This window comes from Schistocerca serialis, chromosome 9 (genome assembly GCF_023864345.2).
Source record: "Schistocerca serialis cubense isolate TAMUIC-IGC-003099 chromosome 9, iqSchSeri2.2, whole genome shotgun sequence".
Taxonomy (NCBI): domain Eukaryota; kingdom Metazoa; phylum Arthropoda; class Insecta; order Orthoptera; family Acrididae; genus Schistocerca; species Schistocerca serialis.
Window position 1 is genome coordinate 507,653,971 of NC_064646.1, and position 72,089 is coordinate 507,726,059.

Sequence of the window (72,089 nt, forward strand, 5' to 3'; positions counted from 1 at the left end):
CAATGGTCGCCTCACGCCGCCCGTGGTCATTGGACGATCTGTCTGGCAAAGCTGCCCCCTATCCACTTTTTTATATACTTTCGCTTTGGAACCCCTGCTCCAGGGAGTGCGTCACCATTTGGAGTGTATGACATACCGTGGACACCATTTCTATTGCATGGCCTATGCAGGCGACCTCGTTCTCTATCTGTGCAGTGAGGATGAAGTTAGAGTAGCCCTGGTGGGTGGCGACTTTCAGAGGAGCATCGGGCAGCTCCCTCAACATGTCCAAATCTGAGGTCTTGCTCGTTAGCGAGGGCATATTGGAGAGGAGCATAGCATCCCATATCTTCGCCACCATCGTACGATACCTTGGCATTGATTTCTCAGCCGATCTCCTTCGCTCAGCGGCTACTAACGGTAGGCGTTTGTTACAGACCATAAGATCAAGCCTTTCAGATCACCAGCTACGACTACTCGACATTATCCAATGTGTGCAATACTTGAACATCTATCAGGCATCCTGTAAAGCACACTTGGCTCAGGTACCACCAATCCCAACTCTCCTGTCCCGATGTGTGTTGATGGCACTGATCGTTTTCGTCAGCTCGAGGATGCTATTCACTGTCACGGGACCGTGGTGGAGTGCTAATCAGAGTCACTGCATTGTTCGTCAGCTTTCCTGGCGTCGTTGCCCTCAGACCCTAAGTGGTCTCCTATTCCAGGACTTTGCGCCGGTCTCTTCGTCCGCTCTAGTTTTGGTATCGACCATTCCACCCACCTTTTATATATCCGGCGATTTTTTCTGGACTTCCATTATATCTATCGGTCTTTACCACTTACACGTTTGTATCAGACGAAAACAGTTTACCAAGTGTTACAACAGTGCCGCCCTCCCATCTCCAACGAACTTAAGTGTCCCCACTATGGCAAATAAGTTAACCGTCTTTGTCTGCATCGCGTCCATTGTGCCGATTCCCCCGTTCTGCACCCACTGTGGAGTTGACGACACAGACGACCACCGGTTCCACTGCGGTCCAGCGTCCAATGTATGGCGTATTTTGGCGTTTCTTATTCGCCAAACACTCTCTCAGGTCGACATCCACACACTCTTATTCCTGGAAAGGATCTTTGACCATACCAACAAAACTAACTCTCTGAACTGGATCCGTTAACTTTTTAATTCTGGCAATAAATCAGCGCTAGAATGCTGGAATTATCTCATCGAACGACACTGCGTCCTGACACCCAGCCAATGCTATCAGCAGTACTTCTCAGATTTCTTAGCGAGCATCTTTAATGATCCACCTCGCAGCTGGACTTCCAAGCCATGAGAGGCCGATAACTCATCCGAACCTACCCGTATCGAACAGAACTGTTAATAGAAACTACGCCGACACACATCTAGACGTGCTGGCCGACGCAGGACCTATTACTTAACGCGCTCACAAAATAAATAAATAACAAAATTTAAAAACACTCATTAAGTTTAACTTTCATGGCTTCCCTGCTGTTTCCTTCCCTTTATCCTTCTTGCCTCATCACGGCTCTAGGTTATTCTTACCGTCGTACTGGGTGTAGGATTAGACAGAGGCCAACGTCTGAAGTCGTGTCCTTCTTACTTAGGACAAAAATGGTGGTTGCACTTTTCTTTCCCTTCTTTTCTTGAGTTCCTTTCTACTCCCCAGGGGAAAATAAAAGAAATTGGTTAGCGTTCAAGACGGCCGTAGACGTGGCTACCGTTCGAACCCCTTAACACTTTTTTTAAAAAAGAAAAAAAGGAAGGAAATATCTCACTCCTGCCCCATATTTTTTTTCACAAAATTATGAACTTTCCTTCTGGTCATTGATGTATCTGTTCTCCTTCTGTAGTATTGGCAACTGACACTCTATACATTAGTTATAGACTGAGTTATATCGTAAGAATATATTACCGTCGCAAGTAAATGTGATGAATAGTGAGAGCAAGCGAGATGCAACATAGACCTCTCACAGAAATGGAAACAACAAATAAAAAGGTGTGGAGTATATTACAACAAGGAATTTGAAGAGCCAAAACTTCTATAACAGAACAGAAAAGTCATAACATGTACGAGTAATACCTGCGTAGCGTAAATAGGAGGTATGTACGTCTGGAGTTCCCTTCGTTACACCTCGCTGTTGCAAACGGACGTTACTTCACGACACAGACACAGTTTTCAATATAGCGAACAGCACGTCTTGCGTACCAGACGCCTGGAGCCAGGTACTGTCCAGATCCTGTGTAGCCTGGCCCACTGAAGACGCGCAGCCCTTGGGCGGCCTGAACGAGGCATGTCATCGACAGCTCCTGTCTCTCTGTATCTCCTCCATGTCCGAAAAACATCGCTTTGGTTCACTCCAAGATGCCTGGACACTTCCCCTGTTGAGAGCTCTTCCTGGCACAAAGTAACAAATGCGAACACGATCGAACCTCGGTATTGACCGTCTAGGCATGGTTGAACTACAGACAACACGAGCCGTGTACCTCCTTCCTGGTGAAATGACTGGAACTGATCGGCTGTCGGACCCCTCCGTCTAATAGGCGCTGCTCATGCATGGTTGTTTACATCTTTGGGCGGCATTAATGACATCTCTGAACAGTCAAAGGGACTGTGTCTGCAATACAATATCCACAGTCAACATCTATCTTCAGGAGTTCCGGGAAACGGGATAACGCAAAACATTTTTTGATGTGTGTAGTTGCTGAAAATGATGCAAAAAAATCTAAACAAGACTGGTCTTTGCGCTGGGTGGAATAGTGTGCTGACGGTAATCGGCGCTCGGCGCTACCAACACTAAAATTGCAACGTTTAGCTTCACCACGTAATTGTAACACTACAGCTGCTAGGTCGCTGGCGTTGGCAGAAATGAAAAAAACAGCGAAGTCAACATGAAGTGTTCCTGAGAAATCCTATATACGACGAAACCGAACGACGGACCCATCGGAAACCTTTTATTGCGCCACTTGTCTTCATCATCATAATTCATCTCCATTACGGTCGGAGGAAGACAATGGCAAACCATCTAAGCTAGGACCTAGCCTAGTACGGCGGTGCAGGTCTCCCGCATCGTCCCCTAGGCTTCTCGGAGTATGCGACATCATCATCATCATCATCATCATCATCATCATCATCATCATCATCATCATCACCACCACCACATACAGTTACCATTGTCAGCAAAGTGGTTATCGCCAAACGTGAACGTGCATCGTTTTCCTTTCAATGCTTGTTTTAAGGGGGATAGGCAGGCTGCTACCTTGTTGATGTACCCGAATATCTAATAATAAATCATTACTCAAAGACACAGCTCTAAACCGGCAGTATATTTATCATGTGCAACCGATATTTGTATAGGCAGGTGCGATGATATTTTTTCCGTTTATTTTTCGATAGTTTTTCTTTTATATATCGAGAACCAATAACTATACTTTTTTAAATATCGTCATATCGGATTCCCGATATTTTTAGAAATATCGACAGTCATATCCTCCAATCGCTGCGCGAAGTGCTGTTCTTCGTAACATTTTCTTTTCGCCCGTCTTCCCACGTACGCAAAAGTATTCAGAAGTCAGCGAGTCGTTTACCACGTTAGAGAGAGGAAATTGCATAGGTCACCGTACTACCAGTCGCTGCGGTCCACGATCTTTAGTAAATATTTTCTTATTGCATTCCTCACCGTTCTCATTTTCTAAATTACTGAATTCAAGAAAAAAGGCATGCTAATTTGTCCGCCACGTTTCAAACTGGCCTCACCCACTTGCGTCCTTCCACCAAGGGAAAATCCGTGGCAGTACGGGGAGTCGAGTCTGGGCTGCAGTGATGGTAGTGTCACGTTCCATGAATCCCACTAACAACACTCCTTTTCGATCCCAGAACACAGCAACCGAACACTTTCTGATAAGGATGGTTTGCTTACATTTCTTTGGTTTATTTAGTTAATAAGAATGCATCTACTGGTTGGACTGCTCTTTCGTTTCTTCATTTCCGAAATCGTCCAATGCCTCGTACCCTGTGACAGATTTGTTCAAGGTATTTTCTCCTTCATCATGGTAGTACTGGAGAAACGTTGAGGTGGTGCCCATTGGCTGTGTTTTGTGATAGTCTCTCACCAACTTGGGAACCCCAGCATGAAATTTTCACTCTGAAGCCGAGTGTACGCTGACATGAAATTTCCTGGCAGATTAAAACTGTGTGCCGGACCGAGACTTGAACTCGAGACTCGAGACCTTTACCTTCCGGGGGACAACTTTCTTTTTTTTTTTTTTTTTTTTTTGGCCGTAGTGGACTTCAGACTTTACATGACAGCTGTTGAAGTTCGTTGTTGATCCCTTCACTCAGTTTTTTATTACAGAGACCAGCTACGTCTCTGACCAAACACGCTGAGCTGGCTTCGAAATGAGCTACCCAAGCAAAAATCACGACCCGTCCTCACAGCCTTACTTCCGCGAGTACCTCGTCTCCTACCTTTCAATCTTCACAGAAGCTCTCCTGCGAAACTTGCAAATCTAACACTCCTGGAAGAAAGGATAATTGGGAGACATGGCTTAGCTTTCGTCAGCTACGGTCGTACCCGCATTACGTGTACGTTAGGTTGTGTTGCATACGTATCAGGCGTTATAACGATCTCATTCTTAATGTATGCGATGAGTGTCTTACTAAATTCACCTAAAAATCAGGAGCTCTGAACTGGCTAGAAACAGAATGGAGACATATGAAGGGGCGGTAACCTACCAAACATTTGTGTACTAAATAATTGTCCTTGTGTCTGTCATCCAAAAATAAAGAGTATGCGTAGCAAAGTTGAAATTGTCAATCTTTAATTCAGGTTTTATTCGAAAATTGTTGATTTTTAGCGTGTAATGGGGGGATCTTGCAGTGAAAATAAAGGAAACAATACAGATTTTTCAGTGCTAGGAAACATAATTTTTGATACTTCACCCAACTTGCTTATATAAAACATGTTTTGGTTACTCAAATCAGCTTTCGCATTTATCAATAATAACAGAAAACCCTTGCCTCACGATGAAGAACGTTCCAACGTGTATAAAATAACAATACACATATTAATTTTTTGTGTTTGTGCATGTAAACTTTGATTGCATGAAAATCATGAGCTGTGCACGGCTCGTGCTCATGCCATTTATTGTTTGTCATCTTCTTTACCGTACTGCCGCCTCATTTTCTTATCCCATTTACTGACTTCACTAACTTCCTGCCTCACTTGCCCGTGAGCGGCGGCAGCAACACGTATCGATAAGTGCACTGTTGTACCATCTCTGGAGCGACCGATAGTATTTCCGAGTCGTCGTGTGTCTGGCAGTTAATTGGAGACGGACCAGCAGTGCAGTCGGGACGCAGCAGCAGTGAAGTCCGGACGGTGCGCCGGTGAGGCGCTCGCCGACTCGCTAGAGACACACATGAACTGTCCGACCGAGGGAGATTGGAGCGCGACGACCGTTGGTTGGTCGTTCGGTTGGTCGTCTCATCGGCAGGCGTATACTTGGTCGTTTCACCGTTTCTGGGCCTGGGAGTTGGTCGGTTGGCTTGGAGCAGCGAGGAAATGTCCGCGACACGTGGTTTGTCCGAGACTGCTCGCGGCGTCCACGCTCGGTCGGAGTGTGTGGTGCTGTTCCCATTGCTACGAGGACCGTGGCTCACCGACCCTAGACACGTGAGTTTTGACTTAATGTACCATCAAGTCACGACTGTTCACATTGTGTCGTTTGGATTTCGTTGTCGGCTGTTGGGACATTCGCATGAGCAGCAACGTGTGTTTCCAAGTCGTCAAATTTTAGTCACCCTTTGGTGGGGTTTAACTGGACTTGGCTATTTTGAACTGAGGTGCACTAGCCGTTAACATACCTGTTACTTGCCCTGGCAGTTGACGTAAATTCAGGCAGTGTATTTTCCTCATCGTGTTGTCGCTGTCCAGCATGATGTATAGTTTGACAGCTCAATGTCTAATTGGTTGTGAGTGCCAATACCTTCAACGTTGTTCCATTGTACTCCCTGTTGTGTACTGGTTGGGTGGAGCGAAAGTTATCTTGTCAGTGGGTCCGCTAACTGTCTCTCGGTTGGGTTGCCGTCGGATCGAGAATGGTTGGGCCGACTGCCTGTCTTGCCTAAGCGAGCGTTAGTGTTTGAATTCCAGGCTGACCCTCGGAAACTTCTGAGCGCCGTTGGGTGTACTGCCTTTTCTGATTTGTTCTTGTTGTTTGTATATTTAAATTAAGGTTGTTTTGTTCTTAAGGCGAAAGATTATTTGGGCCTTTAGCCTAATTTAAAGAACTGTTTTAAGGTAAATCCTTGGCCATATAAAAATTTAATTTTGGTTTGAGTCTTAAGAGATGGGCCTTCAGCTCTCTTTTCTTAATTAAAGTTGTTTTGCTCTTAAGGTATGAGAATGTTTGGGACTTCAGCCTAATTGAAAGAACTGATTTAAGATAAGGCCTTCTGCCTTTCTCATTTTGGTTTGAGTCTTAAGTTATTGGCCTTCAGCCCATTTTAAATGAAAGTGGACTTGCCGTTAAGGCATGAGATTTTATGGCACCTTCAGCCGGTAATGAAGTTCCAAAATTTAATGCCTTTTTTTAAATTTTTTGGCTCTTGTAATGTTTGGTCAAATAATAAAGTTGTATGTTCGAGTGTAACTGACAGCCGCTTATTTTGAACCCTTTCCTCAATTTAAACTACCTGTCCTGTCCTGCGGGTTTAGCAGGGCGCACCAAAGCACTTGCTTTGGTTACGAAAAAGCGCAGAAGTTAAGCGATCAAGTAGTTCTCATTGCGTATATGTTTATTCTGCGAGGATGTAAAATACACAGTGGACTAACACTGAACGACGTGCGCTTCTAACAGAAACCTAAGAGAAGTAGTCGGCTAGCAATTTCTCTCTTACGCATTCATTTTCGTTTCTTTCCTTACCAATGCAGGTAAGCATACCATTTACTGCGTCATTTACGTACAGTATCACAAGCGCTACTCAAGTGGTCACATAGCGTACGTGATCGCGCACGAGACTGCTCAGCCTTTGGCTCGGTTACGATCCTTACTACAAGCCGACGTGCAATTTTTGTATCGTTCTCTTGTTCGGTGTAAGGAAACGGAACGAGAAACACGTTTGGCGACACCTCTTTGACGGGCTGCTTCAACTTGTGCGCGCAGCGTCGTGATTGGCTAACTTCAGTGCTAATTAACTCACAAACGGAGCAGCGTACCGAATTTTTTTCTTAAAATTAATTGTCAGCACAGCCTAACCCGCATTCTCACAAGCTTTTCAGACTACGCTGTATAACTTATTAGCGGTATGCCAGATACGTCGCCCCGCCATACACTGAGGCGACAAAAGTCGTGTCCGACATCATTTTGGCCGGCATATTGCAGCAGCTCGCGTGGCTCAGACTCAGCAAGACACTGGAAGTCTGGTGCAGAAATACTGAGCCAGCTGCCTCCATAGCCGTCCATAATTGCGAGAGTGTTGCCGGTGCAGGATTTTGTGCACGAACTGATCTCTTCATTAAGTCCGATAAATGTTCGATGGGATTCATGTCGGGCGATCTGGAAGGATAAATCCTCAGTTTGAGAAATTCCCCTCTGATGTTTTTTCTCCCCAACGCAGAAAACTAATTGTGGGCAGGCCATTTGTCTAAGATCTAGTCTGTGAATTTACATTTGTACAATATTAGAAGCACACCGCGATGTTACGCCCGAAGTATATATCCCAAAATGGGAGATTTGCATAATATTTAATGTGATAGGAGGGTATCTGACAAAAACATTCGTTTAAACATCATTCGTTTAACACAACACTGGTTATCATAAACATGCGAAACGGACAGTGAAACGTTTGATAAATTGTATCTGTAAGATCTTTCTGAAAGGATAGCAGTGCTACTCTACTAGCTGACAAACTGCACCTAATTGACTCAGCTCCCGAGCTGAGACTCAGACATAAGCATACAAATTCCAGCCTAAAAAAAGAAAAAAAAATACATTGACTCGAAGCTTGTTGACTGGTTCCACTGAAGGCATGTTCAACACATGAACGTCGAATCTGAGACAGGCAATCTACGACATTCCGCAAGCGCTAGACTTGTCTAGGACGTTCTGACATGCCGCATTGCCATCCACAAAAATTTCATCGTTTTTTGTGAACATGAAGTCCACAAATGGTCTCCAAGTAGCCGAGCATAAACATTTCTAGTCAATGTTCGGTTAACTTGGGCTGAACGACCCAATACATTCCATGTCAACACAGCCGACACCATTATGGAGGCACTACCAGCTCGCACAGTGACTTGTTGACAACTTGGGTCCACGGCTTCACGATGGTTGCGCCGCACTCGAAACCTACCATCAGTTCTGAAATTGGGCCTCATCTGACCAGGCTACGGTTCTCCAGTCGCCAAGAGGCGCTACAGGCGACATCGTGCTGTTAACAAATTCACTCGCGTCGCTCGTCTGCTGGCAAAGCCCAATAACGCCAAATTTCGCAGCACTATCCTAGCAGATGCGTTCGTCATACATCCCACATTGATTTCTGCAGTTATTTCACGCAGTGTTGCATGTCTGTTAGCACTGACAACTCTACGCAAACGCCTCTGCTGTCGGTCGTTCGTTAAGGCTGTTGCCAGGGGCAGTGCTTGAAATCTGGTATTCTCTGCACACTCTTGACACTGTGGATCTCGGAATACTGGATTCTCTGACGATTTCCAAAATACGATGTCCCTTGCGTCTAGCTCCAGCTACCATTCCGCGTTCGAAGTCGGTTAATTTCCGCCGAGCGGCCAGGGATCGCCTGACTACAAATGACACCTCCGCCAGCGCACTGCCTTTTATTCCTCGTGTACGCCATACTACCGTCAACTGTATATGTGCGTATCGCCGTCCCACGACTTTGCCATCTCAGTGTAGGTGCCTAGTGGTAGCAGAGCGAAGCCGATTCGGGTCACTAACTTTTATACAATCTGAAAGCGGCGCGGCGTGAGCGTGGCCGGGTGGTGGGCCGCCCGCAGCCAATGCGGCCCGGCCACCCGCGCTCGCAGCCCGGCTTTCGTCGGCCCGCCGGCCGCCGTCCCGGTGGGAGGCGACTTACGGCCACCTAAATCGTCGCCGCTTTTCGCTTCACAGAGCCGGAGCCGGGGCGCAGAAATAGCAGCGGGCGACGCAAAGTGCCGTCTAATTGGCCGCCGGCTGTCGTCGCGGCGCTGAGTGCTGGCTGCCGGCCCGGGCCGCAGGCCGCGGCTGCGAGAGCGCGGCCGGCCCGCGTCTGCACAGTAGGCGGGCCGTGACGTCAGCTGACGCGGCGTGACGTGTGCGAGCGCTCCGCAGACACACGAGCTTCAGGCCATCGGCACCGGGGACGAGGCATCTGTAAGCACGCATTACACGACGCGCCTAAACCGTTCACCTATGCACCAGCACCCTGTAACTGCAGGCTGGTTCACGTCTATCTGGAGCACATGCGCAGAAGACAATGATAACGAGCGAAACGCAATCAGAACTGTCCGATCTCTTGTAAAGTCATTACTTCTACCTCACGAAACGAAAGCGGGACCATGTGACATATTGGAACGTCATTCGTTCGAATTATTTATGTGACTCAAGGTTCCTATTTCATAAGAAACTGTTTTTATCATTATTTATTCAGTAATTGTTATTCTCTTATGTAGGTTACTACTGTTCTGAAGTACAGTTATATGTATTTCTAAAGCATTTTGCACATAGAAGACCCACTTGTTTTTCTTATCCTTTTTGAGGTATTGCCCTCTCGCAGTGTCAGTAAATCTTCGGACTAGGGCAGAAAGACGACGAAAACGAAACGCCAGACGATGTTGAGTTCGACCCAGGCTGAAAAGAAGGGACGAAGGCAATATTCACTGCTTATGAAGGAACTGAGGCTCGAACATCCGCATGAATTTCGGAGCTTCGTGAGGATGGACATGGCTTATTTCGAGATGCTGCTGTCTATGATAGAAGATGAAATTAGCAAGTGTGACATAGTCGTGAGAGAGGCTGTCCCACATTCTCGAAAGTAAGAACTAAATCATATGTTTATACGTTTTGTGATCATACCAGTCTAGATCACGAATAAAATACCGGTAAATGCCCTGTTACGTCGCAGGCTGGTTGTAACATTACGTTTACTGGCTACTGGGGTACCTTTCAAGAGTCTGGCTTTTAGCCTTAGAATAGCACAGCCCACCATTTCAAAAGTCGTTGTAGATACATGCACTGCAATTTCCAACACTTTAAAGGACCCATACTAAAAACGTGCACTTGGTTACTTTTCCTATGCCCGAACAGACGGCAGTTTAGAACTGGTCTCTATTCGCGCGTGCAGATAATGTGTCCACTAATTTTTCACCCGTTCTACCCCTAGATGGCTGTCGTGCTAGACCAGTACCATTCAGGGCAGATAGTCGTGTAATGCCCGCTTAATCTTGACGTGGCGGTCTACTAGTGTTGTGACGTCACTTTCTGCTATTTCACGTTAAAAAACCATTTCAAAAATGGCTCTAAGCACTATGGCACTTAACATCTGAGGTCATCAGTCACCTAGACTTAGAACTACTTAAACCTAATTAACCTAAGGACATCACACACATCCACGCCCGACGCAGGATTCGAACCTGCGACCGTAGCAGCAGCGGGGTTCCGGACTGAAGCGACCGGTGAAGAGCCATTTCGTCACGTCAAACACAATAAGTTCTGCTGTATTTCGGGAACGTGCCACATAAAGTAGAACCAATGGTTCAAATGGCTCTGAGCACTATGGGATTCAACTGCTGAGGTCATAGGTCCCCTAGAACTTAGAACTACTTAAACCTAACTACCCTAAGGACATCACACACATCCATGCCCGAGGCAGGATTCGAACCTGCGACCGTAGCGGTTGCGCGGTTCTAGACTGTAGCGCCTAGAACCACTCGGCCACTATGGCTGGTTAAAGTAGAACCAACACCAAACAAAATCGCTCCCTATGTCACAAGCACAAAGCAAGACTCCTTGAGTACTTCTTTTGCCGTGCTGAGCAGAAGCCCATATTCGATGAGTTTTATGTTATACGTTACACCAAATGAATATATGCTGTTTCTAAGCACCAGCATGTTGAATGTCTCGCGGACGACTCGTTATTGGTACGATTTGTGGTAAGAAAGTAACTGGAAACGTCATATTGGTGGCTAAGGAATTTTCGTATTTAGTTTTTTGGCGTTATAGCTCGCGTGCAACGAAAATAACCCGTTTTAAGGCAACATTCCATGTAAGATTCACGTAAACGTGTCGTCCTTATTAGGACTTGTGGTTTAATTAAATGTGATTAACATTTTGGCGATTAAGGTATAGAAAACGAGGCTGTTATCTTTCGAGTTGCAGCATGGTGTAGTTAGCTGAGGCAGCGTGATGGTTCGTGTCTTACTAGACATAAACTTTTTTCATCTTCACGTTTCGTAACAGGTTGAGCCGTGCGTGGCTCGTGTTCCCGCCACCATGTATTTAACGTACTTCCACCCCACTACGTTAGTTTAAATCACTGCTGCCACTGAGTTGCTGCTTTGCCTGGCCGTGACTGGCGCTAGCAGCGCGTGTCGATATATCCCCTCTCGTAGTGTCTTTGCTCCACTTCTATTACTTCCCGGTTGTTGCCTGTCGTAAGCCAGTTCGGGTCGGGAGTTCGGGTCGCGAGTCAGTTGGAACGTGTCTGGAACGCAGTCGGGACCTGCCAGTCGGAGAGTTGCAATGCGGCACTCGTGCAGTCGGTTGGTAAAGCAGTGAGGTCTGCGTCGACATGGCTCGCCCGACCATTGCCTCCACGCATCGCTTGAGCCGGGCCGCGGTCCTGGTGGATCGTCGGTCGGTCGTCGTATCGGACGACGCGTTTTGGCTCGCCGATCGTTCATGAGTCTGCTGTGTGTGTGTGTGTGTGTGTGTGTGTGTGTGTGTGTGTGTGTGTGTGTCCATCGACCCCCGATTTGTCTTCGTGCGTGCGTAGTTACTGTTGGGTATTGTTCGGGTCTTCGTGCTAGTGTTTGTAAGGTTGTGTGTGTAGTTGGGTCTTCGTGCAAGTGTTTGTCAGGTTGTGTGTGTAGATGGCGTTATTTCCACTGACGACTATTTTAGATGTCAGCATTCTGAGGCAGTTGCTCAGTTGCTGCGGTCCAGGGAGGATATTACGGTGCAGTCGGCTGGGTCCGCTGCCGGTCCCTGCGCAGTGTCGGAGCGTGTGTGGAGCTGTCCCATCACTACGAGCTTCGTGGTTCACCGACGCAGGACATCAAAGTTGACTGGTGTTTTAAGTACCCAAGCCACGTCCATTCATGTTGTGTGGTTCGTTTCGGTGGTTCGCTGTTGGGGAGGATTTCCCGTGAGCAACGCCAAGTGTTTGTACTGCTGAAATTTAGCCGCCATGCGGTGGAATTAACTATATTAGTTGACTACAATTCAAGCGCACCAGCGGGACTTTCTGCCTTGTGGCCGTTCCGGTTACGTGCCCTGGCCACTAACGTAATTTCAGGTAGTGTCCTTTCCTCATCTGTTGTCGCTGTCCAACACGGTGTGTAGTTTTGACAGCTTAATTCGTATACATATTTTATTGTGGATAATTACGCCCGTAACATTTTGTGTTTGAGTTCTCGTGTACCGATTGGTGGCAAGCAAGTCGTTTTGTCGGTCGGTTCGTGACTGTCCCTTGGTTGGGTTCCGACGGATCAAGTGTAGTTGGGCTCACCACCTGTCTCACCTAAGCGAAGGAGGGCAGACCGACGCCCTGGAGGCTTCTGAGTGCCGTTGTTTTTACTGTCTTTCTCACCGGTGTTTAATTGTCTTTTTTTTTTTTTTTTGTGGTTTTAGGGCGCAAAACTTCTATGGTCATTAGCGCCCAGCCCGTGACATAGAAAACAGGAAAAAAACGAAATTTAAAATCAGCAGCAATGGAAACAAAGTCAGAAAATTTGAGAAACTAAAGGCAGAAGGAATGCTTTAAAAGTCCACTATAGAAAGGGGTCGGTTGTCCCCCAAAAAAAGGCTTCAAATGACTGACGTCATTTCACTGTCACTAATAAACTGTAGAACGCGGTCAGCTGAGCGCGTGTCATCTGCTAAAATCGACGATAGATCAGGCGATAGCTGTAGACGGGAGCGTAACGGATTAAAATAGGGGCATTCAATTAAAAGGTGTCTGACCGTCCACAGCTGAGAGCAGTGGGGACAGAGTGGGGGAGGATCACCGCTTAAAAGATGTCGATGACTAAAAAGACAGTGCCCTATCCGGAGTCGAGCTAAAATTACCTCCTCCCGACGACGCTTTCGGGAGGAAGAGGTCCAAGCGCAAGGAAGGGCTTTCACTTCCCGCAATTTATTGTGGGGAAGTGTTGACCAATGCGCATGCCATAAATGAGTGACTTGGCGACATAAACCGCTCCGTAGATCGGTAAACGGAAGAGACTGAATAGCTGGCCGAGGAAGAGAGACTGCAGCCTTGGCCGCTATATCGGCCGCCTCATTTCCACAGATACCAGCGTGTCCCGGGAGCCAGAGGAACGCCACTGAGACGCCCCCCAGGTGGAGCAAGCGCAGACAGTCCTGAATCCGGTGGACCAGAGGGTGCACAGGGTAAAGAGCTTGGAGACTTAGGAGAGAGCTGAGAGAATCTGAGCAGATTACGTACTGTATCCGCTGATGGCGGCGGATGTAGTGGACAGCCTGGAGAACAGCGTAAAGCTCCGCAGTATAAACCGAACACTGGTCGGGAAGCCGAAAGTGATTTGGGGTGTCGCCAACAATATAGGCACTCCCTACACCTAACGATGTTTTCGAGCCATCGGTGTAAATAAATGTGGCTTCCGTCATTTGTGCACATAGAGCAGCAAATGCCCGACGGTAAACAAGTGTAGGGGTACCATCCTTGGGAAATTGACATAGGTCTCTGAGCAAGTCGATCCGGGGACGGTGCCAAGGCGGTGCTGTACCCCAAGTTGTCAAGAAGGTTTTAGGAAAGCGGAAGGAAAGAGAATGGAGCAGTTGACGGAAGCGGACTCCCGGGGGTAGTAGGGAGGAGGAGCGGCCTGAATACCCGACATCAAAGGAGGCGTCGAAAAAAAGGTTATGGGCTGGATTAGCAGGCATGGAAGACAGATGGCTAGCATAACGACTCAGAAGGACTGCCCGCCGATTGGACAGCGGAGGTTCAGCAGTCTCAGCATAAAGGCTTTCCACAGGGCTGGTGTAAAAAGCTCCAGACACTAAACGTAATCCACGGTGGTGGATAGAGTCGAGTCGCCGAAGAATAGACGTCCGAGCAGAGGAGTAGACTATGCTTCCATAATGCAATTTCGAGCGCACTAAGGCGCGATAGAGGCGGAGAAGGACCACTCGGTCCGCTCCCCAAGAGGTACCATTCAGGACACGGAGGGTGTTAAGGGAACGCAGACAGCGAGCCGAAAGATAGGAAACGTGGGAGGACCAGCACAGTTTTCTGTCAAACATAAGACCCAAGAATTTTGCGACGTCGGAAAACGGAAGGTTGACAGGGCCGAGATGTAAGGAGGGCGGAAGAAACTCCTTACGTCGCCAAAAATTAACACAAACGGTCTTACTGGGTGAGAAACGGAAGCCGGTTTCGATGCTCCACGAGTGGAGGCGATCGAGACATCCTTGAAGACGTCGTTCAAGAAGGCTGGTCCGTTGAGAGCTGTAGTAGATCGCAAAATCGTCCACAAAGAGGGAGCCCGAGACATCAGGAAGGAGACAATCCATAATTGGATTAATGGCGATGGCAAACAGTACAACACTCAGCACGGAGCCCTGGGGTACCCCGTTTTCTTGGGAGAAAGTACGGGAGAGAGAGTAGTGTTCACCCGCACCCTAAATGTGCGCTCTGCCATAAATTCGCGAAGAAAAAGGGGCAGCCGGCCTCTAAAGCCCCAAGAGAACAGTGTACGGAGGATGCCTGTCCTCCAACAGGTATCGTACGCTCTCTCCAGATCAAAAAATATTGCTACCGTTTGACGTTTCCGGAGAAAATTGTTCATGATATAAGTGGAGAGAGCAACAAGATGGTCAACAGCAGAACGATGCTTTCGGAATCCGCATTGGGCAGGTGTTAAAAGACTGCGGGACTCCAGCCACCAAGCTAAACGGTAATTCACCATACGCTCCAAAACCTTACAGACACTACTCGTGAGAGAAATGGGGCGATAGCTAGAGTGGAGATGTTTGTCCTTTCCAGGTTTCGGAACGGGAACGACAATAGCTTCCCGCCATCGCCTGGGAAAGGTACTGTCGGTCCAAATTCGATTATAAAGGCGAAGGAGGTAACGCAGGCTATGGGTTGATAAATGCAGCAACATTTGGACATGGATACCATCCGGTCCTGGGGCGGAGGAGCGAGAAGAAGAGAGTGCATGTTGGAGTTCGCGCATGGAGAAAACAGTATTGTAGCTTTCGCGATTTTGAGAGGAGAAAGCAAGATGTCGCACTTCCGCTGCACGTTTCTTCGGGAGAAACGCTGGCGGGTAATTTGAAGAGCTCGAAATCTCAGCAAAGTGCTGACCCAATGAGTTAGAAATTGCGACGGGGTCCACTAAGGTATCATGCGCGACAGTGAGCCCAGAGACTGGGGAGAAATTAGGCGCGCCTGAGAACCGTCGAAGCCGACTCCAAACTTCCGAGGAGGGAGTGAAGTTGTTAAATGAGCTAGTAAAGAATTTCCAGCTTGCCTTCTTGCTATCGCGGATGACGCGACGGCATCGCGCACGGAGCTGCTTATATCGGATACAATTGGACAAAGTTGGATGGTGACGTCGCCGCTCACGTATTGCGTCACGGCATGCCTCGTTCCACCAAGGAACTGGAGGGCGCCGGGGCAATTCGGAGGTGCGTGGTATTGAACGTTCCGCAGCTGTGAGAATAACGTCGGTAAAATGTGTTACCTCATCGTCGACGCTGGGAAAGCGACGGTCATCGAATGTCGCTAGAGACGAAAAAAGTGTCCAATCGGCTTGGGCAAACTTCCAGCGTCGCGAGCGCATATATGGCAGTTGAGGCTGCAGTCGAAGAACACATGGAAAGTGGTCACTCGAGTGTGTATCATCAAGGGCGAACCATTCGAAGCGCCGAGCTAGCGGAACAGTACCGACCGCAAGGTCCAAATGGGATAAATTTGCCGTGGAGGCAGACAAAAATGTGGGGACCCCAGTGTTGAGGCAGACTAGATCCGCTTGGTGGAAGACGTTTAGCAATAGTGAGCCACGTGGACACGGATGTGGAGATCCCCAAAGCGGGTGGTGGGCATTGAAGTCCCCAACCAGCAAATAGGGGGGTGGAAGCTGATCAAGAAGATGAAGGAGATCAGCTCGTGCCATTGGTGTAGACGATGGAATGTATACCGTACAAAGAGAGAACGTGTATCCAGAAAGGGAAAGACGGACGGCGACAGCTTGGAAGGAAGTGTTTAAGGGGATTGGGTGATAATGGAGAGTATCATGGAGCAGAATCATGAGTCCTCCATGGGCGGGAGTGCCTTCAACAGAGGGGAGGTCATATCGGACGGACTGAAAATGAGGGAGAACAAAGCGGTCATGGGGACGCAGCTTTGTTTCCTGAAGACAGAAGATGACCGGCGAGTAGGATCGTAAGAGGATCGACAATTCCTCCCGATTGGCGCGAATGCCGCGGATATTCCAGTGGATAATGGACATAGGGTGAACAGAAAATGGAGGAACGTGACCAAGGGTGCTGTCAACTCAACGACTGCTCAGAGCTTGCGACCGACAGCATGGAATGGCATTCAGTCGAAGGCAGAAGATCCTGGTCCATAGGTTGGTCAGGAGCAGCTCCTGCCACCAACGATCGGCCAGTTGACCGGCCACCAACAGTGCGCCTCGGCGACACAGAAGATGGCCGAGGGCGATTGCCGCCAGGTGGTGCTGTAGATGGGACACGTCGTGGCGGAGAAGGAGAGGAACTGTGTTTCTTCGTAGCCTTCTTGGAGGTATGTTTAGATGAAGGAGGAACCGATGGTTGTGAAGTAGCTGTACGTAAAAACTCTTCACGAGAATGCTCTTTTTTGGAAGACTTGGCGTCTGACTTTTGGGCTCGAGATTTAGCAGAACCCGACGAAGGGTGAGCCATAGAGTGGGCAGGCGAAAGAGGTGAGGTTGAACGGGCGATCTTTGCGCTGGCCGATCTGACGACCGTGGTACTAAATGTGAGGTCGCAAGTCTGCGTGGCCGCCTCCTTTGTTGGCCGAGGAGAAGCAAGGACAGCGCTGTATTTTCCTTTCTGAGGCACGGTGGGCTGTCGACTGGCGAGTAACTTTCGAGCAGCAAAGGTCGACACCTTTTCCTTCACTCTTATTTCCTGGATCAGCTTTTCGTCCTTAAAAACAGGGCAATCTCGAGAGGAAGCAGCGTGGTCACCCATACAGTTGATGCAGCGAGGGGATGGAGGTGGACAAGCACCCTCATGGGCATCCCTGCCACACGTAACACATTTGGCCGGATTGGAACAGGACTGGCTGGTGTGGTTGAACCGCTGACATCGATAGCAACGCGTAGGGTTTGGGACATAAGGGCGAACGGAAATTATCTCATAGCCTGCTTTGATTTTCGATGGGAGTTGAACTTTGTCAAAAGTCAAGAAGACAGTGCGGGTTGGAATGATGTTCGAGTCAACCCTTTTCATAACCCGATGAACAGCCGTGACGCCTTGGTCAGACAGATAGTGCTGAATTTCTTCGTCAGACAATTCATCGAGGGAGCGCGTATAAACGACTCCACGCGAGGAATTTAAGGTACGGTGCGGTTCCACCCGGACGGGGAAGGTGTGGAGCAGAGAAGTACGCAGCAATTTTTGAGCCTGGAGGGCACTGTGTGTTTCTAACAACAGGGTGCCATTCCGTAATCTGGAACAAGACTTTACAGGACCCGCAATTGCGTCGACACCTTTCTGAATAATGAAAGGGTTGACCGTGGAAAAATCGTGACCTTCGTCAGACCGAGAAACAACAAGGAACTGTGGCAACGATGGAAGAACCGTCTGGGGCTGAGACTCAGTGAACTTACGTTTGTGAGCAGACATAGTGGAAGGTGAGGAAACCATTGCGGAAGAATCCCCCATGATTACCGGCGTCTCCGATGGCGCGCTCCTCCCTTGTGGGGGCCCTCACCGAGGGCACACCCGCCTTAGGTGATTGTTCACACCTCAGGTCACACCTCCCGACAAACGGACGGAGGGACCAATCGGCACTTTCGGAAGGTATCAGCTCGGGTAATCACCCCTCCCTGGGCCTGGCCTTTACCAGGGGGTACGTACGTGTCCTACCTGTCTACCCGGGGCGGGGAATTACGCGTTACCCCGTCACCGGCTACGCATGGAAGTGCGTGGGTCGGCCTTCAGACACGCACAGGGAGGAAGAAAGAGACAGGGAAAGGAAAGAAGAGAGGTCTCAAACGCCGCAGCGGAGAAAAGGGTAAAGAGAAGAGGTAAAGAGAAGAGGTAAGGAATAGAGAAGGACGAAGAAAGATGAAGACATACAAGCAAGGAAGGCGAAGAGTGCGGTACATTTACAAGCGTCCGTCTCCGGACGTAGGCACAAACCATACTCCCCAGAGGGGGAGAAAGGGAAGGAAAGAGCCAGAGGTGAGGGGGGGGGCGAAGATGGGGGATGGGGAAGGATACGGAAAGGGAAGGTATGCAGCCCGGAAAGGAAGGAAGGCCACATTAGCTCGGGGTCCCGTGCTCGCTACGCACGTGTCCACAAAAGAGTTGTGGACCCCCTGGGGGGGTTTAATTGTCTGTTTATCATAGCCATTGATTAAAAACAATTCTTTGTTTTACTGTGTTTTATGTAAATTGAAGGTCTTCACCGGCGTAGAAGTAAGTTTGAATTGCGACAAGTGGATATTTGCTGAAAGGTTATTACCGTTGTGTTGCCTTTTCTTTTAGTGCGGTTTCAGCTACTTAAAACTTAAGGTTATATATTTTTTTTAAATTTTGGAAAATTAATTGGGGACCTTCAGCCGCTTGGGACCTTATTCTTAAAATTACCTTTCAAGCTTAAACATTGCGGCCTTCTGCCCTTCTCTCTTATTCACAACCATCCTTAGGTGATCTCCGGCAGATACAACGTGCCACCATAACTTTCACAAATCTTCACAGGCTAACAGCAGAACATGAATCATGAGTAACTTCATGCTTCCAGTTACGCAATGAGAAGATGTCCAGCCTGAGATGACGGAGCGTCGACTAATTAGCACCGTACACCCAGAGCGCGGCAAAACGGCGAGGGGGAGGCATAGCGGATCGACACGAGAGCCTGATTTGAAAACATGTTGTCTCGGTGAGTGCCGACCGGAGAAAGACCCCGGCCACACGCCAAGCCGGAAAACCAAAGGCAGAACAGTCAGAGATACAAGACCAGACGAGTGTCGATATCAGCGACGCAAGTGGAGCATAACTAGCGCCAGTCGGCACGGCTCACTATTTGCTTTAGAGGAGCTTGAAGTCATATCTTGAGCACATCCCTTTTGAACTGGAAACTGACAATAAGGCCCTTTGCTGGACTGTGGGTGTTCCCAGGAGAACTGGTAGGATAGCTAGATGGGCTGCCCATATTTTGCCGTTTAAATTCTACGTTTGGCAAGGGAATGGCTAATCCTGTGGCAGACGCTCTTAGTCGCGTGTTTTAGGTTCAGCCGCAACACGGAGGAAGTGCTGAGTAGCTAGCAGAAAGGTCCAGGGGGATAAACGCTGTGCTATCGGAGTTCCCGGTACTTTTTCAGGGAGTAGAAAGTTCTCAGATTCAAGACCGGGATCAGAGGACACAGTCACTCAGCGTTTCTTTACACCAGTTACAGTACAGCTGCAGGGTAGCCAGAGTGGAAAGAGTCTGCAACTGCATATCTCCCAGATTTAGTTCTTTGGCTGATAATCTGCCGTAGTAAAACTTCACTACCGTCCATTCCGGGATGGTTTGAAGATTGCTGGGGTATATCGTGCCAGATTTTCATCTTTCCAACTATTTAAATTCACGCGTCTGCTTTCTGGTGCCGGACTTGGGGGTGGGGGGCTGTAATTTGAGTGCCCGCTCTGTTGGACGTGCAATGGATGCTGGAGGCATGGAACAGTGAGCCAGCTCTGTCACTTAGACCCTCTGGTCTGATCACATAAATAGCGTTTTGTGGCTCGGCACAACAGGGCAAAAACTTAATGTTTGATGTCTGTGGTTACACCACTGACCTGCAGCTGTTGCAACTGTGATTTCGCGTGTGTTGTAGGGGTCATCTGTTTGAAAGGATTGTATAATAGTGTGTGGATTCTTTGATCCACAAGGCAGACACCCGGCTATTGAATGGACACGGTTCCTTTATGTTGAGTTTGATCGGTTTGTGTTATACTTTAGGTCTGCTGTTAATTGTTTCACTTAAAACCGCTGCCGTAGTTTGTGGTCCTTTGGTGCCGGAACGCTCTTGTGGGCTATATTGTGAGTGGCGTGCAGTTGAATTTTGCTCAATCTTTACCGTTTCCGCAAGCTCTTCGTTTCGCAATTTTGTCGGATGATCCCTATTGGCCTAGAGAAAGGAACCTGTAGTGGACGGAGGTTCTACGGCGTGTGCAGCGGTCATAAGCAGAATTTTGTACAAACATTCGGATATTACATGCCACAAACTAATTACGGATCTTTTTTGTGGTGGGTCATGTGCACGATCTACGGGTGTAGAAAAGTTCACTGCTGGCTGAATTGACGCAAAACGTTTGCGCTGAGTGTGACCCACGTCAGATGTCCCAGCGCTGTAATATGGTGTTGCTGTTGTTCTCTTTGTCATGCTTGAGGCAATAGCAGGTTGTGGGGTGTTAATTCTCCCTCTCTGTGCTGATTGCTGGAAGGGTGTTCTATAGTGAAGTTTTACATCCTTGTGTGGGAATGTGATTGCAGAATTTACGCATGTGTGCTGACCAACAAGGTTTATTGTATTAAGAACTCTTGTTGAGACTTCTTTTCTGGGGCCCCACATGCGATAAAGGCGAGGTGTTTGTCCATTAGCACACCTTATGCTTCCTCGTAAAAAATACCTGGAAATGTATTTATGGTTTTATCACGTTAAGCGTAAGCAGAAAACTAATGATTTTGTAAGGTGTGATAAGTGTACTCTTCGTGGCATTTTTTTTAGCGTTGGTCGGTGTTGTATTTAACCTCATTACAAGCACTAGCACAACAACTTTCCTTGCCCTACAGTTGGACTGCCTCCTAAGCGTACACGTTATTTCTTAACGGCGTGTTTTGTCCGTACGCCATATCTCCCATATTACTCAATCAAAATTAATGACTGAGACATCATCCACCATTAATAAGGAAAAAACACAAATAATTTTAAGTTACTATTTTCGTTAGAAAACTATTTTGAACACATTTAAAAAAAAAACAATGTAGAAGGTGCCAGCTATTAACATCTATTGACAGCTGTTGCAGTTGTTTAAATTCTTTAGGCAAACCTAGTCTATCATGCGATTTCGGTCATACACATCGATGGAAAGAATTTGGAAGGTGCCGTCTGTTGACAACCTAATTTTACTATTACGTATAACAGCGATTGGGGTCGTTTAGTTTCGTGTTGTGTAGTGTGCTATTAATCTGAATTACGTCAGCGTTCATCACGACCATGCCGTCCGGCGCAACAAGCAGACTGAGAGGGTGACCTACTGCCTGAGTGCATTCCACGGCGGTGGAACGTGTCGCAGACCGCAGAAGAAGAAATGCAGACACAGTGACGAACAAAGACAAGTTCGAGTCCAGCAAGGTACACGCTCAGCAAAGTCGCTGACAAGAGTGATTCAGTGCTTTTATAGAAATATGTTATTATCACATTAATTAGAAATCTTACAGTTAACCAGGAATTAATTAAAGGTGGAAGATTAGTCCTAACTCACTTAGGCGAGTACATCATCACTGCTAAAATAATTGATTCCGATGAAACTGTGCTCATACTTACATTAACGTGACACCTTCTGATCTAACCAAGCCTTTCCAAATGATAAGAAAATAATTTCCAATAAAAGTAGCCTTTGCTATCACCATTAATAAAGCACAAGATCAGACACTTAACGGGGCAGGATTGTATTAACCAGAACATGTTTCTTGCGTGGACATTTATATGTGGCTCTCTCAAAGCTTCGGAAATTCGCTAAAAACACACAGGCAAAAAGTAAATGATGATCATGTTACAATTGCTCACATTGTTTTCAAATAAGTTTTATAAAATAAAGAAATCTTGAAAAATAAAATTAATCTGACGAAGTTAATATATACTCTTTTATCTTTCTGCAATTACTCGTATATAATGATATAGATCTTTTACAGTGAGATTAATACATGTTAATAGTGTTCACAATAGAATACCTTTTATTAATAAACACCCTGCACTTACTTCTTTCTCCTGATCAATGACTGATCAGGATAGTGTGCGAATTATTCCCACAGGTCAATTAGTTTGAAGTTTAGATGTGGTGCACCACAATCCAGTACGCCAGTATACGTACTAGTTATCTAGCATAAGGATACCTATGAAAACCTAAGGGCTGTTAGGCTGGCCTGTTTAGAATAAACCTGTCTTAAAGTGCGCTAAGCTTTTCGAATTGTGCTGCACGGCAAAATAATTGCTTGAGCTGCTGTTCCTTTGCCATTATGGAGCGTGGCGCATAGCCCCGTACAACTAAGGTGGTGAATCGGGCATTAGTAGTAGTACATTACTGGCCATTAAAATTGCTGCACCACGAAGATGATGTGCTACAGACGCGAAATTTAACCGACAGGAACAAGATGATAGAGTGATATGCAAATGATTAGCTTTTCAGAGCATTCACACAAGGTTGGCACCGGTGGCGACACCTACAACGTGCTGACATGAGGAAAGTTTCCAACCGATTTCTCATGCACAAACAGCAGTTGACCGGCGTTGCCTGGTGAAACGTTGTTGTGATGCCTCGTGTAAGGAGGAGAAATGCGTACCATCTCGTTTCCGACTTTGATAAAGGTCGGATTGTAGCCTACCGCGATTGCGGTTTATCGTATCGAGACATTGCTGCCCGCGTTGGTCGAGATCCAATGACTGTTAGCAGAATATGGAATCGGTGGGTTCAGGAGGGTAATACGGAACGCCGTGCTGGATCCCAACGGACTCTTATCACTAGCAGTTGAGATGACAGACATCTTAACCGCATGGCTGTAACGGATCGTGCAGCCACGTCTCGATACATGAGTCAACAGATGAGGACGTTTGCAAAACAACAACCATCTGCACGAACAGTTCGACGACGTTTGCAGCAGCATGGACTATCAGCTCGGAGACCATGGCTACGGTTACCCTTGACGCTGCGTCACAGACAGGAGCGCCTGCGATGGTGTATTCAACGACGAACCTGGGTGCACGAACGGCACAACGTCATTCCTTCGGATGAATCCAGGTTCTGTTTACAGCATCATGATGATCGCATCCGTGTTTGGCGACATTGCGGTGAACGCACATTGGACGCGTGTATTCGTCATCGCCATACTGGCGTATCACCCGGCGTGATGGTATGGGGTGCCATTCGTTACACGTCTCGGTCACCTCTTGTTCGCACTGACGACACTTTGAACAGTGGACATTACATTTCAGATGTGTTACAACCCGTCGCTCTACCCTTCATTTGATCCCTGCGAAACCCTACATTTCAGCAGGATAATGCACGACCGCATGTTGCAGGTCCTGTAGGGCCTTTCTGGATACAGAAAATGTTCGAGTGCTGCCCTGGCCAGCACATTCTCCAGATCTCTCACCAATTGAAAACCTCTGGTCAATGGTGGCGGAGCAACTGGCTCGTCACAATATGCCAGTCACTACTCTTGATGAACTGTGGTATCGTGTTGAAGCTGCATGGGCAGCTGTACCTGTACACGCCATCCAAACTCTGACTCAATGCCCAGGCGTATGAAGGCCGTTATTACGCCCAGAGGTGGTTTTTCTGGGTACTGATTTCTCAGGATCTATGCACCCAAATTGCGTGAAAATGTAATCACATGTCAGTTCTAGTATAATATATTTGTCCAATGAATACCCGTTTATGATCTGCATTTATTCTTGGTGTAGCAATTTTAATGGCCAGTAGTGTATTTTGCGGTGACTGGGGAAGAGGGTTTGTTAACTGTTCTATGTGTTGTGGGGGGAGTGATTGTTGTCGATAAGGACAAACTAAATAAACTACAGATTTCCTTCTCTTGATTAGTGTATGGTGGAAGTCGAAAAAATGGAAAGTTGTACAGTGACATTATTTATCAAAAGTAAAATGCGTACTGTCACACGATTGAAGATTAATCTTTTGAGTAAAGATAAGGTTTAGAGTCAATTTTGAGATTTCTTTTTTTTTTATTAATCTGTCAGCTTTGGGCAATCATTTAAATTGTTTTATTTATTTATGGCTATACAATTTTATTAATACTGGATAATTAGAATTTAATCTTTCGAATATGGTAGCATTTGGAGTCAGTTTCGAAAATTGTTATTTAAATGAGAATCTGTGCATTTTAAAAAGTTTTTAAGGCCGTACAGATTTGTTAATGTTGCATTTGTGAAACTTGGAACGTTAATAGACCTTCGAATATTCTTGATAAAAAAACTGTCCTATCATTCCGTATTTACCTCACATACTGTGTTGCTTGCTAATAGGTAAGAGATCGGTGATGTAATTGGACCGCGGTTCTTATACCGATCTCAGTTATAGGTCTGTGGCCTTTCCTGGGGTATCGGCTATACCTGACATCACCTTCTAAGTTAGTGATCCTGCAGGCGCAACTGAATCTCCACTGTAGCCTGCAAAATTATTGAACCTATCGCAAATAGATATTTCAATAAATGATGTTCGGGTGAACCTCGTCAGTTACTAAAATGACAGTTCTCCACTCTCGAACACTAAAATCCTTTACTTTTCTGCTTGGGTTCTATAAATTGACGGTAAAATTACAGTTGTTTTGTTCCGTGATTAAGGCAGTTTTTCGCATAAATACGAGAAAAGCAGCGATGGTTGGACGGATTTAGTTTTATTTTATTTGCCTACTTAATTTACTATTTTCTTTCTATGTGTCTTGAAACTGAATGAGTCAAAATTTTACAGTCTGTTCGATTTCTAGATTATAGGAAGTAATAAGAACAAAAAACCGAAAATCGTTTACTTCAGGAACAGGTTATTCAGCAGTTTTAACAGTCAGATTAAGATGGCGTAGAAGCAATGCGATATAAACGAAAACCTTTTTGTTTCATCGATAACCACCATCCCTACTACCTAACCATATATACACATTCGAAGCCCGGCAAAGGGGTGTCCTTTACTGAAAACTGATGTTTGGTGAGGTAAGATGGCGGCGTCAGAAGGTTTGTGTACGACATTACTACGATTTTCTTTACGAGGTGGTCTAAGCAAGCTCTGCAGTCGACCAAATATTTGTGTACTAGTTGAGTTTAAGATACATACATGGTAGAATCGTCTTACGAGAAGATCAAGTTCCATGTACACACGTAACTGCAGACTGTAGTTTTCGTAAGGACACACTCAAGTGATTAAAGATGCTTGTTACCAACGACGAACAGCACTTTCGACTTACAGACGCACTTTCATAACTAGCATATTATTCAAAGATAAGCCGAACCTGATCAAACCTGGTAAAAACACATAGTTAAGCAATGTCTGTTAATACTAGATTTATTCGACTCCTTAAAATATACCTAAACTATTTAAGCAACGCTAGCATTTCAGATAAGACAAACTGTAATGTAATTATTTAGACTTACATGCAGTACAAAAGCAAAAATATCTAAGATGTTTCTCGTAATGCTTGCATTGAGACATGTTCCTTTTCTTGTATGTTTTATCTCATGTGCGAAAAACTACAGCCAATGACTACGCATGTATTGACCATTATCTCAAAACTCTAAAGGTAACGTAGTTACATCAGTTTATCGTCAGTTACTACGACTGTTTTATCAGTAAATAAACCGCTGTTGACACGTCCTTTGCGCTCGCCATATTGCTATTCTAAAGTGTTGGTTTCACTGACATTATTGATACTGTGATTCTTGAGTTTCTCCCGGCGTATTTGATAGTCAAAATATCCACGGGTGTGCTGCCGGTCTATAGTGTCCAACGGGCACAATATTTCGGCGATCATACATGTCGCCATCATCAGGTGAACTGACGGACTGAGCTCCTGTGAACGTGCCGGCACGGAGATCCGTACGCTATGGCTGCTCAGAGGGAACTGGGTTCGGTCGCGGCGGCGGCCGATTTCGCCAGAATCAGCCGAGGAAATACGTCGTGAAACTTGTCGTGCGTTGACGAAATCCAAGCCGATGAAGTCAAATATCAGCAGTAAAGAGAGGGCGGCCATTCGTGATCTGAGGGAGCGCTCTGAAATTGTTGTCTTACCGGCTGACAAAGGCAATGCTACAGTTGTTGTCTCCCATAAGGACTACACTGATAAGATGCAGAGCCTGCTAAATGACGATTCCTACCGGAAGATCAGCGTTGACCCTACAAAGAAGGTGGAGAACAAGACGAGGGCGCTTCTCAAGGACGCAGATTTACCGGAGGGTGACGCTAAGAAATTGTTACCCCAAGGTCCGGTACCGCCTAGACTATATGGACTCCCGAAGGTTCACAAAGAGGGGATACCATTACGCCCCATTGTCAGCAACATCAGGGCACCTACATATTTGCTGGCCAAATACCTGACGGGAATATTAAGTCCTTATGTGGGTAAATGCCCTCATCACATCCGTAATTCCGTGGATTTTGTTAAACGCCTTGACAGCTTCAGGTTGGATGAGTCAGATATCATGGTGAGTTTTGACGTCGTTTCCTTGTTTACGAGGGTACCCCTGCGGGAGTCACTAGAATTGATTAGTCAGAAGTTTGACGAGAAGACCACTGAACTTTTTAGGCATGTCTTGACTTCCACGTATTTTCTTTTTAATGGAGAATACTACGAACAAACGGAGGGAGTCGCCATGGGTAGCCCACTCTCACCGGTGGTAGCGAATTTGTACATGGAGAACTTCGAGGAGGAAGCCCTGTCGTCATCCGTATGGAAACCTACTTGCTTTTTCCGTTACGTGGACGACACGTTCGTCATCTGGCCACATGGTATGGATAAACTCCTTGACTTCCTCACACATCTAAACTCCATACACCCCAACATCAAATTCACTATGGAGACTGAAACGGAGGGTAAATTACCTTTCCTCGACGTCTTGGTCAAGAGAAGGGCTGACGGCACCCTAGGTCATGGGGTGTATCGGAAAACTACGCACACTGATCTGTATTTGCACGCAGACAGCTGCCACCACCCTTCACAGAGGAATGGGGTACTTAAAACTCTAGTACATAGGGCGCGCACTATCTCTGACGCAGAGAGTCTACCCCAGGAATTGGAACATCTGAGAACTGTATTTCGGAAAAATGGGTACTCAGAGTGGCAGATTCAACGTGCTCTCCGCCCAACCACTGCGGCACAACCTCTTGAGATGGATGAAGTCACGAGGGAGGAGGTAGGCACTGCATTTATTCCATACACAGGCGCACTCTCGGGGAAAATCGCTCGCATTCTGAAGAAACACCGGGTCGGAACGGTGTTTTGTCCTCCAAATAAAACTCGTGCACTGGTGGGGAGCGCCAAAGATGACCTCGGTTTGAGGAAGGCCGGCGTGTACCAGATTCCGTGTCAATGTGGCAAGTCGTACATTGGTCAGACGATGCGTACCGTCGAGGATCGATGCCGTGAACACCAGAGGCACACTCGCCTGATGTATCCGAGCAAGTCGGCGGTCGCTGAACATTGTTTGTCGGAAAATCACGCCATGGAATATGACCGCACGAGGATTCTGGTACAGACGTCGAGATACTGGGACAGCGTTGTTAGAGAGGCCATCGAAATTCGCACCAATGACGACCTCATAAACCGTGACTGTGGCTACAATCTTAGCAAGGCTTGGGAACCAGCGATCGGGTTAATCAAGAGTAAATCGAGCAAACGTATAGTTGTGACGACCACGGCGGACAGAGCCATCACTCCGACGTCATCTCAGACGCCGTCGCAATCTGTTCCACCGCGCGACCGTGGCGCGGGGCGCGGACGGCGGAGGGAGCGCGCCGCGGGCGGAGGGTATTTAAATCGGCCGCCGCCGCGACCGAACCCAGTTCCCTCTGAGCAGCCATAGCGTACGGATCTCCGTGCCGGCACGTTCACAGGAGCTCAGTCCGTCAGTTCACCTGATGATGGCGACATGTATGATCGCCGAAATATTGTGCCCGTTGGACACTATAGACCGGCAGCACACCCGTGGATATTTTGACTATTATTGATACTGTATACGGTATTGTCAGTATGTCTACCTCAGGCCAATAGGCCACTTTGCTGTATTCGACGCCCCTTACTCGGTCTAATGTCGACATAAAGGCTTTTGTGTGAAGGTTTCCCGCTCTGGCGAACGCGACATCAGCGTCTGAGGTGGAACAGCGCGCCCTGTTCCTTAGCTTCAGAAATCATAATTTCGACGGTCACCTTAACCAAGCTATTTCGGAAACTTGTAGCCCGAACAACGTAGGCCATCTTGCTGTACTTCATTTTTCGAATGTGGTCCGTGAAGTACTCGGCTTCACATGACATTTTTCGGCTTCACGCCATTTTGTAGAGCTATGAGTCTCCTGATCCTTTTGATCCGGCCCCTCCACGACTTCTTTTCCTGTACCAACCTCTGTATTTTGGAACAGCACTTGCAACAAACGCCCTCGTTTATTTGTAGGATACATGTTGCAGTCTCAGTCTTCCCGTGCGGTTTTCGATATCTGTTCGTCCCTCTAATACGAGGGACGTTCAATAAGTAATGCAATATATTTTTTCTCAGAAAGCAGATTGGTTTTATTCAAGATTCAATACGCCATATTATTCTCCACTCTTTCAGCTCCAGAAACCTATTTTTCAACATAATGTCCGTTCAATGCGACGACAGCCACCACGCTGAGTGGGCCTGTATACCCGCATGGTACCACTCTACCGATCCACGTCTGAGTCAGCGTCTTGCTGCATCAATAATAACCTCCCTATCATCCACGCACTGCTTCCCACAGAGTGCGTCCTTCATTAAGCCAAACAGATGGAAGTCGGAAGGTGCGAGATTCCGACTGTAGGGTGGAATCCTGTTGCTACACACCTCTTGGTTACCCCAACTGGCAGATGAGTGTGCCAGCACTACCATCACAGACGTCCAGTTTAGCAGCGAGGTATTTGGCTGTGATCCGTAGATCACCTCTAATAATTGTGTTCACACGATCCAACTGTGGTGAGCGTACTGTAAGACCTTCAGTACACACACCATCAGATTATTTGACTTGTAGGCGAGTGTCAGCAATATGTCTCGTGGTCTTATCGTGGCGTGTTTATCTTCTGTCATTAGGGCAGACGATAGAAATGCCACTTGCACACTTAAAGTAGCAGATTGACGATGACCAACTTTAAACAGAACTTGATTAATTTTCACACACATTTATTAAAAGAATAACTAGCATAAAAATTACTTAACTTGGTTCTGGATGCTATTTACAATTGACAATCTGAAGTTCCTTTGGTATTGGCACGTTAATCTTATTCTCACATATATCTCTGAGACTTGACAAATATCTTCATGGCTATGTACAGGAATATGGTAATCTTATTAGGCGCACACTGAAACTTGACTATAGACTGGTACAGACAAATGTAGAACTCGTTATAATACCTCACGCGTTCATGTATCACTGCGCGAGTGTGATCCGCGAGGAGAAAAGGTTCTACGTTAGCAGCAATCTCATTGGCTGCGTTACATATTAATACGCGGATCGGTGGAAGCAGAATTTGGTCCGTCTCTATGGCAGCGCCATCTCGTAGTGCGGAGACGGACGAGCACTGCGCCTGCGCTGTTGTGCTTAGCAGGGCGCGCTCTGTTGGGAAAGTTGTGTACGCGCTGACTATGCGGAACTATGTACACAACACCAATTATCCAGGAGTCACAGATGTGTGTGGTTGGCCAACAAGGAGGAGGCCAGTCAGGGTTGCGCGATATTGTTGCGATTATGACAGATACCTCGCCCCATGATTGGTCATGCTTTTGTTCACTGCCAGGTCTCCAAAGGCATCCTGCAAGCAGCTCTGAATATCAGTGATACTCTGGTTTCCCGCCAAAAGAAACTCTGTGACCTTCTTTACAGAGCTCATTTTGAAGGCTACATACAGTGCCACCACTTACTGGAACACAGATGGATTATGGTATCAGCATGGGTGAAGTGTGGTGTTAGTACAAGTGGAATGTGGTATCAGTGCTGGTGGCATGTGGTGTCAACACAGATGGAGAGTGGTGTCACAATGAATGGACTGAGGCTTCCGATAGGTGAAGTGTGGTGTCAGCATAGGTAGAGTGTGGTGTTGGTGTTGGCATGTATTAACTGTAGTATCAGTCTGGGAAGTGTGATATCAGCACAGGTGGAGTGAAATATCAGTGCAGCGAAATATGGTGCCAGCACACATTCAGTGTAATGTCAGCAGAGGTGGAAAGTGGTTTTACCATAGATGGAGCATGGTGTCAGCACAGGTCAAATGTAGTATCAGCATTAGGGAGTGTGGTATCACCAGAAATAAAGTGTTGTTTGAGAATGGGTGGATTACGATGTCAGAGCAAGTGGACAATGACGTCAACACATTTGCAGTGTGGTGTCAGCATGGATGGAGTGTAGTATCAGCATCTGGGAGCTTGTATCAGCACAGGTATTTTGTGGGAGCACACAGGTGTAGTTTGGTGTCAGTATGGGCAGAGTGTGGTGTTAGTATGGGTCAAGTATTGTATCAGCACAGGTAGAGCATGATGCGAGCATGGATGGACTGTGATGTCAGCACAGAGGAATTGTAGTGTCCACACAGGTGGGGTGTGTTGTCAGTGTGAGTGGAGTGTAATATCAGCATGGGGACGTACGTATCAGTGCAAGTGAAATGTAGAATCAGCTTGGTTGAATTATGGTATCAGAACATATGATGACAGCGTGGTTGTAGTGTATTATTAGCAAGGGAAGTGTGGCATCAACACATGAGGTGTTAGTATTGGCTCAAGTGCAGTCTGTCTTCAGCATGAGAGGAGTGTAGTGTCAACATGGATCAAATATGGTGTCAGTATGAGTGGAGTTGGGTGTCGGCATAGGTGTAGTGTCAGCATGAGTTGAGTGTGGTGACAGCTTCGGTCGAATATAGTATCAGCATGGGGCAATATGGTATCGTCACAAGTGGTCTGCAGTGTAAGCACAGGTGGAGTGTACTGTCAGCACAGACAGAGTACAGTTCAGGAACTGATCATCTGTCATCGCAACAGCAGCGGCCATACAACTGTTCTAACTTTGTCGAGAATTATTCAAAGTAGCTGCAAACCAGATGTAGATATTCCACATGATCTCTTTGCATTTGCTGGTGTCGGTTTGAGAATGAATATAAAACTCTGGCAAAGTCAGAGCATGACCAATCACCATGAAGTGTCAGTTTGGCTTGATATAGGGGGTGAATATGGATCTGTGTTAGCAATTATGGAACATTCTGGAATCTATACTGTTCTTCACTGGTTTTCCAGTGCCCATCGCATTGTATCCAAGGGGTTGCTACGGCTAGTCTGTGGTTTTTAAATGTGCCTCTGCTGTACCTCCCCTACTGGCAAGGACCGCCTGTCACGTCGTTTAATTCATATTAATTATAGTGTGAAGGGAGCTAGGATGAGCCACCAATTGCAGCCGTTGTCTACTAGAGGGAAGAGGATTATGTGCGTCCGAGTAATTCATTAATTGCACTGCAGGTGTACAATTTGCACTGCTTTATTAATAGGTCGAATGTTTTCGAACACCACATGCAGAAACAGCCATGCCAGGTTTCACAATGAAAATAACCCTTCCTGTGCATCATCCATGCATGCAAAGTCGCTGTGAATCATCATACACTGTTATCAGAGTTTGAATCGACACACATTGCTACGTTTGGCATTGGCCAGGACAATTTTATGTTGTTCTAGAGTAAGAGAACATTCGTATCGTCACACTTTCACTCACTTCAAGAAGGAATAGTCTGGGAAGCAGATGCTCACATGTAGTCATACGCATTATGGTACGTAGTCGATGAAATTTAAGGCAGGATAGCTGCGTGGCATAATTGCGTGTCAATTCAGTTCCCTTCCCTCTTGACTGTTAAGGTAGCAAAAAGGCCTGCATGTCTATTCGCCAAAATAGGCTCTTTCTGTTCGTTTGTGTAGTATTCTTGGAGCGACGCAAGTCTAACCACGATTTAGAGGTCAAAGTTAGTTGGCATATACACTGGGACGGTTGAATTGAGGCCATAGGATGAAGTGGGTATGTTGACTGGGATAGGTGCAAGAAAATAGCGTCAGCATCACACATTTTAGTAGCAAACAAGCTACTACTTGTAGCAACGTTCCGTAGCTGTTATGCCCTCTTGACTGTGCGCCGACGACAGTAAGTGGCTGCATCACCACAGACACGAATCGCTGCCCTCCAATGCAGAAGTCCAGCCGTGGGTGGAGCGAGTAGAAGGTGATTTACGGGCTAGGAAGTGCCAAGTTCACAGGTGTGGACTTAGTATCAAAAGGTTGCTCGTCGATGATGCATCCCAACTCTTGTGGCGGCAGCTAGCGGAACCATGTCGGCCTGTCACCTCACTAGTGGGCTTTGGCGCAACAGTGCCAGCCGCCATCTGACTCCTACCAAAGGATAGCGAGTCGTTCCCCACGCACAGCCACCTCCTCAGTGACGTGTGCAGATTGAGGGACCGTCAGGACTTCAGAGTGGTGTCGGGTTGGTCGTTACCTCCGGGCACCCTTCAGAGCGCTTTCAGGAACGCGTGTCACTCCCGCAGCGTGACGTCCAAGCCACATCCTACGGTATCGTCATTTGGGGTGGGCCAGATTATTTTGTTCTTTTGTGGTGACAATTATGGGGCCGAGGATTAAGGTGCGTGATAGTAGTAGGGTCACTTTTGTAAAACCGAAAGAACCGGTTGACTTGTCCCAATTTAAGGTGAATTCTAGAGATGACTAGTTAATACCTGTGTGTTGTACACAATCCAGTTCGCTTGGGCATTCTGTCCCCTGTCTCTTCAGAACTCTGGATGTGAGGAAATTAAAGCCCAGTTTTGGAATACATTGAACTCAAACCTCACGTTTTGAGATGATGCCTAAAAGTCAGATAAAAAAAGATGAAACGCAAATCTCTTTCTGTTATGAATTACATTTCTGCACTTCACGAAACTGACATCATGTCCTAACACTGAGCTCACAGCACCACACGACATCCCAGTTTCTCAAATTGTGAGCAGATATGGGGTTATGTTAGAGATATGTGAAGTGGCTCTCTAGATACGAAATAATTAAATTGTTGGCCATCAGGATAATGACCAAGGAATTCTTTAACGATCAAATTCAACAAGAAACCGAATTAACTGGGTTTCTTACATTAAACTACATTACACATGTTTTGACAAACATGCTAAACGAATACATTGTCAAGCCTGTTCAAGGGATCTGGGGCCTGATTATAAGAACCCCTAGACTTAGAACAACTTAAACCTAACTAACCTAAGGACATCACACACATCCATGCCGGAGGCAGGATTCAGTACTGCGGCCATAGCAGTAGCGCTGGTCCGAACTGAAGCGCCTAGAACCGCTCGGCCACATCAGTCGGCTAGTTTAGTATTAAAAGGCAGATTGCGCTATAGAAGGGTACACTTTTGCAACTATGGTCCGAGTTGATAGCATATTAATTGTAAAACTGCACGCAGTTTCAGAATGATGCTTGAAATTACTGAAACTTAGTAAAAGACTGAATTCTATCTACAGTTCGTCTCGCTGTTTTGGCTAGATCTCACGATGCTGATCTGCAGGTGGAGACTGAAGTGGCTGCAAAATCGATCATTGGTTTCATACCAACAACTTGCATCAGCAGCTAAGTTCAAATCAGCTGGAAAATTGTTTGAGTCCCCACTTCACCTGCCCAAAGAGGCGCCTGGCTGCACATGTGCTTGGCTGAATAGACCTGGCAGAGAAGTTGTCTGGTGGAGTAGAAGTAAGTTGGAGAACTGATTTTGCACTATCTGCTTCCTAAAAAGAAGACTAATGTTGCTGCGTCTTTCGGTCGTCGCATAATTCTGAGTGGCTGAACTATGGATATTCCCAGTGCCGACCGATGAAAAGACGTCTTCAAAAAAGCCAGTTCCCTTCTCTGACTATCGTTTCAGGCAGTTGACCAGTAACAAGTTGCTTTCACACTTGATGCTGAATAACTGTGTCCTCCTCTCTTTCTGTCTCTGTCTTTGGCCAATGAGAATGGAACTCTGTAGCACAGCCATGTTTCTCTTTCTCACTTCTAATTATTTATGTTATCCAATCTCAGCGATTTTTGCATTGTGTTAAAAGTTTTCTAGTACATGAGGTCTCATGTGGCATCCCATGTTTTTAAGGGCCTCTTAAGTTACCCACTCCTCACTCCTTTTTGAGATGTTATATATATCGGTCTGTGTATTTAGAAAAAGCCCTGCTTTCCACGGTTCTGTTCACATAAGCGTTCTTCCAGTACTTTACCAATAATGACACATCCCACCTTCCACATATGCCACATTAACACAGAGTGTGGGTCACAGTGCCATAGGAGATGCTATCTATATTGTAGCGCTTAGGATCCAGGGGCGGCTTCCTCCAAAGCACGACCCAGTCGGACTGCTTCGTTGACCTCCGCAGATGTCAGCGAATCCTTCCGCAAACTCTCCAGGACAGGCCATTGCCTGCTAGTGTGTCCCGCTGCACGTCTGCTCCCTCACAGCGCAGTAATAGTGGCCTCTTATTTAGGTGAACCATGGGATTCAGTATGTAAACGTGGTTAAGCGCTTGCAATCACTCGTACTGATACACAACTCATTTATCGGCAGGAGTTAGTTGTTCCTATTTGACTGGTTGTTTTAATTCTGGTTTTGTTTCAGTTATAGTACAGATTTAGAAAAAGACGGACACGTAACACTAGCTATGTTAGATTTACGTGAAGCCAATATATTGTAATATGCAGCACGTGATTCTCTCAGAAGGATTTGAATTGTGTCCTCTTTCGATAGGTGGGAATCTTTTGTGATTCAGAGTTCACTTCACATTCGCCATTGTTTCAGAGCCCATCAATAATTTCAGCGAGAAATATCGCACCACACAGGATACCAGTTTCCTCTCGAACAGTTCCAGACAGAAAGGGTGGACACGATGCTAGAAGATGCTCTAGATATGTGTGATAAGACTGTGGGTTGTCATGGTCAGCCACTTCACAATCCCACAACAGCCACAGTACAGCATTAGCGTATTGTGACGCATCTTACTCTGTGAACATGTACTGTGGCGTACTTGGTACACCAGTACTGCAACCTTCAGCACAAGCAATGCACTGTGTCCCATCTTGTACAACTTTAGCGTACTGTGGTCTACGTTGTACAGCATTTGTGTGTGCGATTTACCTCGCACAGCAACTGTGTAACGTTTTGTGACAGTAGTGTACTGTGGTTTATGTTGTACAGCAACAGTCTGCACAATCTAGCATGTACAGCAATTTTTTAACCTTACACAGCGGTTACAGAACCTATGGTATACAGCAGTTATGTGACTTCCTACAGGAGAATTGTGGACCACTTTACACAGAAGTATGGGATTCTACGGCACCCTGCACGCACAGTAACCTACATTATACACGGAGGGGACAACAGTCACGAGATGCGTCCCAATATTGTGTCGGACCTCCTTTTCAACGCCACAGTGGAGCAACTCGACGTGGCACGGACTTAACAAAACGTTGGAAGTCCCCTGCACAAATATTGAGCCACGGTGCCTCATACCCGTCCGTAACTGTGAAACTGTTGGTGTAGGGTTTCGTGCTGGAAATGACCTCTCGATTATGACCCATAAGTGTTCGATAGGATTCATGTCGGGCGATTTTGATGGCCAAATCATTCCCTCGAATTGTTCAGAATGTTCTTCAAAGCAATCACAAAGAATTGTGAGCCGGTGCCATGGCGCATTGTCACCGATTAAAATTCGTTATTTGGGAACATGAAGTCCATGAATGGCTGCAAATGGTGTCCCAGTAACCAAACATAACCATTTTCAGTCAATGATCGCTTCAGCTAGACCAGTGGACACAGTACGTTCCACGAACACAGTCCACTCCATAATGCAGCCACCACCAGCTTGCACAGTGCCTTCTTCACAACTTGGATCTATGACTTTCTGCGCCACACCTGAAGGCTACCATCAGCTCCTACCAACTGAAATCGGCGCTCGTCTGATCAGGCCAAGATTTTCCAGTCGTCTAGGGTCCATCCGAAAATGCCACGAGCGTAGGAGAGGGGCTGCAAGCGATGTCGTGCTGCCAGCAAATTCACTCACATGTCGTCTGCCGTCATAGCCCATTAATGCCAAATTTCGCTGCACTCCCTAACGGATACGTTCGTGGTACGTCCCACATTCATTTCTGTGGTTATTTCATGCAATGTTTCTTGTCTGTTAGCTTTTACAACGCTACACAAACGCTGCTGCTCTCGGTCGTTAAGTGAAGGCCATCGGCCACAGTGGTTGTCCTTGGTGGCAGATAATGCCTGAAATTTAGTATTCTCGACACACTCTTGACGTTGACGATATCGGAATATTGAATTCCCTAATGATTTCCGAAAGATAAGGGCCCATGAGTGTAACTGCAACTACGTTTCCGCGTTGAGAGGTTGTTAATTCCTGTCGCGCAACCATAACCACGTCGGAAACAGTTTGACACGAAACATGGTTCAAATGGCTCTGAGCACTATGGGACTTAACTTCTGAGGTCATGAGTCGCCTAGAACTTAGAGCTACTTAAACCTAACTAACCTAAGAACATCACACACATCCATGCCCGAGGCAGGATTCGAACCTGCGACCGCAGCGTCGCGCGGTTCCGGACTGAAGCGCCTAGAACCGCTCGGCCACAACGGCCGGCCTACGACACGAAACACCTGAGTGCACGCATATCGCCACCCCATGTCTCAGTGTGTAGCAGTCGTGCGTCCTTGTGCAACAGTAATGTACCGGGTGATCAAAAAGTCAGTATAAATATGAAAACTGAATAAATCACGGAATAATGTAGATAGAGAGGTACAAATTGACTCACCTGCTTGGAATGACATGGGGTTTTATTAGAACAAAAAAAAAGTTCAAAAAATGTCCGACAGATGGCGCTTCATCTGAACAGAATATCAATAATTAGCATAACAAAGTAAGACAAAGCAAAGATGATGTTCTTTACAGGAAATGGTCAATATGTCCACCATCATTCCTCAACAATATCTGTAGTCGAGGAATAATGTTGTGAACAGCACTGTAAAGCATGTCCGGAGTTATGGTGAGGCACTGGCGTCGGATGTTGTCTTTCAGCATCCCTAGAGATGTCGGTCGATCACGATACACTTGCGACTTCAGGTAACCCCAAAGCCAATAATCGCACGGACTGACGTCTGGGGACCTGGAAGGCCAAGCATGACGAAAGTGGCGGCTGAGCACACGATCATCACCAAACGACGCGCGCAAGAGATCTTCCACGCGTCTAGCAATATAGGGTGGAGCGCCATCCTGCATAAACATCGTACATTCCAGCACGTGTTTATCAGTCGGGCTGGAGATGATGCGATTCTATAACATACCGGCGTACCTCTCACCCGTCACGGTAGCAGTTACAAAACCATAATCACGCATTTCCTCGAAGAAAAAAGGCCCGATAACGGTAGATGTGGTAAATCCAAACCATACCGCGACTTTCTCGTCGTACAATGGAGTTCCCACGACAGTTCTATGATTTTCGGTAGCCCAAATTCTGCAGTTGTGGGCGTTGACAGACCCTCGGAGCGTGAAATGAACTTCGTCGATCCACAACACACTACTGAACGAATCGTCATCTTCCGCCATCTTTTGAAACGCCCACACCGCAAATGCTCTCCGTTTCACTAAATCGCCAGGTAACAGTTCATGATGCCGATGGATTTTGTACGGATAGCATCGGAGGGTACGCCTCAGTGCCAACCAAACAGTAGTGTATGGAATGCCGGCGCGACGTGCGACTGCACGATCGCTGACTTCCCCGTGCATAGACGAACCCGCTAAAGTCTCCATTTCCTCCTGAACTGTCTCAGCAGCATTACGCCTTGTGCTCGGTCGGCCACTACGGGGTCTATCGTCTAAACAACACGTGGCTTCGAACTTCGAAATCATTCTCGCCACAGCTGCATTTGTCAACGGACCTTTACCCGTTCGAATCCCCTTCATACGGCGATAGGATCGTAACGCTGAACTAGCACATTCCCCATTCTGATAATACAGCTTCACTAAAAGCGCCTTTTCAGGTAACGTCAACATGCTGCGACTGCTGGCGCATCTGATTCTCTCTCTCATTACAGTTCCTTTTATACACGATTGTCATGCGCAGTTACTGACGTTTTGCTGTGTAGCGCCATCCGTCGGATATTTTGTGAACTTTGTCTTTTTTTTTGTTCTAATAAAACCCCATGTCATTCCAAGCATGTGTGCCAATTTTTACCTATCTACATTATTCCGTTTTCAAATTTATACTGACTTTTTGATCACCCGGTACATGTACAAATCTTATACAGCAGCAGTGTAATATCACTTGCTTTGTACAGTGTGTAGGAGTGGTTTAGTGTGGCCTTACCTTGTATATTCTACAGCAGTAGCATAGTATGGCCTGCCTCGCACAAAACGGAGTAGTAGTATAGCGTGACCTACGTTGTCCAGTGTACAGCAGCAGTATAGTGTGGCCTACCTTGTACAATACACACCAGTAGTGTAGTGTGGTGTGCCTCGTACAGTGTCCAGCTGTAGTACAGTGCAGCCTGCTTTGTGCAATGTACAGCTGTAGTGTAGTTTGGCCTACCTTGTACAGGGTACAGCAGCAGTATAGTGTGGCCTACTTTGTACAATACACACCAGTAGTGCAGTGTGGTGCGCCTCGTACAGTGTCCAGCTGTAGTACAGTGCGGCCTGCCTTGTGCAATGTACAGCTGTAGTGTAGTTTGGCCTACTTTGTACAGGGTACAGCAGCAGTATAGTGTGGCCTACCTTGTACAATACACACCAGTAGTGTAGTGTGGTGCACCTCGTACAGTGTCCAGCTGTAGTACAGTGCGGCCTGCCTTGTGCAATGTACAGCTGTAGTGTAGTTTGGCCTACGTTGTACAGGGTACAGCAGCAGTATAGTGTGGCCTACCTTGTACAATACACGCCAGTAGTGTAGTGTGGTGCGCCTCGCAGAGTGTCCATCCGCAGCGCGGTGCGGCCTACCTTGCGCAGGCGTCGGCGCTCCCGTAGCGTGGCGGCCTTGCGGCGGTCGACGGAGGCGGCGCGCCGCTTGCACGCCTTGCAGGCCCACAGCAGGCAGCGGCGGGGGTGGGCGGCCGCGGGGGCGGAGGCGGAGGCGGAGGCTGCGGGGGCGGCGGCGGCGGGCGCCAGCACGTGCCCCGCGGCGGCCTCCTCCTCCTCGTCGTCCTCTGCCGCGGCGCTGGCCAGCTCCTCCGACCTGCGAACCAACCGTGGCACCCGTCACAGCTCACTCCTCTCTCATACGTGCCATGCACTATTCCTCCCGCTTACAAAGCCGGCAGACACATTATTTATCGTAGATACGTAGAGATTAGAATTCTAACCAGAATGGTGGAAAGGGTCACAGTTCTTGGCGTAGCAGTGATGGCACAAGTTAGCGCAAATAATCACATTTTCTCTTCTGCACTGTAAAGATATTTTCTCGCTTTCGTATACTTAAAAACGAGGTTTTATATATATGACGTTCGAGGGGCGTCCAATAAGTAATGCAACACTTTTCTTTCTCGACAAATGTCGGTCGAAAAAATGCGAAATTTTTCTGTGACATCATGGAATATTTCCTCTTCAGTCTCTATAATTTCATGAAGTTCCAAAAGGCAGTGGCGCTGTACGTAGCCTTCAAAATGGCGTCTGTGACTGAGGTGCTTTCCAAGCAGAAACCCGTCATTAGGTTTCTTTTGACGGAAAACCAGAACAGCTCAGATATTTATAGGTGCTTGGAGAATGTATATAGGGACCTAGCAGTGAACAAAAGCACGGTGAGTCATTGGGTGAGGCATCTGTCGTCACTGCGACAAGGTCGTGCAGACCTGTCCGACATGTCGCGTGCCAGCCTGTGACACGTGCAATGTTGGAACGTGCGACAGTCTCATTCGAGATGATCGAGCGAACTTCTCCTTCCTCATGGCAAGGCAAGGTTTCACGAAAATCTACGCATCCGAGAGGACCTGACAGAACTTCATAGGGCTGTTCTTCCTCATGCATCCTACAGCCAGGATCTCCCGCATCCCGACTTCACCTGTTTAGCCCAATGAAGGACGCACTCGGCGGCAAGCAGTACGTGGATGACGGGGAGGCTACTGATGCAGCGAGACGTTGGCTGCGACGTCGACCAGTGGATTGTGGCACCATACAGGCCCTCCCAGTAAGGTGGCGCAAGGCCGGCACATTGAACGGAATATGTTGGGAAATAGGTTGTTGTAGTCAAAAAGTGTGGGGGATAATACGGTGTACTGGAATCCTGAATACAACCAACCTGCTTTCTGAAAAAAATGTGTTGCATTACCTACTGAACGCCCCTCGCAAAAGCGATCATGCCAGTTATTGTCAACATTCAAGTGAACCTACTTCAAGTAATAGAAAGTGCCTACAAAAAGTAATTTACACTTTTTGTCCCATACTGTTGGGCGACAACAGAGGCTCCTTGTCAGAAGAGAGCACATGTTACGGGTTTTCTACAGAGGCAGTCTGCTGCAGTACAAGTAACAGCCGTATGGCAGTGAGCGAGTGAAGTGACGCGCCAGCTGGAAATGTATTCGAAAGTTAAAGCGCCTAACTTCCACACAGATTCACCATGAAGTTCTGGCAGTATATGGAGCAAACAAAATGTCGCTTATAGCCGCAGTGAAATGATGCCAACCATTTGGCCCAGGCAGCACGGACGTAAATGATGCTGATTGGAAAGAATGGCCAGCGACAACGATCACAGAAGATAGTGTCTAAGCAATCGAGGAAGCGATTTGCAGCAGTCACAGATTTTATATCAATGACGAGGTTCACACAGCGGTTCCGTGACTAAGGGGCAGGTTTCTGTCGTCGAGGGGACGAACGATTGGTAGGAAGTTGCGACTGTTGTCTGCAGTGACTTGCTGTCTACGTCTATAATTACTGTCACGTATCTCTGTCGCTCTGAGTTGTATTGCGTCATTCAATAAAAGTCAGTTAGCGCGCAATAATAATGTCTATCTCACTTTTCGAAGTCCTCTCGTAAGTCTGTCGAGTCAGTACCCAACCAGCATTTACTAACAGACGTACGATCATATGAGGTGTCAAAGAAATTTTTTTGGCTTTATGGTGAACAAGAGAATCTGATCCCCTACTACGTCTAGAGGGTAGGGCAGAGCTGCAGGGAGGGTGAGATTCGCCTTGGCCACTTCTCCTCTCCTGGACCAAGAGCACAAACTACCTTACCCTACGTGCACATTCAAAAATGGTTCAAACGGCTCTGAGCACTATGGGAATCAACATCTGAGGTCATCAGTTCCCTAGAACTTAGAAATACTTAAACCTAACTAACTTAAGGACATCACACACATCCATGCCCGAGGCAGGATTCGAACCTGCGACCGTAGCAGTCGCGCGGTACCGGACTGAAGCGCTTAGAACCGCATGGCCACCGCGACCGGCACATTCAAAAAACCATAATAATTGATATAATGCAAATTCCAACTGTTGAAGTCAATGTAAAAATTGTAGATCATGAGTTTAGCAATGATTAATGTAATAGTTTCCATGACAAGAGTTATTTTTCGTAATTTTTAGAGGAGGCGCGAGATACGAAATAACAAAATTGAGGTTTTGATAGTAGATATATTTTGTCATACCCTAAAGTCCCTGATGTGATAGTTGTACTACTTTTCTAGTTTTTCACGATCACTTGGTGGTGCGCAACTGTGCTTTTTGAGCAGGCAGTACGAGGCAGTAGCTGAGAGGAGCCCAGTTTTGCCAGTGACGTAAGTAACACTGTTGTAGGCAGAGGGGTCATCAGCCTGAAGGAAGCTGGGACTGCGTTTTTTTTTTTTTTTTTTTGTGGTTTTAGGGCGCACAACTTCAATGGTCATTAGCGCCCTTACTACGTTAAGAATGCACCGCGAGGCACAAGTTTAAAACAACAACTAAAAGGGAAAACACGATAAAAGACAGACTGATAGGCAGAGGATTAAAAAACAGCATCATCAAATGTCTGTAGAGAGGTGTGGCAAATTGATAAAACGAAGGACACGAGCAGCTGTTCGTGGGTCATCTGCTAAAATGGCATCTAAAGTACATGGCAGGTTAAGATCGAGACAGTGTGTTGAAATCCGGACTGGACATTAAAATGTGGCGGACCGTCAGCAATTGCCCACATGGGCAGAACGGCGCCGGCGCAGCCGTCAGCAGATGGCGATGGCTGAACCGGCAGTGTCCAATGCGTAACCGGGCCAAAACGACCTCCTCCCGCCGAGAAGGGCGGGAGGAGGACGTCCAAGCCGCGGGAAGAGGTTTCAAGGCCCGAAGCTTGTTGTCTGTAAGTGCAGCCCAATCGGCATGCCACAGCGATAAAATGCGCCGACAAATGACCCTGCTACAGTCTGAGGAAGGGACACAACACGAAGCTGTCCGAGGCTGGAGGACCGCAGCCTTGGCCGCGGCATCTGCAGCTTCGTTCCCAGGGATACCGACATGGCCAGGGACCCACATAAAGCTAACCGGAGAACCGACGTCCACCAGCTGCTGAAGAGAGCGTTGGATCCGGTGCACGAAAGTGTGAACCGGATACGGATTACTGAGGCTCTGGATGGCGCTCAGGGAATCGGAGCAGATGACATAAGCAGAATGTCGGTGGCGGCAGATGTAAAGAACAGCCTGGTAGAGGGCAAAGAGCTCAGCTGTGAAGACCGAACAATGGCCATGGAGCCGGTATTTGAAACTTTGTGCCCCGATAATAAAAGAACACCAGACCCCGTCATTAGTCTTTGAGCCATCTGTATAAATGAAGGTCCTATTGATGAACTTTGAACGAAGTTCAACAAAACGGGAGTGGTAGACCGAACCGGGGGTAACCTCTTTTGGGAGCGAGCTGAGGTCAAGGTGAACGCGGACCTGAGCCTGGAGCCAAGGTGGCGTGTGGCTCTCGCCCACTCGAAAGGTTGCAGGGAGTGAAAAATTAAGGTGTTGAAGGAGGCGACGAAAGCGAAATCCAGGGGGTAGCAGGGCAGAGACATACAACCCGTATTGACGGTCGAGAGAGTCGTCAAAAAAGGAGCGATAAGACGGGTGGTCGGGCATTGACAGTAGCCGACAGGCATACCGACAAAGCAGTATATCGCGCCGGTAGGTGAGTGGCAATTCGCCAGCGTCAGCATGAAGACTCTCTACGGGACTTGTATAAAACGCTCTGATCGCAAGTCGTAAACCCCGATGTTGTATGGAGTTGAGGCGGCGTAAGATGGATGGCCGTGCAGAGGAGTATACGAAGCTCCCATAATCCAGCTTGGAGCGGACGATCGACCGATATAGACGAAGCAGGACGGTTCGATCCGCTCCCCACGACATACCACTGAGAACACGGAGGACATTTAAAGAACGGGTACAACGGGCAGCCAAATATGACATGTGGAGACCAGCTAAGTTTCCTGTCAAATGTAAGACCTAAAAATTTTGTTGTCTCCACGATTTGGAGAGCAATGGGACCGAGTCGTAAGGACGGTGGGAGAAACTCTTTGTAGCGCCAGAAGTTAATACAGACCGTCTTCTCGGCAGAAAAACGGAAGCCATTGGCGACACTCCAGGAGTAAAGACGGTCAAGAGAACGCTGAAGACAGCGCTCCAGGACACGTGTACACTGCGCGCTGCAATAGATGGTAAAATCGTCCACGAATAGGGAGCCTGATACATCAGCTGGGAGGCAATCCATTATTGGATTGATCACGATGGCGAAGAGAGCGACGCTCAAAACTGAGCCCTGTGGCACCCCATTCTCCTGGCGAAAGGTGTCTGACAGGACAGAACCCACACGTACCCTGAACTGTCGATCCATTAAAAAAGAACGAATAAAAAGAGGGAGGCGACCGCGAAGGCCCCATGTATGCATGGTGCGGAGAATGCCCGCCCTCCAACAGGTGTCGTAAGCCTTCTCCAAATCAAAGAACACAGCCGCGGTCGGGCGCTTCCGCAAGAAGTTATTCATAATGAAGGTCGACAAGGTAACCAGATGGTCAACAGCAGAGCGGCGCTTACGAAATCCACATTGTACATTGGTAAGTAGGCGTCGAGACTCGAGCAGCCAAACCAATCGAGAGTTAACCATTCGCTCCATCACTTTACAGACACAGCTGGTAAGCGAGATAGGTCGATAACTGGAAGGCAAGTGCTTGTCCTTCCCCGGCTTAGGAATCGGGACAACAATAGACTCGCGCCAGCATGCGGGAACATGTCCCTCAATCCAGATGCGATTGTAAGTACGAAGAAGAAAACCTTTACCCGCAGGAGAAAGGTTCTTCAGCATCTTAATATGAATAGAATCAGGCCCTGGAGCGGAGGACCGTGATCGGCCAAGTGCGTTTTCGAGTTCCCGCATGGTGAATGGGGCATTATAACTTTCACGATTCGAGGAGCGGAAGTTAGGTGGCCTAGCCTCCTCTGCCTGTTTGCGGGGGAGGAAGGCAGGGTGGTAATGAGCGGAGCTCGAAACCTCGGCGAAAAAGCGGCCGAAGGCATTGGAGACATCCTCAGGGGCCACAAGGACGGCATTCGCGACCGTCAAGCCAGAAACTGGTGAGTGGACCTTAGTGCCAGATAGCCGGCGCAGGCCACCCCAGACAACAGAAGGAGGAGTAAAACTGTTGAAGGTGCTTGTGAAAGCAGCCCAGCTGGCTTTCTTGCTTTCTTTAATAATACGACGACACTGAGCACGTAATCGTTTATAATTGATACAATTCACCACTGTAGGGTGGCGTTTAAAGGTGCGTAAAGCACGTCGACGAGCACGTAAAGCGTCTCTACATGCTACAGTCCACCAGGGGACTGGTACGCGACGTGGAGAAGAAGTAGGGTGAGGGATGGAATATTCAGCAGCAGCGAGAATGACTTCCGTGAGGTGTGCGACCTGACGATCGCAGCTTGTGAAGGTTTGATCCTGAAAGGTCGCCCTGGAAGAAAAGAGCCCCCAGTCTGCCTTGGAGATGGTCCAACTGGAGGAGCATGGAGAGCTGCAGGAGATGGATAACACACGGGAAGTGGTCGCTCGAATATGTATCAGAAAGTGCATACCACTCAAACCGGCGTGCAAGTTGGGGACTACATATAGAGAGGTCTAAATGGGAATAGGTGTGAGATGTGTCCGAAAGAAAAGTAGGGGCGCCAGTATTGAGGCAGACAAGGTTGAGCTGGTTGAAAACGTCTGCTAACAGGGAGCCCCTCAGGCAGGATGCCGGAGAGCCCCAAAGGGGATGGTGGGCATTGAAGTCTCCAGTTAACAAAAATGGTGCAGGTAGCTGAGCAATAAGTTGCATCATGTCTGGCCTGGTAACGGCAGATGATGATGGAGTGTAAACGGTACAAATGGAAAATGTAAAAGTGGGGAGAGTAATGCGGATGGCAACTGCCTGCAGGCCGGTGTGCAACGTGATGGGATCGTGGTAAATATCATCCCGGACCAGCAACATAACCCCTCCATGAGCCGGGATACCTACCACAGGGGGTAGGTCAAAACGCACAGAGGTGTAGTGTGCCAAGGCAATTTGATCGCATGGGCGTAGCTTCGTTTCCTGGAGGGCTACGACGAGCGGACGGTGCAAGCGGAGCAGCAACTTCAAGTCCTCTCGATTGGAGTGAATGCTGCGAATATTCCAGTGAATAAGTGCCATCGTAAGAAAAGGAAGATAAAAGAAGGGGTCACCTCGAAGGCCGCGGAGGGCCTGGCTTCGAGCGAGCACTGCCGCCGCTATCAGTAGGCGGACAGTCTTCGTCCATTGGGTCTAGGAGCTTCCTCCGCCGGTGAACGGCCAGATGTTCGGCTACCAGCGGTGCGGCCAGGCGAAACGGATGACGGCCTGGGGCGGCAACCGCTGGGTGGCGCAGGAGAAGAAATGCGCCGTGGCGGAGAAGGAGAACTGTGCTTCCTATGAGCCTTCTTGGAAGGACGTTTGGTGGAAGTACCGGTCGAAGGCTGGGAGGTCGAGGTACGTAGGAAGTCTGCACGGGACGGTTCCTTCTTGAAGGCCCGTGCATCTGACTTCTTGGTCTTCGTCTTGGCAGAAGCTGATGAAGGTGCTTGTGTCTGAGGGGTGACGGGAGGAAGAGGAGACGTCGACCGGGCGATCTTAGCACTGGCCGAACGGACGACCGTGGTGCTGAAGGTCAGATCGCATGTCTGGGTTGCCACCTCCCTGGTAGTTCGAGGAGAGGCGAGGACAGTACTGTATTTCCCCGCTTGGAGCAGCGTGGTCTTCCTACTAGCCAATAGCTTGCGAGCAGCCGAGGTGGACACTTTCTCTTTGACCCGAATTTCTTGGATACAGCGTTCTTCCTTATAGACAAGACAGTCGTGGGAGGATGCGGCATGGTCACCCTGACAGTTCACACAACGAGGAGACGGAGGTGGACAGTCACCCTCATGGGCATCCCTGCCACAAGTGACACATTTAGCCGCATTGGAACAAGACTGTCGAGTGTGATTGAAACGCTGACACTGGTAGCAGCGCGTAGGTGTCGGGACATAGGGGCGAACAGAAATAACCTCGTAGCCCGCCTTGATGCGCGATGGCAGCTTAACACTATCGAAGGTCAAGAAAAGTGTCCGGGTCGGTACAAGGTCATTGTTGACCTTTTTCATGACCCTATGGACAGCCGTCACGCCCTGCTCAGCGAGGAAAGATTGAATCTCCTCGTCGGTCAGTCCGTCGAGGGAGCTAGTATAGACCACACCACGAGACGAATTCAAAGTTCGGTGAGCCTCCACCCGCACAGGGAACGTGTACAGGAGTGTGGCCCGAAGCAGTTTTTGTGCCTGAAAGGCGCTCTCAGTTTCTAGTAATAAGGTACCGTTACGCAACCTGGTACAAGATTTCACAGATCCGGCTATGGCATCTACACCCTTCTGGATAACGAAAGGGTTGACAGAGGAAAAATCCTTTCCGTCCTCAGATCGAGAAACGACGAGGAACTGTGGGACAGGCGGTAGTACTTTTGTCACTGATGGCTGGTCACGTTTCCGTTTTTGGGCAGAAGTCGAGACAGATGGAGTGAAATCCATTGCGGAGGAATCCCCTATGATTGCCAGCGTCTCCGATGGCGCGCTCCTTCCTTGTGGGGACCCTCTCAGAGGGCACTCCCGCCTTAGGTGAATGTTTACACCTCAGGTCACACCTCCCGAGAGCCAGACGGAGGGACCAATCGGCATGGTCAGAAGGTATCAGCTCAGGCAATCACCCCTCCCTGGGCCTGGCCTTTACCAGGGGGTACGTGCGTGCCTTACTTGTCTACCCAGGGCGGGGAATTACGCGTTACCCCGTCACCGGCTACGCGTGCGAACGCGTGGGTCGGCCTTCAGGCACGCACAGGGAGGAAGGAAGAAGAGGAAAAGGAGGAGAGAGAGGGAGAGAGAGGACAGACTGTCTCAAACGCCGAGGCGGAGACCAGAGAAGGCAAGGAGAAGAAGGTAATGAGAAGGCAAGGAGAAGAAGGCAATGAGAAGGCAAGGAGAAGAAGGCAATGAGAAGGCAAGGAGAAGAAGACAAGGAAAGAGTAAGGAAGACAGTGAGGTGGAAAAGAGCAAAGAAAGGAACCAACCAAAGGAAGGAAGAAACGAGAAGTGAAAAAGCAAAATGACCGCAAATAGAGGTCGTGGAACCGTCCGTCTCCGGACGCAGACGCTAACGACCCCCTTGAGGGGGTGGGACTCCTTTTAGTCGCCTCTTACGACAGGCAGGAATACCTCGGGCCTATTCTAATCCCCGGACCCGCAGGGGGGGCTGGGACTGCGTAACAGTCGTTTGCGATATAGCAGGAAAGCGCATTTCTCGGATGGCACTAACCAGAAAAACTTACGCATCACGAAAGGGACTTGCTAGCATTCTGTTTCCATTCTATGGATTTGAAGCTGCGTGCTGAATTTATGAAAATATAAAAAGGCTAAATAGCATTACTATATTTTGTGTGTTACTTGTATCTAAAATCAGTGTGCCAGCTGGAATATTTTCACTTTATGAGCAAGCTATAGTATCAGTAATATTTAGTGAAAACAGGAATAAATCGAATTTTAGTGAAATTTTCGATTCTGAACAGTGCCAGATACTGAGGAAACATTAACAAGTCGTCCAGGGTTTGATTTTGTGTGTTTGATCGAAAGCACAAGAGAGGCGGCATGCCATTCTCTCGCCTTAACAACATTGTCAATCAGTTTTTAGGGGATGATCTCAGTGTTCCCCAGTACTACATTTTCTGTGTGTGGTTTTCTACATGCGAGACTGTGCGCAGAATTTTCTTGTAACTGTACGTTAAGCTGTAGAGAGCGTACCCAGGGTGCCATGATGGATGCAGTCGAGAACAGGGAGTAAGCTGAATTAGGGGCCACAAATGTTGAGCTCAGTGGCCTGGCCGTGCAAGTGATTCTGAGAAACAGTGTTCGGTGGTTCTTACCTGCAGAGGGACTTCTGGCCAAAGCTCTCTCCTCCTCCTGCTTAGGACTGGACAGAAGGGCGCCGGTTCTCAAAATATTTTACCTGGGCCAGGCACCAATCTGTTGTGAAAAACGGCTGGATGGCTGAAAGTGGGAGGAGGAAGGCATTTAACAGAGACTGGCGTAAACTGAGCTTTTGTGTAAATGGTGGGAAGGTCATAAAGCTCCGTGAATTCTCATGTTAGAGGCTGGGACGATAGGGCCACAGTGGCTGGCGTACGTGTCTAGTGGAGGTAGGACTGTAATCCTTCCCTCACACCAGGAAGCCCCCAGGTTCTGTCAGTGAGCGGCAAAAACATGTATGTGACGGTTGTTGTGTTTAGGCAAGACAGCCTAGACACAATGAGAGGAAGCCGACAGGCACGCGCTAAGCCAAAGAGGGTGCGTGAGGTCTGAAACAGGATACGTAATGATTGCTATAAAGAAAAGTACGTAGCTTCTGTAATACTTAACTTTAATCCATCCTTTTGGTACATCTGGAGATTGTGGCGATACAAGTGAGACTCTTTAGATACATGCAATGTTACTAATGGCGCCTTGCTAGGTCGTAGCCATGGACTTAGCTGAAGGCTATTCTAACTATCTGCTCGGCAAAGGAACGAGGCTTCGTCAGTGTAGTCGCTAGCAAAGTCGTCCGTACAACTGGGGCGAGTGCTAGTCCGCATCTCGAGACCTGCCTTGTGGTGGCGCTCGCTCTGCGATCACACAGTGGCGACACGCGGGTCCGACATGTACTAACGGACCGCGGCCGATTTAAAGCTACCACCTAGCAAGTGTGGTGTCTGGCGGTGACACCACAACCGTCACAACTGTCTGGGAAGCTTAACTGCCTTCTTTCAGAAACTGGAAATGGTTGGCCTGTAAAGATTAGACTGCTCCATAAATGCGGGGCTGGGGTCCTGACGATTTTTGCCAATACATGGCCGTGCTTACTGTGAGAACGTCGCCTCCTTAGTCTAAAATCTTCTTTTCTTTGACGAGAGAAATTTGGAGCGCTGACTGGCTCCTCTCGTGATATGCAAAGTACAGGCTTGCTCCCCCAGTGTGGGAACCGTGGTGCTGTGTCTGGATTGGCTACCAGCCCAACAGGACAGTCAACAGGGGAGATTCAGTGTGTAGAGGATAGTTCGATTGCTTTGTGCAATGTGCGGGGCAGTTTAGTTTTGCTAATTCGGCTTCTGTACTGAGGCTTGGTGGGAAAGTGGTTGTAATTCTTTTGGGGATTTCGTCTTCTGATGCTCCTCTGTGGAGAACTTCAGGTGTTTCCCTAATAGGTGAGACTTATCGTCTGTATCTGGTGGTGGACCAAGAGCCTATGGAAGTTTCCAACTGTACCGATTGTGGAACTGCATATCATCTCGTACACATCGTGTGACACGAGGGTGAACTTATTCGTCCTAAGCTGGCCGTCTGACGTTTGACAATTCTAGCACGCACCGTCGTACCTGCGAGTGAAGCTGGTTTAGCCAGACTAGCCAACAGTCGCACCTTCACACAGAAATCTGCAGGTTTTCAGGGCTCTGATAGGGAAGTTTCCCGCGTTCTGATGATGAGAGCGCCTGGTCTCGTAGTTCGCGTATATTTGTGAACGCGTGAGAACGTTACAGCTATCGCAGTGACTGCTCCTCGCCCACAGCGCGATGTTTTCCGCTGTCGGCTGAATCAACGCGAAAGGGTAGTGAACTGCTTCATCGGCGTTAAATGATATTCACACCTCGGTGTTCTCAAATGAACCGTAGTTTATGGTATAGTTGATCGTAGTTGATTCCATTTGAACAGAGTTGGGGCTCACAGTGAATTGCATTGTAAAACTGTTTAATCAGTGGAGAATTTGTACAGCCTACACCCAAATGAATCCTTTGTTTGTCATTTTTGTGTAAGATTTATCAGCTACTTGTAGTTACTAATGGTTTAATAAAAACTTGTCATTTTTTGTAAACTTAAATAAGCCACTGTTCTCATTCCTACTCCCTCTACTATTCATTGTTTTATTTTATTGTGGTGGTACGTGAGTAGTTTCGCTCAGACATATATTTATGATTAAAGAAAGCGACGGCTTGTGAATTTATACGGACTTTTATCAGAATTCAAAAAATGGCTCTGAGCACTATGGGACTCAACATCTTAGGTCATAAGTCCCCTAGAACTTAGAACTACTTAAACCTAACTAACCTAAGGACATCACACACATCCATGCCCGAGGCAGGATTCGAACCTGCGACCGTAGCAGTCCCGCGGTTCCGGACTGCAGCGCCAGAACCGCTAGACCACCGCGGCCGGCTTATCAGAATTGCTTTTACATTATTTCAATGAAAATTTCCTCTTTTCCTCATTACCTCACGCCATTAGGTAATAATTTTTCGGCGGATGAAAGATGAGATGACAGCAAGTGGAATGAAGGCTACCACTATCTACGAGTTACCTTTCTCAGCCGTTTAAAGACCGTGGATGTGTGTGTCGATTAAAGACTGACGTTAGGTGTTGAGACGGATTTTCATCCACTGAAACGAAACCTTTACAGCTGATGCACAGTGATCTGCATCGGACAGTGCTACCGGCAGTCCAGCTACTGGAGTTAAAAAAGAATCGGGTACTATGATCAACGAGCAACACATGTGCCACACATTACTGTAGCCCATGCTAATCGACGCTTGAGGTGGTGTAAAGAGCAAAGCCACAGCGGATGACTAGAAAGGCGTGATTTGGAGTGATGGATGACGCTGCATCCTCTGACAACGCTTGGCTTTGGAGAATGCCTCGAGACCATTAACTACCGTCTCGAGTAATGTGCAGAGGGGGCGGTGTTGCGGTGTGACAGCGCGGTCCCCGTGCTCAAAGTGGCGTCCCCTCACCGCGCTTGCTACTTGCGGAAGGATTCGAACCCAATTTACATCACTGGGTACTGCGCATAGCAGAGGAACAGTTATGACATCAGGATTCTATTAGCATGTAAATGCAACGTATTATAAAGCAGCAACCGTGAGTCAACGGTTTGTGGACGATAACATTCATGAAATTCTGCCCGCAGTGCCGACCTCAACTCAGCGTAACACCTTTTGGATGAGTTAGAACGTCGAATGTGCTCGAGACACCAGCGTCCAACATCACTATCCTCTCTGCTTTCAGTTGAGCAGAATGGGCCGCAATTCCTGCGCAGGTATTGAACAACCTCTCTGAAAGTGTCCCCACCAGAGTTCAAGCTGTCATAAGGGAAAAGGGTCAAACCACCTCAAATTTAGGTCCACTAACAGTTATCTGGATAGTTTTGATCTTATAGGATATGTGAAAAGAAATAAAATTAATAATATTTCAGCAGTTATACGATCGGAGAGATTTAATCGTTGGTAAAGCAGGCGATAGGCTTCTGTTTACTTGTAGGACAATGCGAAAATGAAGACTAAGAAGGAGATTGCTTGCGGAACAGTTGCACGACACAGCCTAGAGCATAACTGAAGTGTGTGAGACCTGTAGCGAAGAGGACCAACGGGGGGCGTTGAACGTATACAAAGAAGGGTGGCACGGATCGTCACAGGTTCTTTTTAGGCATGGGAGAGTGTCAGAGATGTTGAAAAATCTGGACATAGTCGCCAGTAACACCACAAAAGCGTACTTACAGAATTTCAAGAAGCAGAAGAATTTAGGTATATACTACAGCTCCCTATGGTTTGGCCGTATGGGCCGTAAGGCCATATTAGACTGATTACAGAGTCCACAGAGGTGCCATTATTCGCAGCTCTACACGCGACTAGAGCGGGAAGTTACACCATGTGGTGTAACGCTGACTGCACTGTGCCTCCTGCGCGGCCTACCGTAGTAGCCAGTCTTACCAGTCACGTCCCAAGTTCTATCAAATCTAACTCTAGCCACGATTTTCCTTAGAACATTTTCAAACTTCTTTTCTTTCTCACTCAAACAGGCAATAGTTTCCTCCCTAAGTAATTCTACATCTACAGTGAAGCGGCCAGGAAACTGGTATAGGCATGCATATTCAAATACAGAGATACGTAAACAAGCAGAATACGGCACTGAGGTCGGCAACGCCTACAGGGTGGTCCACTGATAGTCACCGGGCGAAATATCTCACGAAATAAGCATCAAACGAAAAAAACTACAAAGAAAGATAAACCTTGAAGGGGGAAACCAGATGGAGCTATGGTTGGCCCGCTAGATGGCGCTGCCATAGGTAAAACGGATATCAACTGCGTTTTTTAAATAGGAATCCCCACTTTTTATTACATATTTGTGTAGTACGTAAAGAAATATGAATGTTTTACTTGGACCACTTTTTTTGCTTTGTGATAGATGACGCTGTAATAGTCACAAACGTATAAGTACGTGGTATCACATAACATTCCGCCAGTACGGACGGTATTTGCTTCGTGATACATTACCTGTGTTAAAACGGACTGTTTACCAATTGCGGAAAAGGTCGATATCGTGTTGATGTATGGCTACTGCGATCAAAATGCCCAACGGGCGTGTGCTATGCATGCTGCTCGGTATCCTGTACGACATCATCCAAGTGTCCGGACCGTTCACCGGATAGTTACGTTATGTTCAGCCACATGTGAAACGTCAACCACGACCTGCAACAAATGATGATGAACAAGTAGGTGTTTTTGCTGCTGTCGCGGCTAATCCGCACATCAGTAGCAGACAAACTGCGCGAGAATCGGGTATCTCAAAAACGTCGGTGTTGAGAATGCTACATCATCGATTGCACCCGTATCATATTTCTATGCACCAGGAATTGCATGGCGACGACTTTGAACGTTGTGTACAGTTCTACCACTGGGCACAAGAGAAATTACGGGACGATGACAGATTTTTTGCAATCGTTCTATTTAGCGACGAAGCGTCGTTCACCAAGAGCGGTAATGTAAAGCGGCATAATATGCACTGTTGGGCAACGGAAAATCCAAGATGGATGCGACAAGTGAAACATCAGCGACCTTGGCGGCTTAATGTACGGTGCGGCATTATGGGAGGAAGGATAATTGTCACCCATTTTATCGATGGCAGTCTAAATGGTGCAATGTATGCTGATTTCCAACGTAATGTTCTGCCGATGTTACTACAAGATGTTTCACTGCATGACAGAATGGTGATGTACTTCCAGCATGATGAATGTCCGGCACATAGCTCGCGTGCGATTGAAGCGGTAATGAATAGCATATTTCATGACAGGTGGATTGGTCGTCGAAGCACCAATACCATGGCCCGCATGTTCACCGGATCTGACGTCCCCGGATTTCTTTCTGTGGGGAAAGTTGAAGGATATTTGCTATCGTGATCCATCGACAACGCCTGACAACATGCGTCAGCGCATTGTCAATGCATGCGCGAACATGCATGTGTAAACATGCAGGCGAACTACTCACTGTTGAGAGGAATGTCGTTACACGTACTGCCAAATGCATTTAGGTGACGGACATCATTTTGAGCATTTATTGCATTAATGTGGTATTTACGGGTAATCACGCTGTAACAGCATGCGTTCTCAGAAATGATAAGTTCGCCGGCCGCAGTGGTCTCGCGGCTCTAGGCGCTCAGTCCGGAACCGTGCGACTGCTACGGTCGCAGGTTCGAATCCTGCCTCGGGCATGGATGTGTGTGATGTCCTTAGGTTAGGTAGGTTTAAGTAGTTCTAAGTTCTAGGGGACTGATGACCACAGATGTTAAGTCCCATAGTGCTCAGAGCCATTTGAACCAAATGATAAGTTCACAAAGGCACATGTATCACATTGGAACAACCGAAATAAACGTACCTGCGTTCTGTATTTTAATTTAAAAGACCTACCTGTTACAACTGTTCGTCTAAAACTGTGAGCCCTATGTTTGTGACTATTACAGCTCCATCTATCTCAAAACGAGAAAAGTGGTCCAACTAAAACGTTCATATTTCTTTACGTACTACACGAATATGTAATAAAAAATGGGGGTTCCTATTTAAAAAAACGCAGTTGATATCCGTTTGACCTATGGCAGCACCATCTGTCGGGCCAACCATAGCTCCATCTGGTTTCCCCCTTCAAGATAGACAAGTTTCGTTCTTTGTAGTTTTTTCGTTTGACGTTTATTTCGTGAGATATTTGGCCCGGTCACGATCAGTGGACCATCCTGCATATAAAAAACAAGTGTCTGGCACAGTTGTTAGAGCGGTTAGTCCTGCTACAATGGCAGGTTATTAGGAATTAAGTGAGTTTAAAAGTGATGTAATAGTCGGCGCACGAGCGACGGGGGAACAGCGTCTCCGAGGTAGCGGTAAAGTGGGGATTTTCCTGTACGACCATTTCACGGATGTACCATGAATGTCAGGAATCAGATAAAACATCAAATCTCCGACATCGCTGAGGCCAGAAAAAGATCCTGCAAGAACGGAACGAATGAGGACTGAAGAGAATTGCTCAACGTGACAGAAGTGTAACCCTTCTTCAAATTGCTGCAGATTTCAGGGCTGGGCCATCAACAAGTGTCAGCGTGCGAACCATTCAACGAAACATCATAGATATGGGCTTTCGGAGGGGAAGGCCCATTCGCATATCCTTGATGACCGCGCGACACAAAGCTTTAAGCTTCGCCTGGGCCTGTGAACAGCGATAATGGACTGTTGATGACTGGAAACATGTTCCCTGGTCGGACGAGTCTCGCTTCAAATTGTATCGAGCGAATAGACGTGTACGAGTATGGAGACATCCTCATGAATCCACGGACTCTGTCAGCAGGGGACTGTTCAAGGTGGTGGAGGTTCTGTAATGGTGAGGGCGTGTGTAGTTGGAGTGATATGGGACTCCTGATACGTCTAGATACGACTCAGACAGGTGACACGAACGTAAGCATCCTGTCTAATCACCTACATCCACTCATGTCCATTGCGCATTCCGACGGACTTGGGCAATTCCAGCAGGACAATGCGACACACCGACGTCCAGAGTTGCTACAGAGTGGCTGCAGGAACACTCTTCTGAGTTTTAACACTTCCGCTGGCCACCAAACTCCCCAGACATGAGCATTACTGAGCATATCTTGGATGCCTTGCAACGTGCTTTTCAGAAGAGGTCACCAGTCCCTCGTACCCTCGGATTTATTGACAGCCGTGCAGGATTCATGGTCTCAGCTCCCTCTAGCACTACTTCACACATTAGTCGGGTCCATGTTACGTCGTGTTGCGGTACTTCTGCGTGTTGGCAGGGGCCCTACACGATATCAGGCAGGTATACCTGTTTCTTTGGCTCTTCAGTGTATATCCATACTCTGCGAAGTACAGTAATCATCACTTGTTACGAGGGGTACTCACAATTCAAGAAACAAATTGATGTAGAAAAAAATGTACGTTTTGAGAAAATGAGACTTTCACTCTTTCTCAACATAACCCTCACCATTATTAATACGCTTGTGCCAAAGAGGGAATAGTCTTTTTTTATACCTGACGCAAAGGTGCTCTTGTAGTTTCAGTCAGTTTCTCATATATTTTCTAACCTCTTCGTTGTTGCTGAACTTCTTCCTACGTAATGCCCCCTTGAGTGGACCAAAATAATGAAATTCCGAAGGAGCTATATGTGGACAGTAGGAAGGATGAGGTAGTATCTCCCCACCCATATTTTCAATGTTTACTTGGGTCAGCTGGGCAGAGTGAGGGCGAGTATTGTGTTGCAGTGTCACGCCTTTACTTTGAGATTCGCGACGTTTTTCCTTCGTACATGCCTTTACTTCGTCATCAGTATGTCTGAGTAGCAGCACTGTTTATCGAATGCTGGTTTCCCAAATAATTACAAAAGACTACCCCTTGGACATCCCAAAAGACTGTGAACATGACTTTTGCCGCTGACGATTGTTTGAATTTCTTTCGTGCAGGTGAGCCGATGTGCTTTGTTCTTTGGTTTCCGGTTCAAAATGGTGAATCCAGGTTTCATCACACGTTAAAATCTTGTTTAGAAAAGTATTACCTCCCCTTTCTTAGTACTCTTTCAAGTCCGTAACTACTCTGAGTCTTGTTTCCATGTATTGTTGCGATAACCTCTTTTGGGACCCATCTTGCACTTGTTTTCTGTACTTGCTGATAACGGAACGACCTGTACCAACACTTATTGCAACTGTTTTTACTATATGTTCAACTAAAATAGTCGGTCTTCACAGGTAATGTCTTCAGTGCGGGTTTCAAATGAAGGAGCTGACACTTGAGATGGCAGGCCGGGATGCCACTCGTCAGTCGGTACGCGTCCAGCGTTTCTCAACTGCTCTGTCCATTTATAAAAATTCCCATGATTCACACGAATTTTACCACACGGTGTGAGAAAAGATTTTAGCCGTTTTTCATCTTCAGAAAGCAAAAAAACTGGGCGAACGTTGTTTAACGCATATGGACACTTCAAACGGACACGCCGTCGTTAAATGCGATATTTCCGTTGTAAACAAGTCAGTTTTTATCCGTCAGCTATTCTCAGCTAACCATAGTGGTGCCAGGATAAAGTCATGAAAGTAAAAAACTCCTCCTACAAGCTATTTCATTTCTAAATCAGTTTGTGTCTAATTATTACGTGTCCTTCGCAAAACGTACTGCGGTTACTTCCTGTTCGATTTAGGTACGGAGAGCGGGAACAATGACTGCGCAAATGGCTCTGTGCTTGTTACTGTATTTGTGTAACCTTGTCTTTGCCGTCCCTGCAGGAAAAATTCAGAGGGGTTGTAGTATATATGTCTAGATTCGTTACTTAACAGTGGTGTTTGAAACTCTGAGTAGAATTTCACGAAATACTTGGTGTCTGTCAGTTCATGTCTAAGCATCTGCTTGGCACTCTCTCATGGGACAAACTTCGCTGCTGCCCTTCTCTTTATACGTTCAAAATCCCCTGTTAGATCCACACAGTTGAGCCGTATTCTAGGATGGGTCACACAAGTGCTTTGTAAGCACTCTCCTCTGTAGTGTGAGTGCATTTCCCAATATGCTAGCAATGAACCGAAGTCGGCTACCTGTGTTGCGGACTCCGTACATGAGCAAACAGGCCCTTTTCTACGCTTGGATTTCTCGAACAAGCCCGTACACGTGCAAAAAAAGATTGTCTGTTTAACCCCACTTTGAAGCAGACGCTGTTCGTGTTAGTGATTAATTTGAATAGTGAGAACGGCCACAAATGCATACGTAGCAGTTCTGGCATTGACCTGAAGGAACCAAGACGATCGTCCAGATAAAGACTTAAACTCACAGAGAGGTTTACCCATAAAAATCTTCTAAAGGTCATACCACTCTCAGAACCTAATGCTTACATCAACTGAAATACGGTTTCGCAGGATAGATCGGATCAGGTTATGGTTGTGGATGGGGCCGTAATCCGTTACTGTTAGTTGCACAAAATACACAAACCTTTATATTCCTAAGAATTACACATTGCTTTAAAAGGATCAAAATAAAACAACACAGCTGAAGGCCTAGTTAAGAAAACTTGCGATACCTCCTGGGCTGAAGGCCCAAAACAACACCAAAAATCAGAACAGCTGAAGGCCTGAACACAAGTTATAAAAAAATTGCTTTAAAGAATACACGCACCTGAAGGCCTTATTTTAAAAAAAATATTTCACGTAAATATTCGGCTGAAGGCCACACACAAGACATTGAACAACTCAGGGCTTAGGGCCTGGATAACAAGAATTTCACATAGAGCAATTTTTTAAAAAAGTTAGTTTTGAACAGATGAATTTTCAAAATTTTAATTTAAGACGGCTGAAAGCCTTATCTTAAAAAACATTTTATGTAAAAGCTCGGCTGAAAGCCACACACTGGACATTGAACAACTCGGGACTTAGGGCCTGGATCACAAGAATTTCAGATAGAACAAACTTTCAAAATTTTAGTTGTTAAACAAATCAATCCTCAAATTTTTAATTTAAGTCAGCTGAAGGCCATATTTAAAATTAAAACAAACTAAATTAATAGACAGCTGAAGGCCTACATCAGCCTAAAATGCAAATCACGAACTAAAATCAACAGAACAGTGGAGCTCAGAAGTGTTCCGAGGGTAGGCCTGACTAGGTAGCTCTAAAGTAAGGTGGGGTGAGACAGGCAGCCAAGAGTATAGTTAAATAATTGGATGACAACTGGACCCAGGGATGGCTGAAGGACCGACCAATAACCAAATCATTTCCTCCAGAATGAGATTTTCACTCTGCAGCGGAGTGTGCGCTGATATGAAACTTCCTGGCAGATTAAAACTGTGTGCCCGGCCGAGACTCGAATTCGGGACCTTTGCCTTTCGCGGGAAAGTGCTCTACCAACTGAGCTACCGAAGCACGACTCACGCCCGGTACTCACAGCTTTACTTCTGCCAGTACCTCGTCTCCTACCTTCCAAACTTTACAGAAGCTCTCCTGCGAACCAGGTCGAGTCTCGGTCGGGCACACAGTTTTAATCTGCCAGGAAGTTTCAAATCATTTCCTTCTTGCCCGACCAACAGTACGACAATGGAAAATATGAGCCGAGGACGAGGATACCAACAGCACTACATCTTCCAAATTGGCGTCTAAGAAACAGCTAAGGCCAAAAACCACTCTTAAGAAAAAGATATGAACAGACAACTAAAAGGCTGTCGAACTACATGCCTTGCCAGACAGCATCAACACGTCAATGAAAAACACACATCCTCGCTGCTCTGTCTCAACCGACCGACTGCCACACACACCACCACACGGAAACGTTGGAGTCACACCAAAGATGGTACAGCAGTCCATAGTATCGATAAGCGCTGCTGCTGCCACTGACGGAGGCAAGTCAGCAACTCGTTATGGCAGTAACTCAGGAAGAAATAAGACGCCACTCGATTGCGACAAAATACCAAAGAACAAATGGCATCAATGTGAGCCGAGCGTGGCTCATCAACTTTCTTCGAATGTGGAATGAAACCTTTCATAACTTTTTATGGCCCTCGTAAAAGAGCAAACATATTTGTCAAATTCACTCCTATCTATCCCTCATGAAAGAGCAAACGTGATTGTCAAATTCGCTTCTATCTAGTGACGGATGTTTCAAACAACCCCACACGTGTATCTCTAAAGTTTGTCAGCTTAATCTTACTTTTGAAGCAGACGCTTTTTGTGTATGCTGTATTTTGACACTAGTGCGAATGCCTACAAATGCAAATAAAGTGTTCCTAAGAGTTTGTTTGAATAAGAAGAAGAAAAATTAGACACTGGTCCAGAGAACGGTTTAAAATCAGAGGGAAATATACACATGAAAACCTGTTAAAGAAATGTTACACTCGCAACCTGATGATTACATCAGCTTTCTGCTGATAGACGGTAAAACTTTCAATAATTTGTCTAGAGTTACTTCGCTCTCACTCTGAAAAAGAAGACACAAGCATGCGAAAATTTATTTTCATCTAGTTGGTCCTCTAATGAGAACTCATTAAAATACCACAACATGGAAACACATAGCTCATATCATCTATGGAAGAACCAGATATCTTAGATTATTTTTGTTTGATTGCACTTCCGCTTCTGTGTTGTGCCTAGAACATTGATTTTCTTCATAACCTCTTCCTGTGCAATATATGGAGGGAAAACTTCAACACTGCTATGGTTTTGGTAACTGCCAGTGCTATTATTTTTTTATTCTTGATCATACTTTCCATAGTTATGGTAACTCACGATACAGTGAGATAAATTGCAATAAAATTATGTTTCACTAAACATATGCGACTAAACATCGACAGAAACAACATCCGCCATCTCGTGAAACTTTTCGTCAGTTATAATGTACCACAAGCACAAGCACGTCAAACACGCTGAATGCGTAACAAGCACGTTAAACACCACCGTACACTGTTAAATGTTTGGCAAATGTAGTACAGTTTGACAAATTATTGGATCGTGTTTGAGGCGATTACCTACTACTGGCCATATATGATCTTTCCATCTCATACTCTGAGAAACTGATACATCCATGTGTTTGAATGAGTTGTCTGATTTCAACTGGTATTATACTTAAGCTGCAGTTTTCATTTGTGTGCATTAAAAGCAAACTTCGAAATCTTACCAAGGTCTGACTGAATATTTGTGGAGGTTTTTATTCGGTTTGTGCATCATTATAGATACTTCTACTTCTGTATAAGACTCCCCATAAAAGACAACATGCTGCATCCTGCCTAGCAACAAATCCTCAATTCATTCGTAAATTTCGCTTGTAACCCCAGATGATCATACTTTAGTTAATAAGTTCTGAAGTCAAATGCTTTCCGAAAGTCAACGTACTTTAACTACCTAATTTCTTCGACCTATCCTACATATTGATCATTGATCAGGCTGTACAAACGACTTTCGAGTACATATAAAGAGTATTTAGTACGAAGCCACATGTTAGTTTCTTCCGGTTCTAGTGTTGTACAGAGCACGGAGCGACTGGGTTTTTAAGTGTCTCAGAGCGTCGTCTCATTAGTCTGGCTTTTTCTTCACGGTCCCTACGGAAATCCTATGTAAGAGGACGTTTTGTAACGAAAGCGTGAGTCGGGAATCGCGTGACTACTCGTATATTTTGGAATTCGTGCAACTTAGCATGAGAATTTCTGCTTTGTGTCTAACGAAGTCGTCGTGGATGTGAAGTTAACCTTAATGTAATCCAAACAACACAGCGAAGTAATTTCCGTGCAAAAGATTTTGTTTTTCACAGCTCCATAGTGAAAGATACAATACTGGCAAAATAAAATAGGAGTGAAACATTTACAAAACTGACGCAGAACGGACATTAGAAAATGAACGGGAGAACTGCCCATTTCATAAAATTCTCGAAACACTGATTTCGGTGCACCAATCAGTTGCTGTTACTGGTCTGCGCACGCGCATATGGCACATGCTCTGTCCAGAGTTCTTCGCTGTGTCATCGCGTCTGGGTGAGTGAGAGGAGTACGCGTGATTGGTGACGAGTCAAAACCAACGCAAAAAGGTGCCAACGATAAAACAGCGCGTGTTCATTGTAGACTGTTTTGAGAGGAACAATCCGTGGAACACGTTTGCGTAACTGTTTGTGCAAGAGTTTAAGATTGGAAGCGTTGTGCCAAAAAAAAAAAAAACACAGCAAAGTATGCAATGCAAGACGTAGTTGCAAAATGATGCGAAACGGGGTCTAGAGAAAAAAAAAACCGTAACTATCCGAAAAGAGTTCCAAACCCAGAAAACATTGCTGTAGTTTATCAAAGCCTGCAACAAAGTCCTACGATATCTCAGCGCCGCTTATCTGCAAGTGGGAGAGGCAGTGGTGTCGAAACATTATGAAAAGACATCATCAAAAATTAGCTTATTAAGTTACTGTTGCGCACGTCTTAAAGAGTCGAGGCGGAGTTACGCGTGCCGAGTCTGCCTGTGGCCTCTGAGCAAAGTGTTTTTCGGACTTTTGGATCCCTAGTTTTTCATTTTTTCACATGAGGTTTGGTTCAGCCTGACAGAGTAAGTGAACTGACAGAGCATGAGCCATTATGAATAAGAAAATCCGATGACTCTTTGCCAAGCTGTTAACACTACCCGGGATATCCAGAAACTGTTTAATCCGTATGTAAATCAACTCACAGAAAATGAACGGCTGCGTGGATATTTTCATTGTGACGGAACAACGGTACACAGCGTCTCGACCGCTTTGTCGCGGGTGCATGAGATGTTCGGTGAGGAGGCAATGAAGTCTTCTGGGCATCTCGATTGCCTGTCTCTCCGTCAGACATTCCTCACACACTGAGAGAGCCACAGCAGACCACTGGAAACGTTACTGCTACTATCCCTCAGCTGCTGTGTGTGTCTCACAGATTGATAAACAGAGCACAGCATGCATTTGCAGCATCTTCTGTGATGTTCATTAACAACGGTATGTGCCGCATCAGTTTTGTTCTGATAAGGGGATCTCCCCATCGCACTCCCCTCAGATCCATGACCCAGTTGATAGCCCGTAAAAAGATGAACACAGATCAAGCATGAAAAGACGAAGAAGATTTACCCAACTGCGAAAAACGAATACAAATAGAAATAGTGAACAGTCCGAGCTCATGATGTGCAACATCGAATCTGTGTGGTCACGGTGTTCGAGTGTAAAGCGCGAGATCTGTGTTCAAATCTTCCACGTGCCCCTTTGTTTTTTTAATTATGAACCTTCCGTCCGATCATTGACATGTCCTTCTGTAGTTTTGGCAATTGCCATAATATACGTTGGTTAAAGAGTATGAGCCATGTGGTAAGAAGATCCGAACGTCGCAAGTAAACGTGATGAACAGTGAGAGCAGGCGAGATGCCGCATAGGTCTCTCACAGAAACGAAAACAACAAACAAACTGGTGTGAACTATGTCACAGCAGAGACATTCAAGACTCAAAAGTTACAAAACGAAATGCAAGAACATGTGGTACTTGTGTAGAATAGATAGGAAGTACGTAAGTCTGGAGGTTGCTTCCCTACACTTCGCTGCAAACGGACGTTGCTCCACGACACAGACACAAATTTGAACATTGCAGACAGACACGTTTCATAATTTTGCCAAAAACAGTATGGGGTACGAAGGAGATCTGAACGCGAATCCCTTCGTAGTTCAACACCGTGACCACGCAACCACGACGCCCTGGCTATCCAAACTCGCGCGATGTTGCACATCTTGATCTTGGACCTGTTCACTATTTTGCTATTTTTTCAAAGTTCAGTACTCTTTCTTCCTGTTTTCGTGCTTGATCTTTGCTCAGTTTATGATGGGTTATCTACTGGGCCATCTAACCACTAAATCCGAGGGGGGTGCGAGGGGAAATTTCCCTTGTAAGTATTTTCCGGGAAAACTTTAGCTTGCCCACGCTGTACTTGTGCTTGCATGACGTTTCTACTAGAAATTTGTAAGATTAACCATTCCATTCGGCTTCAATGATTTACCTTGTAACACTTTTTTAATGGTATCGATCCTCTAACTTTATAATCAGATCGGCAGCAGAGTACCAAAATGTGCCAAACTTGGAATTAGTAAGTTCACTTGATATACGAGGTCCGGCAATAAAATAACGGAATTGACGCAGTCACTGAGTAAGTAAGCATGCGCTGAGCAGGAGGGGATCAGTGTTTAACGTGCCGCTGACAACGACGTCATTAGAGACCGAGCGCAAGCTCGGATTAGGGAAACACGGAGCAGGAGAGCGGCCCTGCCCTTTCGAAGGGACCATCCCGGCATTTGCCTGAAGCGATTTAGGGAAATCACGGAGAACCTAAATCAGGATGGCCGGACGCGGGTTTGAATCGTCGTCCTCCCGAATGCGAGTGCTTTGTGTTAGCCACTGCGCCACCTCGCTCGGTCACTTGTGCTCAGAATGATCGACCAACAGCTGTGAAGCCTTCTCACAGTCGAATGCGTTTGTAGACCAATCAATGTGGTCGTGGCCTTCGTTTGAGTAAGAGCTGTTATTTTGTTTTGTCGGAAAAATGAAAAGTGTAATAATAGAGCAACCGTAAAGATTCACATGAGACTTGGGGAAAACTGCTGCTGAAAACCGTCTTCTACTAAAAGAAGTGTACGGCGATGACAGTTTATAGCGTAAGCGAGTTTTTGAATGGTTCAAGCGTTTGCAACATTGTCGAGAAGAAGCTGAAGATTATTCACGCCCGGGACGCCCTTCCACATCAAAAACGGATGAAAATAACGAACAGGTAAGTAATCTGATTCGATTTTACCGTTGATTGAGTATTCGATCAATTACTGAAACTTTTGTGGCAGACAAAGAATGCGTGAGGCACGTTTAACGTAACCAATTTAACCTGAGGAAAGTGTGTGCAAAGTTGGTGCCGAAAATTCTCCTGATGGAACTGAAAGAAGCTCGTGAAAATGTTTGTACTGACACTTTCAATACTACTGAAAATGATCCCAATTTCTTCGAAAGAGTGATAAAGGCAAGTCTTGGTTTTCCCTTTTGATCCAGAAAATAAGCGCCAGTCAATGCACTGGAAGGGCCCACCAACACCGAGAGCGAAAAAAAACTAATGAGAAAATCAAAACCCAAAGCGATGAAACTATTGTTTTCGATAGTGATGGAACTGCGTATCTTTTCTGGATTTCACACCGCACTATCTGTTGCGAAGTTCCTAGACAAGTACGAGCGTCCCAGTGTTCGAACACTCACCTTATTAGCCTGATCTAGCACGATGGAACTGTTATATACTCCCCAAGGTCTAATCTGCATCAAAAGGAACACGATTTCTCTCCGTTGAAGCAACGAAAGGAAAAGCGGCACGCCTCAGGAAGAAGCTCACAGAAAAAGACTTTTAGCACTGTTTCCGTCTAGGGACTGAGAAGAGGTGTATATTAATGGTTACAATAGCTAAATATCCATGTTTATTAAATAAAATATTTTACTGCGATAGTCCCGTTATTTTATAAATACACCTCGCATTATTGCTGTTAGTTGAAGACTAACGCTCGTAACTGAAATTATAACTTTGTCTATGCTATCCGGCTACTGACGTGGGGGTAGTAGACGAATTAACCTCTTTCAGTTTGATGATAAGCAAAAATTCCTACTGCGTAATAAAACAATGTTAATTAACAGCGAAACAACTTAATGCGCCATAATTCTCCCTGTAATATGATACAGACCACAACGCGAAAACAACTCTAAGTTACGAAAACAGGGAAGCAACATTCCATCCCGCTATTACCACATCTCAATACTTGCTCTAACTTTAATGCCAGTATTTGTTTTCGCTAGACAGCCATGTTTGGAAATAATATTTATGTATGAATAATGTAAATTGTTTGATAGCGGAAATCTTCCGAATACTTCAAACTTTTTTGAGACAAAACGCACTTGAGATGTGTACCTTACAGTTTGCAGCGGTGTGTGAACGTTACTCTGTAAATTGAACTATTGCGCAACCCTGGTGGAAGCAGTGCAACGCACACGCTGAGTAGCTACCAACCTATCAGTGAACAAAACCGGACGTGCACCAGCATAAAAGCATTTTTACTTAATTAAGAGACAACAGAGGCCGTTAATACACAGAAGCTGCGTGGGAATCAGAACGTGGAAAGCACAACGCGACTTGAAGGAAGCGACGCAACGCAAAGTACCTAAACTACCCAGCCACCCTGCAGCAACGGAATTCCTTATGCGCAACCCATAAGCCATGAGAGCACGTGATAATTCCAGACAAAAAAGCTGTGTGCAGCCAGCTTATAACCGATAACACTAAGGCCCATACGCAGCGCTTACGAGTCAGACACGAAGGTGTTGATGTGTTGTCCTGTCTTCCACTCCCCCTCCTCCTCCCCCCCCCCCCCCCCCACTCCCTCCCCATCACTCTGGACGCCTCCTCTCCTCACTCGTCCCCTCCTCGCTGCCCTAGGGTACAGCGCAGCTACCTTTACGACCAAAATAAACGGCAGACAGAAGCTCTGCTCCTTCGTCTGAAGAGGCGCCCAACGTCTGCACAACACGGCACACGGCCCTCCCCCCTATCCTCTCGCATCAGAGAGGAAAAAACGAAAGAGGCGCTATGAGGCCGCAGCCAGAAGAAACGGGAGACCCGCTGGCTGGCTGGCGGGATAAAAAAGAGACGTGGCGGCGACGTTCCCAGGCGGCCGGCGCACGGGTGGAACACCGCCGAGGCGATTACGAGGTCGGAAGTCGGCGACGCGGCGGCCTGTGGCCGGTGCACGTGTCTGTTTCGCCGTAACGCTCCACACTGGAGTCTAATGCCTAAATGATCACTACGGAGATACCCGGCAATTACAATAGACAACGCAAACATAAAACGCGAGGTAGTAACTAGACATCTTGGGGTACACATTGACGAACGACATAGCTTCAACGACCACGTACGACTAATCACAAACAAAGTCGAAAACATACTTCACAAACTACCGACCACTCACAAACGTAATACTGTACCATTGTGCACTTTTCGAGTCGGTACTGAGCTTTGCAGCTAGTACGTGGGCAGACAGAGTCGCTGTTAGGAGGGGGCGGAGAAGTGTTGCACTTAAGACTATCTGGGGCGTTCGTCACCACATCAGTCGATTCGCTGTATGTGGTGCTTGGAATATGCCCGACCGATATTCGTCAGATATCGGACTGCAGCATACTGCCTTAATATGGGTAGAGCTCAGAGTCCTGCAGATCAGTGGACAGCACACACAAGATTGGCGCCAATTAAGAAATTGGCGTGTAGACACTTGGCAGAAAGAGTGGGGCGAGAGTGATAAGGGCCGTCGAGCGTCTTCGTCTTCCTCAATGTCAGGGAACGGCTACAGTTGCCCCTTGTCATCCCCAGCCGAGGCACGGTTCATTTTGTGACTGGGCGGGGTCCTTATCCCACGAACTTGCAGTGTATGTCGCTTTCAGAAAGCAGTCGTTACACATGCGGGGAAACGGGTTCCCTAGAACACTCCCTTTTGGAATGCATTACATACAGGCACTTAGGCAATAACACAGAACACGTAACGGAAAGCCGGCCGCAGTGGCCGAGCGATTGTAGGTGCTTCAGTCTGGAACCGCGCGACCGCTACGGTCGCAGGTTCGAATCCTGCCTCGGGCATGGATGTGTATGATGTCCTTAGGTTAGTTAGGTTTAAGTAGTTCTAAGTTCTAGGGGACTGATGACCTCAGATGTTAAGTCTCATAGTGCTCAGAGCCATTTGAACCATTTTTGAACCACGTAACGGAAATAACACTAGACGACGCACTGAAGAACAGAGATACGTGGACACAGTTGAACGCAATCGCCAACAACATCTCGAAATTTCTTTTGAATACATTATGGGAGTGAACAGTGATCAAAGTGTTACAAATATTTATTATCAAAAACAGTCTTGATCACAATTTATTTATTACGTTTTTTGACCGGTTTTGACCACTACTGTGATCATCTTCAGACCTACAAGTCGTATACATAAAGTTATAAAGATATAAAACGATGAACTACCAATGAGTAAGAACCTCCTCCTGCTGGAGAATCTCTACTGGAGAAACCAGTACACGTCTTAATATATATAATGGAGGCTCCGCCCACTTCTGAGGGAATGATGTCATTACTAACCAATGGGTTATAGGTCGAATAACAATGTAAAATTTCTTAGTTAAAAGAACATTGTCAAGAAAGAAAATAAACACACACTAAACTTAGCTTATTTAACAGCTATTGTCAATTAAGAAGCGTTAAAAATATTTAAACATATAGGATAAATGAACTTCGTTTTGACAGAACATGGGTTGCCTCTCAAGGCCTGTTAGTGAACCATTTTGAACCACTGGTTGCCATGGTGAAGTTGGAAGTCATTACAAAGATGTGGCAGCGGCTTCTTTCTACTGAAGCTGTAAAGTCGACAGGCAAAGTAGTGGTTGACGTTGTGAGGATAAACGCCAGTGCAAAGATGTGACAACAGGTTCTTTCTAACGAAGTTGTTCCGAAAGTGGAATGGCAAAGACTGTCACGTCAGACGATGTACTATTGAGTAGCAACATGTCGCTGCAATAATCTTTAACTGACATGTATGGTACATGCTGCAGAGATACGATTTACTGGTGTGATAAGAGACTTTCATTTACATAGATTACTTAATAATTCATACAGATCAACAAAAAAAATCGAGAGGGCACAGTAGTTGTGCGTATTTCTGAAACATTGTCTATGAAGTTCATATATAGATACCATTTTGCATGCCAGTATTGTAAACAAATAAAAGTAATGAAAAGGGAAGGAATTTAAAATCATATTACTATGAGCCGTAGTGTCAAAAATAAAACGATGTAAATTAGCAAATGCAGCCTAAAAGCATATAAGCGAACATTCTAAAAACAAATAGTCACGGCCATCCTGATTTAGGTTTTCCGTAATTTCCCTAAATTGCTCCAGGCAAATGCCGGGATGGTTCATTTCAAAGGCTACGGCCGACTTCCTTCCCCGTCCTTCCCTAATCCGATGAGACCGATGACCTCGCTGTCTGGTCTCCTTCCCCAAAGCAACCCAACCCAACAAATAGTCATAAAATAATGTTTGGTGAAATAAAATTAGAAAGTAAAGATAAAATATTTCCTGAAGGTCTTAATAATTTTAAAATCTAAGGACAGAAGAGTGAACATTCCAAGGCGGATCATCGAAAAGCTCGAAGAAAGAAATGTTTGTCTTTGAATTGAAGTTGTTCGTTTAAAACAGATAAAGGATTACTTTTGTGAAGTGAATAGATTTCAATTTCTTCTAAAGCATTTAGCAGTAGTCCTTTTGGCACAGTATGTAATATTTTCAAATTGTTAGAAATGCAACCCTCAGAATGACTGTATCCATCAAGATGTTGACCAAATACTGATTTGGTACGTGCAGTACCAGTAGTATGTTCCTTAAAACGTGTTGGAAAATTACGTCCAGTTTGGCCTATATACTGTTTCTCGCAGTCATTACACAGTATTTTGTAAACGCCTGACATTTGGTTTATATTTGATTCTCCAATTGTGTGTTTCAGTTATCTGTATAGTGGGTTATTGGTTTTAAACGCTATTGTCACGCTTGTATTCTTAAAAATTTATTTATTTTATCTGAAATAGGTCCCATGTATGTCATTTTTGTAAATCTCTTCTTGGAATTTATAACAGCATGATTTGTTTCTTGTAATTTTTGATATAACAGACCAACCTGATGGAAATTATAGTTGTGATCAAGACTGTTTTTGATAGTAAACATGTCGAAATCAGAATATGTATAAACACACTCATCAATACAGAAGGCGCGGAAGACGAAGACAGGCCGACCTAGAGAGTCCGTGTAGTTGAATACTGACGATGAAGCGAGTGACAGCGGCAAAAGTGACGTAACACAGACACGAAAAACACGACATAAAACACGTGAACGTTAATCAGAGACTGCAACTTATGTCTTATTAGGAATTAATCCATTTTAAAGTAAAAGTAACTAGAATAGTTCGTGGGTAGATATTAGTATACAATCAACGTTAAACGTGTACCCAGCATTGTTAAGTAGTTACATAAATGAACGCATAATTGTAAATACAATAATATGGATCTAATATAAATTTAGCAGAAAGTAAGCAAGTATAATCAAATAAAAAATACGCAACAAAAACAGATCATGCATATTACGCAATTATACAAAATTAATGGGTCCACTACTTAAACAAGTCTAGTTTTATTGTGTGTGTGTGGAATGCTAAGGGACCAAACTGCTGAGGTCATCGGTCCCTAGACTTACACTCTAGTTAAAGTAACTTTAACTTACGCTGAGGACAACACACACAGACCCATGCCTGAGCGAGGGCTCGAACCTCCGACGGGAGGGCTAGTTTTATTCTACAAAAATGTTTTTACTATATTAATGATAGCTCAGTGATGGCTTCTTATTTCTCCTACAGCTATGTAGGAACAGTATAGCAGTATATAGTCTAGTCAGATTACATTGAAGCAGGATATTGTTGCAAAGCCATGCAGAATTTGTTTACTAAATAACCTAATAGTATAGTTGTTATGTAACCTAGTAAACATCAACTCACTCAGCACTAACAAAACACCGACATAGATTAGATCCGGATGGACTGAACAAATAGAGTTTTCCAGAAGGGGGATGTTGATGTGGATAATACTGAAATGGGAAGCACCACATGTGGACGCTGGACTTTAAGTTCAGTACCAAGTCGCCTTCTACAGTCGTGTTGGTGAAGGGATATCTATATCTACTACTTCCTGTCTTCTTTATTCTCTTCTTAAATTTATAATTCCCTACGCACAAATTATTGAATTTACTTCAAAAATAAGATGAACTGCTGTAAATAAATTAAAGATAACACCAAAGTGCAGGCACAAGAACTTCACGTGATGCTATACGGGCAACAGTGCCCTTGGCCTCAGCTGCGTAGCACAGGTTTTCTGCGCGGTGGTGGTCATGGTTACTGGCTAAGAGGTCTGCGTGGAGCACTACGGCCTGCGTAAAGTAACAAGATGGCAGAGCCTGGTAGTCACACTGCAGCTTGGCAAAAAGACGAAGCTTGCCTAAAGAACAGGCGATGCGAGAACATTTTCCGCACAAGCGGCATTGTCATTACAGCCACAGGCCTCTCCGCCCCTCTTTCCCTCCGTACACTCTGCCTCTCAGACATCGATCCCTTTCACTGGGCTTTCTGCTCGTGTCATAAATATAATATCTCGGCTGCGTAGCTGAAACGCAGCGTTCACGTGTTTCGGATTGTGGAACTAGGTTCGGTTACTGGCGACCCGGTGTTCAAATAGTTCAAATGGCTCTGAGCACTATGGGACTTTTCTGAGGTCATCAGTCCCCTAGAACTTAGAACTACGTAAACCTAAGGACACCACGCACATACATGCCCGAGGCAGGCTTCGAACCTGCGACCGTAGAGGTAGCGCGGTTCCAGACTGTAGCGCCTAGAACCGCTCGGCCACCCCGGCCGGCGACGCGGTGTAAGAAAACCCGTTTTGATTCACGCAAGATTTATTATTTATTTGTCTGTACCATTATAACAAAAATGCTGTTACACAGAATATGATCAAATGTATGTCCGTGTACGAGGTAATTGAGAATAACGAGCCTACAATTCAGTCTGAAATATTGTTCTAGTTAGTGTAAATGTATTTGAAATGTAAACTTTCCGAATAACTCCCACTGTAATTGGGTTCAGATTTCAGCCTCCTTTGCGCAACGTCGGGCAACGTGGTACTCCCACGACGGGGCACGGGCCGGGCTCGTTAACGGCTCAGCTGGTAGAAGCGCACGTGACGCAGCTGTGCGGTCCGTGGTGGACCTCGGCCTCCAGCGTCGGCCGACTTCAGTCTTGCGGTCTTCTCTACTTGGGTCCGCCTCAGAACCGAACTGTACAGCGCTCCTGCTGGTACTGCTGCGGGACTGTACTCTCCCGTCCGCATTTACCAAATGATCCGGACTTGTCTGAGGTACTTCGTAACTTACTGTACAGACGAGTGCAGTTATGACTATGCAGTAATCTGTAAACGTGTAACGCGCTGAAGCTGTACAGTATGTAGTCTTAAGACAGGCCTCGGGTGAAATGTGAGCACAATTATGTGGGGACTTTTTGTTCTGTCCATCTGGCTGCAGTCGTTTTCGTAAGACGATATTTCGACAGCGTACTCTTCCGTCGTATTTAGGTGATTCCTGCGGAGTAAGCGAGTTCGCCAAATGGCGGGGGG